Below are 72,089 nucleotides of genomic sequence, written 5' to 3' on the forward strand. Positions count from 1 at the left end.
TTCATTCATTTTTTTCTTCAAAATATAGTCTGGCCCCCCACAAGGTCTGAGGGGCAGTGGACTGGCCCCCTGCTGAAAAAGTCTGCTGACCCCTATACAGGCTTGTGGTCCCTCTGTTGCAAGGTAAGTGGATCTGCGGTCCTCTAGAGGTTGTTGGACTCCCATCAGTATAGGGCAGCCCCTCGTCCAGCATTACAGTGGTACCTCTGTTTACGAACGCCTCTGGTTACGAATGCTTCAGGTTACAAGCTCCGCTAACCCAGAAGTAGCTGCTCCTGGTTGCAAACTTTGCCCCAGGAAATAGCGTGCCAGAAGAGCGCACAGAGCGGGAGGGCCCATTAGCAAAATCACGCCTCAGGATAAGAACGGTTTTAGCTTAAGAATGGCCCTCCAGAACGAATTAAGTTTGTAACCAGAGGTACCACTGTATAAGGAGGCTAACAACCCTGCTCTGTTGCTTCCATGGAGTCACAAACATAGCAGGGTTGCCTTACACCGTGTTATATCATTGGTACATTTAGTCCAGCCTACTCATGATTGGCAGTTGGGCTCTCCAGTGCCTCAGGTGGCTGTTACCTCAGAGTGTTGTGTCAACTGGCAATGATGCTGGGGTTTGAACATGGAGCCATTTGCAGTCAAAGCTGGTTATGGGTCCTATATTTCCTGGCTACCCTTCATCTGAGGATTGCAGGGCAGTTTACAAAGTCCACCATTTGTGGTGGTGGAGCATTGCATGTAGATTGATGGGGCAGGCCTTGGGCCTTCCTTCCTTCCTGGATTATACCTCCCTCTTCGGTTCTCTCCCTGCAGTCACATAGCTTGATTGTCAATGTGACTGCCGGCTCCTCAGTCCTGGACTACCAGGCAGTCCGTGATGGGCAGCCTTGTGGCATCTCTCTGCTGCGTCTGAGGCGGCATCTGCCCTGTGTTCTTTCTCTCTTCTTCAATCAACTCAGAGAACCCATAGGAGTTCCCATGCAGAAGGTTCCCATTTCCGGGGTCCTGGCACAATGTAAGATGCTGCATGATGTATGAGGTTGTGTGTTGTTGTTGTTGTTGTTTTGTATCAATATGTCATCTCACTGCAGTGACAGGTGTGAAGGCCCCTCAGCCTTCATCCACGCAGCAACCATGTTTCCAGGAGAAAAGACATGGCTGCCCATAACACCATGGCAGAGCGTTCAGTTAGACAAATTCAAGACAGGCCACATTTTTATTCATGGGGTAAGCCATCAGAAGAGGGCCAGTAGCTCAGTAGCAGAGCATATGTCAGTTTGCATTTCTTATTGCAGAAAGTATTGATCCGATGTGTAGAGATATTTCCTATTCTAATTAATTCAAGAGGGTTCAGGAAGCTTCTCTGTGTGAAAGAAACTTCATGATGTTTGGGTTATTCCTTCAGAGAAGCTGAGTACAGCTGGCTTAAACTGGTTCTGTTATCTCTTTCAATCAGGTCATGCTGACTATAATAGTAGGGACAGAAGGAGCCTGGGTTTCACACTTTCTCTTTCTGTCTCTTTTCCTTCTGGTGTACATAGTATGCCAAGTCTTAAGGTTTAGACTTATTATAAGTTATTGTAAGTTTAAGTTAAGTCTGCTGCAACGGGATTTCTTCTGAACAGGGCCAATCCTGATTGTACTGGATCTGTGACCATTATGCTCATTTGCCTTCAGTAACAGTAAAGCTCTGCTGGATGAAATACAATTGCCTCTGGTCAATGCTTTTTTCTGGGGGGATTTGAACTGCCGGCAAGTCCTAGGCTCTGTGGTTTAGACCACAGCGCCACCCGCGTCAAGCAAAAAGATAGTCTCCTTTAAAAGTTTTTTTATTTTTATTTTTTTAATAATATTTATTGAACATTTTCAAATATAACAGAAAAAAAGAAATAAAACATCCATTTTATAACCTTATTTTCATTAGCATCTTGCCAGGACTTCCCCACCCCACCGCCTCTTGTATTCCAATTCCTTCAAATAGATTCAGCAAGTTCTTACCCCAAATTTTAAACTTATTATAGTTAACCCAATGTTAAGAATGTTTTTCCATCCCCTAAAATCGACCCCGCTCCCTTCCACGAGTTCCCCTCTTTAATATGCAGAACAGATTAAAATAAAAGAAAATAGAACAAAGAATAAAATATAATTTAACACCCTTTGGATTCCAAATTTCCCTCCCCCCTTTCCCGGTTGCGTTCCCCAATGTCCATCAATGCCTGTTGTCATCCTGGAGATCCCACATCTAGGCCGAAATCCTTCACAAGTCCACTTTGCCGTCTTTTTAATAGTCTTTGCCATCTTTTTGATCATCTTTAGTTTCAAGCATCCAATCTTGGAAAAGCTCTATCTCAAAAAGGTCCATTTTTTTCCATCCAAATCTCTGTATTTAAGAGAAAAAACTCCAATTTTGTTTCTTTAGACCTTTCAAATCTGGATGTCCCAAATGTTCCCACTTCCAGCTTTGTCCAATTCTTGTTGTTCATGTTGTTCTTATTATTCTCTCTCCTCACTTTCCTCTAGTTTCTTTTCCTGCTCTCCTGCAAAAATGTTCCAATTCCAAAAGCTTCTAAATCCCCTACAGAGGCTTTGTTATTCAGGAACAAAACTTTACGTCAAGTCCCTTCCATTCTTCAATAGATAAATCTATTGTCTCCTTTAGTGTAGAGACCTCTGTAGACAAAATAGTGTTCCATTTCTGCAGTTTCCCAGGAGATAAAAAGTCCAATTCAAATTCCATACCAACAATACTTGTAGTGTCCCACAGCCCCTCTAGAGGGATTATAGTAACTCAGTTTCCTTCCAGATCGCACCCAACAGTCAAAGTAACTTGTTATTCCTTGTTTTAAACAATTTATATCTAGTTTGTAACAAATGTAACCGGCAAAGTCCTCATAACAAAGTTCTCTTTTTATTCTTCAGCTTTGACAGCTCCTTTGACAGCTGTCAAAGCCTTGTTTCTCCTCTCCCGGCGCTCTCGTGGATCGCTCCCGGTTCCCAGGGGGGTGGGGTGGGTGGGTTTGCATTTTAGCTCACATTCTACTTTTCTCCTCCAGCCCAGTCTTATAATTTTCCATCGTGAAATTAGTGACTTTATCAAAATCAGGTAGCACTCGATCTTAGTTGTTAAATCCTTTGCTTTAAATCCTCTACGACAGGGGGGAGACTGACTTCCTTTTTGCACCTCCCCCGCTCGCTCCGAATTTAATTTTTTTCCCCTTTTTAAGTCCAGTTTCCAATTACTCACGGGTTGTTCTTTTTAATCCAAATTTTCAATGGAAGAAGTCAGCGCTCTCCGCCAAATGGCATGCGGCTTCGCTCGGTAGGGGAAGTGGAGGACTCATAGCACCACACCCCCCCGGCACCCGCTCCGTAGCCTTTAAAAAGGCTCCTTCGCGGGTCGGGGGCGCAAACGGTGCCCGCCGAGTCACCATGCCCATGGGTTTCAGCGCCCATGGTTTTTGAGGGTCCCCGTGACGCCGACGCGGTAGAACCCAGCCCCTGCTGAGCAGGCTCCCTCCGGAGCTTGGAGGGAGTCCGCCATTCGGCGATGGCGCCAACCCGGAAGTCCTTTAAAAGTTTTTTTAAAACCCTTTTTGATATAGAGGAAAGCTATTTAAGGGGAACCAACAACATAAAAACCACCAGAAAATAAAAATAAAATTCTCCCCCCCTTTTTTTTTCACTGGTGGGGGTGAGTGTGAGAGAAGAAATAAGTGCTTTTCAGTTCTTTGTTTACATTCTTTGTTTACTCTTCGTTTGCCTCTGGATCTTTGATTGTCTAGCCATGGGCGGTTCCTCCTGGATTGTTAGCAGGCTCTGCATAATTAGCTGAGCTCTAAATGGAAAGATACCTATGAAGCTGAAAGAGTTTGCTGGTTTGAGGGCTTATCCTCATTTCTTATCAGAAGACCCATGGCGCCTGCAAATTATCTGCAAAGTATATGTAAAGTATTGATCCAACTGAGCTACCCCCTGCGAAGCTGTCAAGTCTCCACCTTTTCTTCACCCAGTATATTGCCTTGTTGAAACACTTATCACGATGTTATTTCAATACTGGTATTCAACGATAGGGCGATTTATCGCATGGCCCTATTCAGGGTACATACAGTGTACACAGCCCTTGTACAGATCCGTGCACATACTCATTATTTGGTATGTGTGGCTCTCTTCCCTCCATGGAGCTAAATGGTGCTGCATACAGATGTGAGATCTCTGCATGATTTCTCTCTTGAATTATGAGTGCAGTTAATAGGATCTGCAAGAATAGAAACAGCTGCCATCAAAATAAGGAACAGACCCACAGAAATGTGGCTCTTTCATCTGAAGCATCCCCACCTACAGGATATGGATTACTGACCGCTGCCTTTAGCACAGAGAAATCAGTAACTTCTACCCTACAACTGGCCCTATTTATCTGGGGCAAGCCCTATTTCTCATCCCTGTAGGTCACTGTCCCATGTATGTATGCTGCTGCTTCTTCTTTGGCAATCCCTCATAGCCGAGTAAGATTGTCTTCAATGAACATGGTTTTAACAGTGAGTCCGTAAGTGACCGTAGAAGCCAATTCTGGATCCACACGTCTTTCCACAGTGGGGACATAGGTTTCTGGGTGGGAGTTAGTCACAGTGAGGGTTTGCCAAGTGTGCCTTCCTCTTAGCACATTTCTCCCTTTTGTCCTGAGTTTGAGTGTCTTCAAAATCTATGACATCTTTGGTAAAGGCTGTTCTTCAATTGGAGCGCCTGCAGGCCAGTGTTTCCCAGTTGTCGGTGTTTATACTACATTTTTTAAAAATTTGCCTTGAGAGAGTCTTTAAACCCCCTTTGTCGACCACCAGCATTAAGCTTTCCATTTTTAAGTTTGGAATAGAGTAGTTGCTTTGGAAGATGTCTCACACAGAGGCACTGGAGTTCTTCCAACTGTTTACGCCCTAGTGCTGATTACAGATTGGGCCAGATTGTCTATTTGCTTAACTCTTCCTCTGGACCCAGCTGTACCACTTGCCCAACGGAGCGGTAAAGGTGCAGGACCAGCCCGCCTCGTGCAGCAGGCTGGGGACACTTAGGTGGGGTGGCAGATCCACACCCTGAGGAGCAGCTCACTGCCTCCTGTACTTGTTGTCCATCTTTTCCTTCTCCACCTCCACCTCCTCTGCCCTACCCCTGCCACCTGTTCCTCTCTGGTCTCCATCGGCCTGCTGGGGTTTCCCCAGGCCACTTCTAATCACTGTAGGACAGGTGGTGGCAATGAGGCAAAGGAGGAGGATGTGGAGGGTACATTCTGCTTTGCCTCGGTCAGCAACATGTCCTGGACCAGTCCTTATGAGGCATGTGGGAATTCCTGCTCATTTTATTTTTTGTTGTTGTTTAGTCATTTAGTCGTGTCTGACTCTTCATGACCCCATGGACCAGAGCACGCCAGGCACTCCTGTCTTCCACTGCCTCCTGCAGTTTGGTCAAACTCATGCTGGTAGCTTTGAGAACACTGTCCAACCATCTCATCCTCTGTCATCATCTTCTCCTTGTGCCCTCAATCTTTCCCAACATCAGTGTTTTATTTTATTTTATTTTATTTTATTTTTATTATGTACAGTCCTTTCAACAGAAGACTTTACATCCAAAATAAACCAGAATACAAGCAAAAACATGACTCACATATATTCATTTGTACCAAATTCTTCTCAAAATCCCTTGTTTTTCTATTCTTTAATGTTAGTCTTCTTTTAACTCCTTGTTCTTAGCCTCTTAAATCACCTATGTATGCTTAACAATTTCCCAAGTATTGCCCTAAGCCTCCCTTCCCCCAACCCATTGCTTCCCTTCACCCATGTGCAATCTTCTCTCCATAATATTGTTTCTCGTTGTGTTAATCAAAGTTGTATTTACAACTTTTTATTTTATTTTATGGGGTTTTTTTAGGGTTAAGAAGTTGTTGTCTTGAATTTTCTAAAGTTTCATTTGCATTTTCCATTTGCGTGTTACTTTGTGAGCCAGTTTAAGGGCATCCAATGGGTGAAAGGCAGCATATTAATATATATATATAACAATAACAAAAGTATGTAATCAGCTAAGCGTTCTTGGTCTAGCTCCTTCTCTTCCAGTTTTCCTCTGCTAAAAGTTGGAAGGCATAGTAACTCTTTCAAGAGGGGTGGGGACTGTCGACTGGTGTCAAAAGATGTGGACTCCATTCTCTGTCACGTCTTCCTTCCTGCTACAAAACCAGGAGACTTGCTTCTTTAATGACAGCTCAACAGATCAGAGATCTAGCAGCTGGAAGGCTAATGAAACACCTTTAGATACTAGACTTTGAGTGAGAATCCTGAAAAATGGCAACTCTGAAACCTGCCACCTCCTGTTGGCTACATCATCCCTTGGGTGGAGACTGGCCATGAAGCTGGGTGTTTGGAAACTGTCCTTATCCCAAGGCAGCTGTGTCCCTCTTTCATCTTCCAAAGCCCTCTGCCAATCTCCTCTGCATATCAATGAGCCCGCAATGAGGTTGCACTGCCTTTTATGTCTCTTGCCAGCTCTGGAGACTGTGGCTATCCTCAAAGTTTTGCTTTTTCATAGTGTTTGTTCCAGAGGCTGTTTCTCCCTGCTTTGTGCTTTGGACTTGCTGCCTCCTCCTCAGACCAATTAGTGCCTTGTTGCTTCCTTCTCAAGTCAGAAAGATCTCTTGGGTTTGACCTTCCACCTTCCTGCCTTTCTAGGAGTCCCTTATAAGGAGCCATCTGATACCATTGCTTTTCCAGAGTCACTGGGAGCCTGTCAGAACCTCTCTCTAAACTTAGAGTCTAAAGACACACAAAAAAAGCCACTGGGTGGGAATAACTCTCTGAAGTGTCCCGAGGGAATGTGGAGGCGGGGGAGGGCAAGGGAGAGGCTTTATAATTATGGGACTTTTTAAAAAGAGAGATGATTTGAAATATCAAGAGAGAAATGCCTTTTAAAATTTCTTTTGTGTAATTATTATTAACAAATGAGGGTGTCGTGTTTTTGATTTGTTGCCAAGAGAGAAAGAGAAGGGGGAAATACAAAAAAGGAGGCAGAGCATGTGGAAGGGACTCTCATTTCTCAAGGGTAGCCCAGTGATGCTTTGAGCAGAATCGGAGCTCAAATATAAGGCGGCTGTTTAAGTACCTGAATGAGATCTTTGAACTCATTTTGTTGGCTCAGGTTAATTGGAGCGGGGAGTAGCTGGGCTTGAATATCTTTGAAGCACAGAGAGGGGGCAGGAAAGTTGCCCTTTGTTGGCATGAAGTAGCTTTCGGTAGCCCTGCTGTAGAATTCCCATACTGCTCCTGGCAAGCAAACTGGGAACAGTGTGGAAAAGATGAAGAAAGAGACCTCCTTCCTCCCTCTCTCATAACACCCCTCCTACAACTCAAGCTTACCCAATGGAATTAATTGGCAGCAATGCTGGATGGACACAAAAAAGTACAATGTCACCAGACGGTGTTTGAAATTTGCTCCCCTAAACATGTGATGATGGCCACTATCTTAGATAGCTTAGCTTAGACAAACTCCAGGAGATGGCTATCACTCATGATAACTAGATGGCAGTTTGCTTTTGAATACCAGGTACCAGAAGCAAACAAAGAGGAGAGAGCTGTTAGCTCCATGCCTCCTGCTTGCCACTTTCTGGAAGCTTCTAAAATGGCTACTGGCAGACACAGAATACATGGTGGGGGGCATTTGGTCTGATCCTGTCAGACTCTTCTTGTGCTTTCAGCAGTACTTCCAGCTTGGACCAAAAGCAAAGAAACAGCTTGTGAGATATGGAGAGTGGATCTACCTGTCTTCTTTTTTACCAGCCTTTTGGTGTGGGCCAAAACTCAGCTCTGGGGCTAATTTAGTGTGGTCTGAGGAACTTTTTTTTTAATTACGGTATTTTTTTTGCTGCTGTGATTTTTAAATTTTTTTTCTTTGCTTTGTTTAAAATGCTGCGGTGATCCTCATTAAAATCCATATGATTTTCAAACCATGCTGCCATTTGGCTGTTTTATGGCCTAACATCCCTCAACCTTACTTGGGGGAAGAAAAAAACCAAAACACTGATGAGTCCTGAATTTGACAAAAAGCTCTTCTCAATAAAGCACACAGATAGGCCAATGGAAGCAAGCCCTCACCTTTCTTCCATTGGCCTATCTGGTCCAGTATTTTCTACAATGGCTGTCAGCAATGGTTCTCCAGGGTTTCAGGCAGAGGACATTCCCAGGTCTGTCTGGGCTGCCTAGGATCCATCCTGGGACCATTTGCATGCAAACCAAGTGTTCTTTCACTGAGCTGCAGCAGCCCCCCTGGGTGCCTCAGGCGTTGTTTCTTGGTGATGTACACTTAGGCTTTGCTGTTCTTCTGCTGCTGGTGGTGACATGCTGCTGTTCAGGCACGTCCAACACGTAGATCGTGATCTACTGGTAGATCCCTGGATGACTGCGGTAGATCACTGGCAGATCACTGGCTCCCCTCCAAAGAAGCTCAACAACTTTGGCACCCCTAAAAAAGCCCAAGTTTCTTTCCCTGCACCCCAAAAACCAGGGCTTTCCTTCTCCCTAAAAAAGTTCAACAACTTTGACCTGAACCCCTAAAAAGTGGGGGAGATCACTACCAGTTTTAAACTCTGTGAGTAGATTGCAGTCTCTTGGGAGTTGGCCACCCCTGCCCTATAGTATTCAGCTGTGTGGCGGGACAAGCAGCTCTGAACAACTCAGGGGCAGGATCCATCACGCACAAGGAAGGACATCTCCTCCCAAGTATCCAGAAAGTCCTGGACAACAGGGAGTTCCTTGGTCCTCTTTTCTCTCTCTCGCTTTGCCCTCCTCCCTCGTTATGCATCAAAGAATTTCTCTTGCACCGAACTGTACGTGACCCAGTTTTGTATCCCAGGCACCTACTGTTGTTTGAAAGCTCGTAATGCTGCTGTAATCCCAGTTGATCAAAGAGTCTCCCCTATCCACCTGCAGGTATGAATATATATATATATATATATATATATATATATATATATATATATATATATATCTGAACAAGGTAGATAAGAAGAGGTGCTTTGGGGTGAGAAGTAGTATAATGAATTCCTTTTTAAAGCAGGGCACAATCTCTTGGCTTCATCATTTTCCCTTGGTCCTCATCCAGGTTTTCCCCCACCCCCTCAAGACAGAGAGTGCTCCTCCTCCATCCCATACAGAACCCCATTCCCTGCCTCCACTCCTGCGTCCGAAATTTGACAATATACGATACATGAGCAGCACACATGCCCATGACGAAATGAACACGAACACAGTCAAACCTCAGCTCCGGACACCTCCGTTTTGGAACGTTTCGGCTCCCGAACGCCGAAAACCCGGAAGTCAATGCTCTGATTTCCAAAAGTTTTTCGGAAGCCGACCATCCGACGTGGCTTCTGCTTGAGTGCAGGATGCTGTCGAACATTTCAGAAGCTGAATGGACTTCTGGAATGGATTGCAGTGGTACCTCAGGTTACATACGCTTCAGGTTACAGACTCCGCTAACCCAGAAATAGTGCTTCAGGTTAAGAACTTTGCATCAGGATGAGAACAGAAATCGTGTTGCGGCGGCATGGCGGCAGCAGCAGGAGGCCCCATTAGCTAAAGTGGTGCTTCAAGTTAAGAACAGTTTCAGGTTAAGAAGGACCTCCGGAATGAATTAAGTACTTAACCCGAGGCACCACTGTATATTCCACAACCGGGGTTTGACTGTAAAGAAGAAATGAATAATCAGATGCTGATTATAAAATTGGAAAAGAAGGGGCGTGGTAATGGGCTCCCTGCACGAGAGGGGGGGAGAACCCGTAGCCCTCCAGATGTGATTGAACTTCAGCTGGAACTGAGGAGAGTTGGAAGTCCAACAACATCATATATAAATCATAGATAGATATATATATAATCATATACATTTTTTATTTATTTTCCATTTAATTATATACATTCACATCATCATTATCCACTTTATCACCTTGGCTCTTTAGAGCCTATCAGCTTCCTTCCCTCCCGCCTCATGGCTATCAAAATTAACCTTTCTATCATTGCATTTTGTACGTTTTCCAATTCTAATTACACTCATTACAAAATAACTCAAAAATTAAATAAATATGGTTAGGTAGAAAATTTCTCATTACAGGTCTTCGGACAACTCTGCTAGTGATGTTAATTGCTTACAATAATTTTTCAAATATTGTAAAAAAAAATTATTCAGTCCTTTTGAAATACTTGATCATGCTGGTTTCGGATTTTTCCTGTCAGCTTTACCAGTTCTACAAAGTCCATCATCTTCATCTGCCACTCTTCTTTCATTGGTACTTCTTGTTGTTTCCATTTTTAGGCTAAAAGAATTCTTGCCGCAGTTGTTGCATACAGAAACAGTCTTTTATCTTCCCTTGGTATCTCTTCACCCACTATACCCACTAAAAAGGCTTCTGGTTTTTTTTAACAAAAGTATTTTAAAACATTTTCTTTAACTCATTATATACCATTCCCCAGAAAGCCTTTACCTCTTTACAAGTCCACCACATGTAGCAAAAGATACCATCCCTTTCTTTACATTTCCAACACTCATTGTTTCTTGTCTTGTACATTTTAGCCAATTTAAAGGTAAACTTATCCCTGCCCGTACGGGCCAGTCGTGTCCGACTCTAGGGTTGTGCGCTCATCTCACTTAAGAGGCCGGGAGCCAGCGCTGTCCGCAGACACTTCCGGGTCATGTGGCCAGTTTGACGAAGCTGCTCTGGTGAGCCAGCACCAGCACAGCACACAAAAACGCCGTTTACCTTCCCGCTATAAAGCGGTACCTATTTATCTACTTGCACTTAGGGGTGCTTTCGAACTGCTAGGTGGGCAGGAGCTGGGACTGAAAGACGGGAGCTCACCCCGCCGTGGGGATTTGAACCGCTGACCATACGATCTGCAAGTCCTAGGCACTGAGGTTTTACCCACAGCGCCACCCGCGTCCCTACATTTTGCCAATTTAACTGGTGTTAAATACCATCTATAAATCATTTTCATAATATTTTCTTTAAGTGCACTGCATGCAGTAAAATTAATACATTCCTTCCACAACCTTTCCCAAGATTCTAACTGAATACTATATCCAAAATCTTTAGCCCATTGTATCATCACTGGAAGTCCAACAACATCTGGGCAGCTTCATATTTCCCATCCCTGATGTAGAAGATCCACTGTATTGTGATTTGCAAATGGCTAAATTGAGTGCTAGATGTCTCAGATCCAGAACATGCAAGTGAGTACAGTGGTACCTCGGGTTAAGTACTTAATTCATTCCGGATGTCCGTTCTTAACCTGAAACTGTTTTTAACCTGAAGCACCACTTTAGCTAATGGGGCCTCCTGCTGCCGCCACATCGCCAGAGCACGATTTCTGTTCTCATCCTGAAGCAAAGTTCTTAACCCGAGGTACTATTTCTGGGTTAGTGGAGTCTGTAACCTGAAGCATATGTAACCTGAAGCGTATGTAACCCAAGGTACCACTGTACAGCAGCGGATTCTGAGCTCAGACTTACAGGCAGCGGTTGGAGACATATACCTATTGTTTAGATTGACAGAAGAAAGCACACCTGAGGGCTTACTCCTGAGTAAATATGCAAGGGTTCAGGTCTCATGCTGTTGGAATTTTAGATTGGCTCCCCCCCTTTTTTGTTTAAAGCACTGTTTTAAATGACATAAATCAAAGTAATATTGTAGTATCTATTCTGTTTTGGCAGAATCGGAGCTGGCCTGAACGTCTGCTGTGTTGGAAGTGGTAATGCTGTCTGTATTTGGAATATCAAATTGTATTCCGGTTTCTCATGTATGGATCTCCCTCCCACCACCACTTTTTGGTTTTAAGTTTGCAGAAGTTGCAAGTGAGATAGCAAAACCATGTAAGCAAATCTGCCTGGGGCACTTTGTGTGTGTGTGTGTGTGTGTGTGTGTGTGTGTGTGTGCACGCACACACACATGCAAGACATGTTTTGTCTCCTCCTGCACCTGCTTAGTGGAGAGAAACACCAGACTCCAAGGGCAATTCCTGGATTTCTCCCTGCAGCCACATCCCCACTGCCTAATTCAATTTGTTGCTATTAGCAGCTGCAGCAATATTTTCCTTCCCCCATATGGCAAAAAAAGCAAGCCCAGTACAAGTGATATAATGATAAGGTAACATATACGAAACAGGTAAAGGTAAAGGGACCCCTGACCATTAGGTCCAGTCGTGGCCGACTCTGGGGTTGCGGCGCTCATCTCGCTTTACTGGCCGAGGGAGCCAGCATACAGCTTCTGGGTCATGTGGCCAGCATGACTAAACTGCTTCTGGTGAGTCAGAGCAGCACATGGAAACGCCGTTTACCTTACCGCCGGAGCGGTACCTATTTATCTACTTGCACTTTGACATGCTTTCGAACTGCTAGGTGGGCAGGAGCTGCGACTGAGCAACGGGAGCTCACCCCGTCGCGGGGATTCGAACCGCCGACCTTCTGATTGGCAAGTCCTAGGCTCTGTGGTTCAACCCACAGCGCCACCCATGTCCCCATGAAACAGGTAGGTAACAATTATAATTAACACCCCCCCACATATGTAACTTTTTCATTCCCCCCATCCCAATTAAAAAATAAATTCAAAAGCAGTTCATTTTGGCATTTTTTTCTTAATCTCTTTTTCAGCTCATAGCTACCAAAGAGTAAAGGGAGATCCACCAACTTACTTGTGTTTGACCTCTGTTGATGAGGAGGAAGGTGTCTTAGCCTGGATGAGGAGGAAGGTGTCTTAGCCTGGTGGGGCACATAGAGGTTAGTCATCACCTGGGAGGGCCATTCTGGAGGTGGAGAAATGACCAATGTCAAAGATAAGCCAAGGCTGTTTAATCTAACAACCCGGTGCCCTCAAATTGCTCCCCCTCCCCCCAGGTTGGACAGGGCTGGTGGAAGATGTAGTTCAAAACTGTGGAGGGGGGCAGCTCTAGAATATAGGCTGCTCTAGAATATAGAGATGGGCAAGAATTTATAGGAATGTAACTGAAAATCCAATCCCCAGTGGTGGAATGGAAGGGATGAAGAACAGGAACAGAGGGACGATGGGATGGAGAGGGGGCAGATGGGCAAAGGGTGGTAGCAACTGGCTGGCTAAAATCATACAGTGCAGGGCAGAGTATCTGCTGTTGCAAGAACCTGGGGGGGGGGAGGGAATCCTTTTGCTTACATTAGCAGCTGCAGAAAACCTATGATCCCAGGCTACTATTTTCTGGCCTTGAATGGGAATAAAGAGCCAACTTTCGTAAAGCTCATCTTGCCTGTGGAGAACAATCTCCAGACTCCTCAGAGCCAACAGCTGAGTGGCTGTTTACAAGCGAAGCCCACTGACCAATAGGGAAGGAATAAAAAAGAAAAAAAAGGTAAAGGTAAAGGTTATTCCATGGAAGGAATAGCTAAGCCCTCCAGTCTGCGACAGTTTAAACCAGGGGCCAGCAAACTTTTTCAGCAGGAGATGCATTTTAAATATAAGCACACATTCTACTCATGTAAAAACACCAGGCAGGCCCCATAAATAACCCAGAGATGCATTTTAAATAAAAGAACACATTCTTTTTTTAAAAAAAATAATTTTTATTAATTTTACAACATAAACAAAAAACAAACAAACATAACACGACTTCCCCATACCTCCCCTTCACTGCATTCTTGTTTTAAAATTTTTTAGCAATCCTTCATCCATTTTTATATTTAATTCTCTTTAAAATTTTCTTAAGCTTAAGTTTTTACAGCTGTAATTCTTTATATCCAATCCCTTGACATCTTAACATTCCGAAATTTTACAACAATTTTTAAGATAGATTTTGAATTTTTTCCAGTCTTCTTCCACTGTCTCTCTCCTCTGGTCACGGATTCTGCCGGTCATCTCTGCCAGTCCCATAAATTCAGTCACCTTGGTCTGCCATTCTTCCAGAGTAGGTAATTCTTTAGTCTTCCAATACTTTGCCAAAAGAATTCTTGCTGCTGTTGTTGCGTACATAAAAAATGTTCTATCTTTCTTTGGAACCATTTGGCCTACCATGCCCAAGAGAAAAGCCTCCGGTTTCTTTACAAATGTCCACTTAAGGATTTTCTTAATTTCATTATAGATCATTTCCCAGTAGGCCTTAATCTTCAGGCAGGTCCACCAAAGATGATAGAAAGTTCCTTCGCATTCATTACACTTCCAACAGTTGTTATTGGGCAAATGATATATCTTTGCAAGCTTGACTGGGGTCATGTACCACCTATAGATCATTTTCATTATATTCTCTTTTAGGGCACTACATGCCGTAAATTTAATACCTGTGGTCCATAACTGCTCCCAGTCAGCAAACATAATATCATGACCAATATCTTGTGCCCACTTAATCATGGCTGATTTAACCGTTTCATCCTGTGTGTTCCATTTTAGCAGCAAATTATACATTCTAGACAAATTCTTAGTATTGGGTTCTAACAATTCTGTTTCTAACTTTGACCTCTCCTTCTGGAATCCTAGTTTCCTGTCCTGCTTAAAGGTCTCATTAATCTGGTAATAATGTAACCAGTCTCGGACTTTAGGTTTCAATTTCTCAAAGCTCTGTAGTTTCAACTTTTCACCATCATATTCTATAATTTCACAATATTTTGGCCAGTCTGAATCCATGTTCAGTCTTTTTACCGCCTTGGCTTCCATTGGTGACAACCACCTGGGGGTTTTATAAAAGAACACATTCTACTCATGCAAAAACACGCTAATCCCTGGACTGTCTGCAGGCCAGATTTAGAAGGCGATTGGGCTGGCTCAGGCTCCGGGCCTTAGTTTGCCTACCCATGGTTTAAACCATAGCAGATCTGCTAGCTAGATTTCTGCTGCTCTTACCTTTGGTGAGGCCCAGGTGGTCCAGCACCCAGAGAGTGGAGCCTGGATACCTGTGTTTAAAGCTCACCTGTGATTTTTGTTTATGGTGTGAACTGTAAAAGGTCAAGGTCAAGGGACCCCTGACCATTAGGTCCAGTCGTGACTGACTCTGGGGTTGCGGCACTCATCTCGCTTTATTGGCCGAGGGAGCCGGCGTACAGCTTCCGGGTCATGTGGCCAGCATGACTAAGCCGCTTCTGGAGAACCAGAGCAGCGCACGGAAACACCATTTACCTTCCCGCCAGAGCGGTACCTATTTATCTACTTGCACTTTGACTTGCTTTCGAACTTCTAGGTTGGCAGGAGCAGGGACCGAGCAATGGGAGCTCACCCCTTTGCAGGGATTTGAACCACCGACCTTCTGATCAGCAAAGTCCTAGGCTCTGTGGTTTAACCCACAGCGCCACCCGCGTCCCTTAGGTGTGAACTGTAGGCAGCTGTTATCATTCGGTCCTGGTTTCTCCTCTGTAAAGTGGGAACCTATCTCTCAAGGCTGTTGAGAAGGGTATATGCACTGCAAGGAAGACATGAAGCCAGAAAGACATGAAAGCGCGTTGCAAAGTCAAGCAATCTGTACTGATAGGAACCGATGATCTATACAGACGACGAGAGCAAAGCGGCGTGTTTCCCCCGCCTTTCCCTCCTGAATCTAGGTTCCAACTTAAAAAAGCTCTTGTGTTACATTATCACATTATGCAAACCAAATATCACAAAAAAGGCTCGTAGTTAACAAACAGACTCCTAGATTAGGCCTTGCCTCTGGGACGCTACATAATCAGCTTGCCTGCTTATCTGCTTCTGATCAGGGCAACATATCTTTATCATTCTGCAGAGTGAAGAAACTTACCCAAGTCCCACAGGAGCCCAGGAGCATTTCTGTTACATCTCTCTTCCCTTTTTATCATATTTTTTTTTTTTGGGGGGGAAACCTAGGTCCCAATCTCTTTCTAAACATTATCTGAAGTCACAGAGACAAATAGGCACTAATTGCAGTAGGTGGTAAGGAGATGCCTCGCTTCTCTTTTTGGGTGATGGATGCTTGGTTATGAAACGAAGGCTACCTAGTTCATACAGGGCAGTGATCCCAGGTGTTTTTATACTGGTGCAGTTAGACTCTGAATTTAATGATCTAGTGTGTGTGTTCTTTAGATATTGTATGCATTTCTTCATTTACTTAAGATTATGGGAAGCCAGTCTTGCCATGTTCTTTCTGCTCATTCTGTTGTGTGCCCCCCCCCCGGCATCTGCCCTAAAGTCATGTGATGATGGCACCACTGTCTGGTGTGACAGAGGGAAATTCTATGGCTGCAACTGTAGCCCTCTCAGTGCGGCAATTGTGAGGAGCTGTGCTTGCCAAACAAGATCTCTTTTGTATGTACAGTATATTAAAGGTGAGAGTGCAGAGTGATGTACCCTGTTTCACATAAAGTGGCCAAAGTCTTTTTATACAAACATTCCTCCCCACTCCTCTCATTGTGTACTTGCATTTATTGTGGCATCGTTGGATCTAGAGAGTAATCTCCTGCCCACAATATTTTGGGAGACGAAGGATTTTCATGATTAAACCATCCAGACAACAGTCTTGCCGCCTTTATGTTCTGCACAACACTTCGCTGGTATTAATCAACTGTTTGTTGGTAGGAGTAATGAGTCTGTCCACATGGCGGTGCTAGGCTTCCTTTGTCTGGCACATGGGAGATTTCCCTAGCTATTGGCCAAGCTACTGTGATGTCACAGCATGTCATGATCAATTTGACGGGAAACATTCAAGTTGAACAAACAAGTCAACGTTTTGTTCAGATAAATCAGAGTCTTTGCAATCCATATCCCCTAATAGTTTCTGCTGGGGAGAGAAGAAGAGAATACTAATTTACCTTACGGCATTTGGCATGGCCCCAGTAGTGAATTAAGCATTTCAAACCTGGAAATGTCTGCCATCTTCAGTATGACTGGTGAGTGCATTCCCTCAGTTATGGTAGTAGTATATTTTGCATAAACAGAGACTGCGGAGCCAAACATTAGAGCAACCTTTCTAAACCTAGTGCCCTTTTTGGGACTGTAACCCACAACCAACATGCCCAGTGGTCATGAATGATGGGAGCTGTAGTCACACAACATCAAGAAGCCTCCAGGTTGCGGAAGTCTACATCAGAGCATTGAACTAGAAGGAGGGACATCTGAGTTCAAATCATTCAGCCATCTCTCAGCACAACTTACCTCACAGGGTTGTTGTGAGAATAAAATGCAAGAACTGCCCTGAACCCCTTACAGGAAAAGCAGGGTTTATATGCAATAAATAGATGTCTCTCTTCCACCATCCTTGCTGCAGAGCCATGGAATTATTTGTTTTGCCAGCCTTGTATCTTGCTCTCCAACCACAAAGGTTCTCTAAGACATTCTCCAAAATAAAACCCGATCTATAGCCTAAAGATACAGCCTTCACAATATGGAGTACCATATAAACTATATCCTGGCTCCTGTTGGTCTGAGAAAATTCCATCTCAAAACTGGAGAGACTCTTCAAGTAATCTGCCTTGGGAATACTTGGTGATTTTGCTGGTACTGAACAAACCTGGGCTGAAGTCCACCAGTTCCTGTGACTCCTGGCTGTGCACTTCCTCAAAGGTGATGGGAGTCAAGAGTGGTCTCCAGGGTCAGATCCACCACCCAGTGAAAACAGATGCTTCTGGACAGGTGGTATCAGTGGACCCCAGTCTGTAGAAACCTTAGAAGCTGTGTCTGTTGCAGGCACTGGGGAGACAGGAATGCATGAAGCCTGCTGGATCCAGCCCCCTTGCTGGTGTCGCTGCCCCCCCAAGCCCATAGCAAGCAGTGGCTACAGAAAACTGGCCTCTCAGCTAGTTGTTTTTCATCTCTGTGAAGTGCAGGTCTCCTTTGCCTGGGACGTTCCACAGCTCCCCACTCTCTCCTGGGGCTCCCTGGGGTGTGCAGTTGCAGGTAAGTGGGCTGGCTCCCTGATCTCTTCTTCCTGCTCTGAACACCCACAACATGCAGGTTGGAGGTAACATGACTGGACTCCAGCGAGCCAATTAGTGCAAAGCTGGGCCGGGTAATTGCCGTTTGATAAGATCCTTTGTGCTGATACTGCCAGATAGATAAGGAGCCTGGAACTGATCTCTTCGGCAGCCTCTCCAACTGGTGTCAGGTGGAAATAAAGACACACATTTCGTGCTCAGTAGCAGCTCATCAAAGTGATCAACGGATGAGCCACTTGTTTGAAGCCTGGGATGGTGTGTGTGTGTGTGTGGAGTGGATCAGAAGAACACGCCTTGTGAAGTGCTGAAATGTAAGTTTAAGATGTACATTTGATAACTACAGGTACTTAGTTATCTGTGTGAAACTTCACCACCCCTGTTCTTTCTCTTTGTGTGTTTTCCACATGTTATTATTATTAGGGTTATCAATTCCTGAACTTTGTTTTTGTGTGTGTGAAGGGATAGCCTTGGGGACAGATCCTACAGGGTTGAGTCAGAAATGAAGCCATGGGGTAGGGCAGGTCCTGCCCACTCACCTAAGGCATGGGGGAACCTTTCAGCCCTAGGGGCCACATCCCCTTTAGAGCAACCTTCCAGGGGCCACATGCCATTGCTGCCGCCAAAGGCAAAAGTGGGTGGGTCAACAGAAATGGGCGGAGCTGAGAGAAGGGTCTTCCCTGAAGATCTCAGAGCCCGGGCACATTCATATGGGAGAATACAGTCATTCAGTTAGCCTGTCTCTAAGCCATGTAGAAATTTATAAGTCATAACCAGCACTTTGAATTGAGCCTGGAAACAGACTGGGAGTGTGTGGAGCTGCTGTACCAAGGACATTGTGTGCTCCCTGTTACATACATACCTCTCCCTTCAGGCAAGCCAGAGGCATGATTCCAGCCAGGCAAAAACACTCAAGCAGAGCAGGGCAGGTGAGGAGTGTGACCTGCAGAGGATCCCAGAGGCTGAAAGGAGAGAGGGGAGGCCTAGAGGGCAACTGATCTCAAAACCCCACCACCCTAAAAAATGATGGGGAGCTAAACCAGTGTGGGAAAGGGCTCCTGTCTCTGACCCCAGTCAAAATGAGACCTACTCCGGTGTAAATGGGCTTGCTCAGACACATCCCTGGTGGTGTCCCCTTAACCTCCCCGTTCCCTCCTCTCCTGTTTTGTTGACATTTAGACTGAAACCTCCTCAAGACAGAGACCTGCTGTCTTCTTTTGTTATTATGACACTCCTGCACATTTGGCACGATGCAAGTCATACTGATAATTGGACTGTATCCCAGATGCCACCTCGCCACTACTCTGCCATCAGCCTTAATGGGGCTCTGGTGGAAAAACTGCAGTGAAATGGCAATCGGTGTTACCCCACCCCCACCCCCAAAAAAGGCTGGGGAGTTTTTCTGAATCTTCCCTGCTTTCTCCCCCCGCCCCTGCAGCCCACTGCAATTTGTCCAGACTTGGACTTTGCTTCACTCTGAGGAGTTGCGGCGTGAACTGCAATTGTGGAATCGACCTCAGGCCAAAGAGCATGAAGGCAAGTGAGAGAGATTAAAACAAACCAAGGGAAGAGGAGACATGAGGAAGCCCTTCTGGGAAGGCCTTGCATTGATTGAGATGGCTGGCTTTTGCATTCTGTCTGTGCTGATAGAGTCACCTGCACTCTCTTAACCCTTCAGTGAGAGCGATGATCACACAATGCAACACTGTCTAGAAAAACCAAGGAGCGGAGCAGTATTGGATCCTGATACTCTGCCACGGCCTGGTAGTTGATGCCTGCCTGTGCCTTAATTACATCATCAGTCCCATTAAATAATGCAGCAAGCGAGTGACACTGAATGAATATGCAGCAAAATGTACATAAATGGAAGTTGGAGCATATCTTGCCTCCTTTGAGAGAAGCTGGCAAAGCTAGGACTAGAAAGAGCCATAGCTCAGTGGCAGAGCCTTGTGTACAAGAGGTCCTATGTTCACCTCCAATTGCATCTCCAGCTAAGACAAGAAGATCCTCCTCTTCGAAACCCCATAGAGAGCCACTGCCAGTCAGTGTAGACAACCCAAAGCTAGATGGAACCAATTGTCTGACTCAAGATAAGGAAGCTTCCTTTGTTCTGATATTTTTGGCTAAGGGGAGGAGGAAAGGGAGATGGGAAGGAGGATGCCATAGCAACAGATTGGCTTGGAATGAACAGCAAGAATTACCGTGGAGTGGGTCATTTTTGCTTGCGAGAAATGACACAGAAGAGGAATCCTCTCCTGGCAATCACCAGCAGAAAATCAACCAAGGATAATAAGAGTAATCTTCTATCATAGTAAACCCAGACTTGAACCTCTCTTGCTGGCACAGATCCTTTGCAAATCCTCCCTCAACCCTGAATGCATGGCATTCAAAACCGAGGAATGACAACGGATGCTTAGGCATAGTGGATCACCTTGCCCAACTGACCAATGTTTTTCCTTGTGCAATGCAATGTGTGAGTAGAAGCCCGGACTGCAAAAACTGGTAAGGAGTCTCGTGAAAGTTAAATGAAGTTGGCCATGGTATGGCATGGAGCTTGAGAAGAATAAGAGGGGACATACAAGATCAGACGATATCAGTCCAGGCCAAGCTACTGCATCCCACAGTGGTCACCCAGATGCCTTTGTGAAGCACACAGCCTTCTCCCCTAGTTATTAAGGCAGTGCCCAAATAAACTATGGAACTCACTCCCATAGGAGACAGTGATGGTCAGCAACTTGGATTTAAAAGAGGATTACAAAAATTCATAGAGGAGAAGGTTGCAAATGGTTTACTAACCACGACAGCTATGATAGTCAGAGGCAGTATGCTTCTGGTGCCTGTTACTTGAAACCACAGAATGGGAAAGTGTTCTTGTGTTCAGGTCTTGCTTGCATGCTTGCCATGGGCACCTGGTTGACTGCAGTGAGAACAGAATGCTGGACTAGATGGGCCATTGTTCTGATCCAGCAGGTGGTCCTTATGTTCTCCCCTTTTAAAGTTTGCTCACAAAAACACCCCTTGGCAATAGACTAAAGAATGGAGCCAGAACCATTAAAAGTAAACTGAGGGCTCATCCACACTTATCTTCCCCCACTCTGGGCTTATTAACCACAGGTCTGTGATTTCCCAGTCCACATCTGAACACTTCCCCCCCCCTCCACCACTTTCTGCAAGAAAGGTAAAGGTAAAGGGACCCCAGACCATTAGGTCCAGTCGTGACTGACTCTGGGGTTGTGGTGCTCATCTCACTTTATTGGCCGAGGGAGCCGGCGTACAGCTTCTGGGTCATGTGGCCAGCATGACTAAGCTGCTTCTGGTGAACCAGAGCAGCGCATGGAAACGCCGTTTACCTTCCCACAGGAGCGGTACCTATTTATCTACTTGCACTTTGATGTGCTTTCAAACTGCTAGGTTGGCAGGAGCAGGGACCAAGCAACGGGATTTCACCCCGTCATGAGGATTCGAACCGCTGACCTTCTGATCGGCAATTCCTAGGCTCTGTGGTTTAACTCACAGTGCCACCCACGTCCCTTTCTGCAAGAAAACCTGCTCTTTAATGCTGAATCAAAACAATGACAATGGGTCCTCCAGGAATTGCCATTTGCTCTGATTCAGCAGTCAAGAGTGAGCTTTTGCGGAGCTGTAAAACATAGACCTACAAACGTGGTGCAAAAGGAAGTATGGGATGAGCCCTCCATGTAGCATAACACATCACTGCTTCAGAAACACATTTCAGCAGCTCAAATAGGAAAATGATATTGGTACATTTGAAAAGGGTCTTCAAAATGTGCTGGCATTTCCGAAACTAGACATAGCAGGGTTTTTAAAAAGTAATCAGGGCTTTAAAAATTTCTGGGCATGCTATAGTTTACAAGAGGAAAGCCTGCAGCAACAATGGAATCAAAGAGTGTTTCTTTTGAATACCGGCTAAGTTACAGGTGCCTGGCGAGAAAAGCAGTTGAGAAATAGCTGAAGAAGAAAGGCTGTTTTGAAATTTCAGTGCATAAGTGTTATTTGTGCACATCCAGCTTTGGGTGGGAGTTGTACACCAACTTTTCTATTTGTACTCACTTGCAAATCAACATATGTACACCAGAATGTTGATTATGTAAGTATTTGACTAGTCTAAGGCTGTGGCTTCCTTAAATGCTTTCTATCACTGTTGTCTTTGGTCTTTTTAATAGATGTTTAATTATTGGGTACAGCATCTGTTTTACATGCAGAAAGTCCTAGGTCCAATCCTTGGTGTATAGCTTGCGTCATATGCTGAAGATGCACCTATGTACCCTGGTCCTTTGACACGTTATAGTTGTGATTAACATGTGTTTTAAACTGGTTTTAATGCAGTATTTTACATTGCTGTGACTCACCCTTGGACCTTCCAGTGAATCAAATCACCACCAGCACCTTCAGGTTGTGCTGGGATAGACCCCCAGCCTGAAATCATGGGGAGCTGCTGCCAGTCTGTGTAAGCAATACTGAGCTGACTATGTGTAAATTGCTGAGATGAGTTATTCTAGAGCTGACTTGTAAATAATAGTCACTTGTCTGTATTGTGATTCGAAGTGCCTCCAAGTGGGGGGTAGGGGCAGTGTTTGCAAACTGCAATATGACTGAACTAGATGGACCAAATAGTCTCACTCAGTGTAGGGCAGTTTCCTATGTTCCTTTTTTTATTAATGTTTTAAACAACTTGCTATTACCTTGAATAAATCAACATTGTATCTTAACTCCAGAGTACAGTGCAGAATCTTTCTGGGGTTAATTATGTTAGATGTTATTCCAGTGAAATATTTTCTGTTCTGTGCTGGCTGTTCACCATAAGCAAATAGCCCAGCAGAATGAGTGAGTGCTCAGTGTGAAAAATAGTATTTGGGGTGCAGGAAACAAAGCCAAATGAGCACAATGCACAACTGGAGCTGTTCTTTCCCCGAATGTTAATGATCCCAGTTCGCTGTTCCATGACAAACTCATTCATTCAGACGCTCCGTGCCTGGGAATCATCTGTCATTGTGAAAAACATGTGTGTGTCACTGCTGAAGGAGAAAAACACAGATAAGGTGATGTATTTTTGTTGCACCAACTTCACAAAGGAATTGGTCATTGTTGCAATTGGGGAATGGCAGTGGAAAGCACCCAGATTGCTCTTCCCAATAAGACAGGCTCACTTGAGTGACACTTTAAAGAAAGCACTGATTTCATACGAAGCTGCCACATAACTGAGTCAGACTCTTGGTCCATCTGGTTCAGCATTGTCTGTACTGACCGGCAGCAGCTGCCCAGGATATCAGACAGGGGCTGCTTCCAGCTCTGGCTGAAGATGCAGAAATTGAAATTGTGACCGTTTGTATGCAAGTCAGATCCTCTACTCCTGAAATGTGTCCTATCAAGCCTCTCTAGCAAAGGAACACTCTGTGATCTTCAGCTCCTATCATGTGCCTACCTAGCAAAACATGAATTGTTGGTTTGACTGCTTTTTGGATATCTCACACCCAGAAGCTTCTTAAGGTAGGGCTGGGAAAGACTCCTGCCTCTAATCCCTGACAACCACTGTAGACAGGATATGGCTAGATAGACCACATACGCCCAATGAGTATGATGGCCTCAGAGTTTTGTTGTCCAACTGAAAATAAAGAGTTGCAAATTGCAAGTTTCATATGCAGATTGCACATGCAAGTTTCGTAGCATGTTCATATGTGGTGCTTATGAGCAGCGTTATTCAAAAGCCATCTGCTTTGAGCCCCCTGTCAGTCATGCAACCACCTACCATCCTCTGCAGAGAGCTCAGATCTTGTTTGGGGGAAAACAAGGCACACACACGCATGCCCTTTCCCACATCCCCGTGACGCTCTCTCCCCTCCCACTGTGGTGGAGATATATCATTTGTGCAAGGGGCTTTCAGTAAAGGTAGTAACACTCTCCGCCCTTCCTGGAGCGGCCCAGACAGCCACAGCCCACCCACATGCACTGTTTCTCTATTATATAATACTCTTCTCTGAACGCATCCCTATAATAAGCTGGAGATGCAGCAGGAAAAACCGCAGTGACCGATGTGCGGAGCTGATTGCCTGCGTGGAGCTGCTGAAAGGGGTCACGCTCTCCTGAGTGCTCGTCAGAGTGAAGGATGACAGTTGGAGACAATGAGACACTTCCTTGCACTCCCCCCTGGCAATTCGGAGCGCCGAAGAGAGCCCAGGCTGCTGGCTTTGTCTGTACCATTTATGTGAGCACCTTTTCCTCTTAGCAATTTTGGGTCCCTCTACGCCCCACCACACCTTCGCAACCCCCCTCCCTTTGGGGGAAAAAAAGGATTGTTCTCTCTAGCCGCTTGAATTGGCTGCTAAAGCTGCAAGAAAGGTAGAGCTTTTGACTCTGTCGCAGCAGCAAATCCCTTTCCGTTTGAAATTCTGGCACACTAGGTTTTTTGATATGGATATAGCTGGAATTAATTGCTCCCCCCCCCCCGCAAAATATATGTTGTTATGAATTGGGGGGCAGTCTGGAGGATACCTTGGGTCCCTTCCAAACCTGTAATCCTGTGTATGTGGGGTAGAATCTGTGGGAAGTTGTAGGCAAAGATCATTATGCATGAGTACTAGTTAGTGCATAAAGGGGTTAAGACCATAGAGTTGTATTGCTAGGCTCAGCTAGGTCATGCCCCCATACCTCTGTGAGGGAGGAAGTAAAGATGCTTCTCTTCCTTTCTCACTGTCTCTATGTAACAGACCAAGGAAGACTACGCAAGCGCCAAGTTTAGAGCATGTGTCTGAAGCTATCTCTCTGTATTTTCTACCCAAGAGCATTCTGCTTGTGGTCTTCTTGCTGCTGCTTGAATCTGACCATTGACCTGTGTGATAGCTCAGTTGGTAGCGCATAAGACTCTCAAGATCATGGGTTCAAGCCCCAAGTTGGGCAAAGAAAAACCCCTCTGCATTTCAGAGGGTTGGACTAGGTGACCCCCATGGTCCCTTCCAATTCTATGATTCTATGAGAGGGATGTTTTGTAAGTAAAGCATTTTAAACTTACTTAACAGTGTGTGGTCTGTCCATTGCAAGAGGGGTAGAAAGAGGGCAGCGCTTTCCAAGCAGACATAATGAGATACAGGCAACTTCCCATTTACACAGGAGTTGTGTTCAGGGTCATCACACGTGTTGGTGGATGTAAGCCCACCCCACCCACTTCCGGGGCTGAAAATGGCATGCACATCAGCTGTCACGCACCAATTGAACACAAACAAAATGTCACCACCTGTATGCAAAAGGTTTAGCAGCTTACATTCCTCAAACTTCACTGTACTTCTTGTGAGTTTAAGCAGGTCTCTCTCCTGTTGGAGAGTGAATTTAGCCCCACATTTTGAATCTAGGCACTCAGCTGATTCTTTGGTTATTGGTTCCAAATACATGGGTCACAGAGATTCATATTGCCGCTCCCCGAATCTCTAAGAAGAAACCAGTAAACCACTTCCTTTGTCAAGGTAATGGCATAGATGGCCAGGTAAGTGCTCTCAACAGAATAGGTGGGCAAATGGGCAGGCCTTTTCCCACCTCATGTGACTGGGCGCCACATTGTCTTGGGTTGAAAAACAGTAGGCCAAGTGGTGGTCTGTGTATGTGCGAGTTTTGAGTGTGAGTTGACTGATGCTGGAAGCTGAAGACACAGAGGCATGTCTGTTTCTTTGCAGGACTTTGGGCGCCTGGAAACCTAATGGGAAAGCAAGTTCTATGGGGGTGTTAACGCTGTGAGCCCCTCCATCCTATGCTCAGGTTGTATATATGTGTAAATAAAACCATATATATCATAAAATAAACCACAGTCTCAATTTATCTTCTTTCCAAGGAAACCAAACCCCAAGTAAGCACAGAAACCCCTGAACTCTCTTGCCACTGGGGTAGTGTGTAACAATATGCTCTCCTTTGCAAATCTTGGTAGTGGTCATTCTCCGACTATGCTCTAAGAAATGCAAATATCCAAAGAATATTCAGTATTCAACATCAGGGTTTTGCGTTCCATGATATTCTCAGTGGCAGGTCAACATTTGTCAGTGTGTTTGACATTTTGTGTATTTATGTAGGCTGGTTTGAGTGATATTTGGAAAAGCAAGATATGAAAAAATCCAAAGTAAAATAAATGGTAATCAGCATGATGCCTTCACAAGAGCGATGCCTTGTGGACAGATTTCCCTAGACAGGGAAGCTTCAGACATTAGCGAACAAGTGGTTGTCTCTCAAATTTACCCACTTCCAGTATCCCAAGTGGGAAGTTAGACTTGATTCCTACAGTCTGGACAGCAGTCAGCTTCCTTTTTTATTATATTATTTTTTTATTTGACTTTAAAAAAATATAAACATACAATCAAAAACAGTTCCAAATCCAAATACTGAGATTACTCTGAATCTCCTGACTTGCCCCTATCCCTTCCATGGGTCCTAATGATATTATTTACAACTGCATATCAATACTTATGCAATTTTTTTATCCTTCTAAATTATCCATACTTTCCATTACTTTACAATTGTGGTTAAAATCCTGCTAATGTCTTAACCTGCTTACAGTGGTCTCGTAAATAAATTATAAACTTTTCCCATTCCTTATTAAAGTTCTTGTCTTCTTGATTTCTGAGCTTCCCAGTTAATTTTGCCATTTTGGCATAGTCCATCAACATGGTTTGCCGACAGCAGTCACCTTCCAGGACAGCTGAAGCCAGCCTCTCTGGCCACCTCACCTGAAAAAGGATACTGTAGACTTGGAAAAGGTTCAGAAAAGGGAAACCAAAATGATGAAGAGGATGGAGCAACTCCCTTATAAGGAAACGTTGCAACAATTGGGACTTTTTTTTAGTTTAGAGCAGGCATAAGCAAACTATGCCCTCCAGCTGTTTTGGGACTACAATGCCCATCATCCCTAGCTAACAGCACCAGTAGTCAGGGATGATGGGCGTTGTAGTCCCAAAATAGCTGGAGGGCCGAGTTTGCCTATGCCTGGTTTAGAGAAAGGGTGAGTAAAACGTGACATGATAGAGGGGCATATGATTATAAATGCCATAGAGAAAGTGTCTAGAGAGGTTTTTCTCCCTCTCTTGGAACAGTAGACAGCATGGACATCCAGTATAAGGCTGAATGTTGGCAGATGCAGGCAGGGGCGGAGGAAGGGGTGTGTGGTAGGTGTGGGCTGCCCTGGGTGTCACCACTGAGGGGGTGGTGTATGACAAAATGTCGGGCAGCACTCACCGTGGGGCCTGCAGTGCGCCCGAGACATGTGTCTCTCCTGGGAGAGACACAGTGGCTTGAGAAGAAGAAGAAGAAGAAGAAGAAGAAGAAGAGGAGGAGGAGGAGGAGGAGGAGAAGGAGGAGGAGTCTGGATTTGATATCCCACTTTATCACTACCCGAAGGAGTCTCAGAGGAGCTAACATTCTCCTTTCCCTCCCTCCCCCACAACAAACACTCTGTGAGGTGAGTGGGGCTGAGAGACTTCAACGAAGTGTGACTGGCCCAAGGTCACCCAGCAGCTACATGTGGAGGAGTGGGGACGCAAACCCAGTTCCCCAGATTACAAGTCCACTGCTCTTGACCTCTACACCCGCTGCTTCCCCCCCAGCTGTAGAGTGGCTGAGTGGGAGGAGGCAGGCAGATTCTGGAGCCCCCCCCAGTGTGCCCCACCCTATGGGCTGCTCACCCTCCCCCTGGGTGCTCCACCCCAGGCGCCTGAGTGGCTTCCTTCGCCAATGGATGCACGACAGACGAAAGCAAGTCCTTCACACAGCACCTAGTTAAGCTATGGAACTTGCTCTCCCAGCAGGCAGGGATGGCCACCAACTTCTTGTTGTTGTTTAGTTGTTTAGTCGTGTCCGACTCTTCATGACCCCATGGACCAGAGTACGCCAGGCCCTCCTGTCTTCCACTGCCTCCCGCAGTTTGGTCAAACTCATTTTAGCAGCTTTGAGAACACTGTCCAACCATCTCGTCCTTTGTCATCCCCTTCTCCTTGTGCCCTCCATCATTCCCAACATCAGGGTCTTTTCCAGGGAGTCTTCTCTTCTCATGAGGTGGCCAAAGTATTGGAGCCTCAGCTTCACAATTTGTCCTTCCAGTGAGCACTCAGGGCTGATTTCCTTCAGAATGGAGAGGTTTGATCTTCTTGCAGTCCATGGGACTCTCAAGAGTCTCCTCCAGCACCATAATTCAAAAGCATCAATTCTTCGGCGCTCAGCCTTCTTTATGGTCCAGCTCTCACTTCCATACATCACTACTGGGAAAACCATAGCTTTTACTATATGGACCTTTGTTGGCAAGGTGATGTCTCTGCTTTTTAAGATGCTGTCTAGGTTTGTCATCGCCTTTCTCCCAAGAAGCAGGCGTCTTTTAATTTCGTGACTGCTGTCACCATCTGCAGTGATCATGGAGCCCAAGAAAGTAAAATCTCTCACTGCCTCCATTTCTTCCCCTTCTATTTGCCAGGAGGTGATGGGCCCAGTGGCTATGATCTTCGTTTTTTTGATGTTGAGCTTCAGACCATATTTTGCTGTCTCCTCTTTCACCCTCTTTAAGAGGTTCTTTAATTCCTCCTCACTTTTTGCAACTTAAAAGGTAAAGGGACCCCTGACCATTAGGTCCAGTTGTGGCCGACTCTGGGGTTGCAGCGCTCATCTCACTTTATTGGCCAAGGGAGCCGGAATACAGCTTCCGGGTCATGTGGCCAACATGACTAAGCAGCTTCTGGCAACCAGAGCAGTGCACAGTAACGCCATTTACCTTCCAGCTGGAACGGTACCTACTTATCTGCTTTCACTTGATGTGCTTTCAAATTGCTAGGTTGGCAGGAGCTGGGACTGAGCAACGGGAGCTCACCCCGTTGCGGGGATTCGAACCGCTGACCTTCTGATCAGCAAGTCCTAGGCTCTGTGGTTTAACCCACAGTGCCACCCGTGTTCTGCAACTTAGATGGCTCTGTACTCTGCCTCCACAGCTGGAGACAGTAAGGTTTCTGAATACCAGTCGTTGGAAAGCACAAGAGGAGAGAGTGCTCTTGTGCTTGGGTCCTGCTTGCAGGTTTCCCATAGGCATTGGGTTTGCCCCTGTCAGACCAGGATGCTGGGCTAGATGGGACCCTTTGGCCTGATCCAGCAGGCTCTTCTCATGTTCTTATGTTCTCTCAAGCCAGGGAAAACCCACCAGATCCGGACATTTCACTCTGTGTCTCATTGAAGGGATCCAGAATCCATCGCAACCTGAAGTTTGTAAAGATGGGATTCATCCACAGTATGCCTAGTTGAGAGAGCCCAACCCTTTAGAGCTGTCCCATCAGCAGCTCTGCTTGTCTGTTTTCTTTGTGAGGAAAGCACAGCAGTTTTTCTTTTTCATTTCTTCACTCATGCAGTGATTCTTGTATTGCCAAAAGAAAAGAAAAGGTGGAGGAGGGGTTGGGAAAAGAAGATAAATAACAACTCCCTAGTCAAAAACGCGAGCCAGTGTGTAGGATTAACTATCAAAAGCACAATGGATATATGATTCACACTTATAACTATTTTATGGAAGCCTAATTAAAAAGCACTGAACATAAAAGGAGGCCTGTGAGAACGTATGCAATCTCTCTCTTTTTGTTACTATTAAAGAAGGGAAAATAATAATTTTGTGCTTTCACCGAGCTGTCAAAAATGCTATTAGGAAAGATGGAATAACAATTGGGGTGCACAATGGATCTGAGTGCCTTGTTTCTTTTGACAGGAGGGGACAGGACCACCCATCAACCTCTCACTGAGGAGGGGGGAGTTTGGGTGGCAACCATGTGATATCCCGAAAGATCCTGTTGTACTGCAGCTCAAGCTTCGGGACTTTGTAGGAAAATCAAATCCCAATTGCTCACCTTCCATCCCTGTATATGTAGCATTTGCAGAACTCTTCGCCATTTTTGGCTGACTGCTCTATACAAACGATAACCCCTGTCATTTTGCAAGATGCATGCAATCTGCAGGCAGCTGCACCCCTGTAAAGGCTTGCACAACACCCTCTTTTCTCATTGATTTCATTCCTGGACTCCTCCGACCCCTTTCCCCATTAGGGAAGGGCTTTAATTCAGGGACAGAGCACCTGTTTTGCATCCAGAGGGCTCCTGGTCTAATCCCCAATGGCACCTCCAGGTAGGGCTGGGAAAGAAGGCTCCCTACCTGAAACCCTCCCATGAAAATTACTGCCAGTCAGGGTGAAGACTACATCGTCCAGTGGCCTGACTCAGCATCAAACAGCTTCCAATGTTCCTCAATAGCTCCCTAATTCTCCCCTGCGATAATCGTAGTTGTAGTCACTTGATTTGTCCAAAGCTTTTCAAAATGCATGATGTTCAAGGCTCTTTATCACAAAGCTTGACAAAAAGCAAATGTAGTGTAACTGTATAAAAAGGGCCATTTAAAAACCTGTTTGTTACAACAATAACATAGTAAAATGACATCTTATCTAAATTCCAAAACAATAGAGCAATAACTAGGACTGAGAAAAGGGATGCTTCCTCTGAACTTTGCAGCAGAAAGCAACCTTAGAGCTAGGCTGTCTGGAAAGAGCTTGGAAGGGTCAATCAGACGTGTAAGTGAAACATTGTCTGGCCTATACGATAAGTGACAGACTGGTAGCAAAGCTCTCTCCTCTGGTAGCATTCAGCCTGATTTGGAGCCCTTTTCTCTTACCACCAAAATCTTCAAAGGTTTCTGTTACCTGCCTGCTCAGCAGCTCATCTCTCTGTTCCCTCTTCACTCCTCTAGTGCACATTTCCTCCTAGACCCCATGTAAAGTTTTCCCCAGCCGAGCTGATCTTTCACTTCCCTGCACTGACTGACTGTCAACATTCTGTCGCTGACTCGTGTGCCTGAGTGGTTCGAATGTTCAGGAGCATTCCACGAACTCAAGGAATCATTGACAGAAGCCAATGGATCGTTGCAGGAGGATGGGCTAATGTCTGCTAAGTTTGCACAGTCCTGCCAGTGCTTTTCAAATGGATCAGAGATAAGGTCAAATGAATGCAAAGGGATGATTTTACAAAATGTTCCCATACTTTCTTCGCCTAGAAGCTTTGATTTTTTGCCCTTTTCTCCTCCCTCCCTTTTAGAGCTGAGCTTTATTTGGTACTAAAGGTCTTATTCTGGTGACATTTCCTGAAGGGGTGGAAATCAGTGCAGTTTTTGCTTCATCTCAGGGTGACACGAGAGCCTGATTTCTATGCAGTGTTGTGAGTGCCTTTTGCTAACACAATAGCAGGTTCTTTGACAATGTCATATGTCTATTCAAAACAACCTGTGTGTCAGTCACCGGCCCACACACATTTGCACAGAGCCTTGTTCTCAGTAGCGATAAGGCATGTTAGGTTTATTTTCTTAAAAAAAAGAAAGAAAAGAAAAGAATGTTCTTTTTATTGGAGAAATAATTCTGCTCCTTTTAAAGTGTCTGGCTTTCTTGATTACTTTCTCCCCTTTCTTCTTTCCAAACAATAGGTCCTGTCCCTTCTTTGATTTGTTATGTGATCTTATGTAAGGGAACAACTTTGTGAAGAGAAGGAAGGAGAGAGGCCCCCACAGAACAGGATGGAGAAATGAGGTTCTGAAGATGTTTAGGGGCATTTGAAAAGGACATTTGGGAGGTACAATGTGTAAGCTGTAGATAGCCATTTCTCTGTCCCCAGTGCATAGTGGCAGAGGATGACTGCATGGCAATTGAGAACCCCAGTGTCCCTTGAGAAAAAGGGACCAGTGTCCCTTGAGAGAGGGAGAAAAACTTTTTTTCCCTATTCACTTTATCCATTCCTGGGGCAAACATACTTGTCTTTATGCAAATCACCATGGGCCGAACCCAATGTTCACTAATGCAAGAGTTGTACAATCCATTGCACAAACATCTTTTGTTTTTCCTTATGCAACAACATCTTGCGGGTGCAACAAATATTTCAGTACATGAATTTAACTTAGCCCTACATTGGAGACAACTTGATTGTTATCCTTTGGCTGATGAAGGGTACTCTAGTCCATGGAAACAGATGCTGTAATAAATCTGTTCAGTCTTTGAGGTGACGCAAGACTCTTTGCTGCCACTGTTGGACTGATGAGAAAGATAATAGTATTATTTAAGGGTGCAACATCAGTAAGAAGCCCTTCTCTCTTTCAGCATCCTATTTCTTTCCAGTTAGCTTCTTCTGTCTTTCCTGGTTTGGTCCTAAGTCAGTGAACTGTGGTGAGAAAGCTGTGTCTGAATCTTGTTTTTGCCCTGTTTACAGATGGTGAAACTGAGCTTGAGAGGTGGTAAATCCCTGGCTGAGGAGGTGTCTGATCTTGGGGCAGCAAGGCTAATACCCTCTACTCTATGAGATCATGCTGGCCCTCACTATTGTGTGAGCCCTCCATGGACCACATGTTATGGCTATATAGAGCTGCCTTATGCTAGGCTTTGTCTCTGTGTTGCTTTCCATGACCAACAGCACCTCTTCAAGCTCTGCTAGCTTTGTCATCTAAGCTTCTTTTTTGGTGAGAGATGTTCAGGACTTGAAGACAGCACCTTGAGCATGCAGTGCATGTGTTGCACAGCTGAGCTTTGCCCTTCCTCATTTCTAACACAAATCTTCATACTAAGCTGTTTGAGAACATCCATCGAGCAGCTGGTGACTTTTCAGGATCACAATCAGCCCAGTTGTTTGAGATCTTATTCTGGGGGGGATGAAGGGCTGTTGGGAGTTGAACCTGTGACCTTCTGCATGCCACCAAACTATGGCCCTCTTCCCTCAGGACGCCATGGCATGATCAAGCTCAGACCACACGGCACTTGGGTAATAGACTTCCCTATATTATCAGTCGTTTCTTGGAAGGGGGGAGGGGTAATTCACAGATGCATTACTGGAAACTGCCACAACGCATTTATTCCAATGTCTGAGCAGAGTCTGATTTTTATGTAGTAAATAACAATGAACCAAATCAACCACCACTTTATTTTCTATTAAACTGGTACATGCTTGAAGAATTGCATGTACTGTCTAACACTGGCATTAGGCACATAACGCACTGGGGAAGTGTGAGCAGATGCTAATAAATTACTTAGAGAATTGACAGTTTGGGTTCTTTCGACTTTTAAATGAGTTAAAAATATGCCATCCTCTCTCCCTTTTCTTCTCTCCCTTTTGTCTTTCTAGCCGGAGACAGTGGGGTGGGGGGAAGAGTTCAGTTTGACACAAGGACTCTGGTGGGAATGAAGGCAGATTTATATGCCCATCAGTGGGATCCTTAAACTTTCTAAATGCTTTAAATCCACACATTATTTTAACTGGTGAAAAAATCACCGGCTTTGTCTAGAGGAAAATGTCCTATTATAAAAGAAGAAATGTGTGAGAAGGGAGAAATTCCCTAATGAAACAAAGCAAACCCAAGCAGTCATAAAAAAGAAGGGGGGGGGGAGGAGGAGGTGTTAAATGAGGAAAGCGGGAAAATGTCAGCCTGGTGGAACACCATCTGTCTGCTTCCCTCCCACCCTCCCTGCCTGCTTGTCTGTCTGTCTGTCTCCTCCTGGCAAGAACACAGATCACCTTATGCAAGCCAGTGTAGTGTAACGGTTAGACTGTTGGACTAAGACCTGGGAGATCAGGGTTGAAATCTGCTCTTGGGCATGATGATCACTGAATGACTCTGGGCCAATCACTGCCTTCCAATCAAGCCTACCTCACTGGGTTGTTGCGAGGTTTAAATGAGCAGGCGGAGACTCATGTACAACCCCATTGAGTTCCATGGAGAAAATGGTGGGATGTAAATAAATAAATAAACAAGATAATAAATGGAGGAAGAAGAGAGAGCATGAAATTAAATGGAAATGTTTTAACTTGGTGGCAAGACATTCTGGTGGGGAGCAGCCTGTTTTGTTCATTTCGCAGCACCTAGAAGAATGTCAACAGTCTGATACATCATAACAGACACACTTAGGATACATCAATAGCATATGACAACAGGTATCATGATCACAGAGTAGACGACAAGTCACCAGGAAGTACTCTGTGTGTGGAATTATCAGAGTGCAACTATTTCCTTTGAGCCTTCCAAATGCGTTCACACTGGGGAGGGAAAGTGTCTGCCTATGGCAGTCCTCTTCATGAATAAAATCAGCTTTTCCAGGTTTCAAAAAATTTATATGAGTCTACTTGCAATTGACCTCGGGGGCACTCGTTTATATTGTGTAAGTTTCTCCAACACACTTAGAGTAAACAGTTTGCTTTACCAGTTGTCGGTTGACATACCAGATGTGCCCTTCCAGAACAACCAGCCATCACCATGAATAAAGCCAGCTCCTTAGAGAATATTGTCACACACCACCCCAAAATCTGAGCAATGAGAGATTCCAAGGAATGAGGAAGTCTATAAATAGCCACAGCCAGGTTCTTTAGCTAAGTCTCTTGTGCTTTTTGGCTTGCTGTAACCTGACCATCTTCACAAATCCATTTTGTACAGGTCCTCTTGACCTGAAGGGGGCATGTTGCAGATTCTGCATCAGAGCTCTTCTTTGTCCCGCATCCTCTGCTGTTGTTCATGTTCCCCAGGATAACATGGAAGGCAAAATCAAGGATGAGATTCATTTTGTAGGCGTGTTTGGTAGCTGGGTATGTTGAGGCTTTCATCCTGCCAAGTCCCTTTCCCTGAGCAATTTAAAAATAAACAAATAAATTCCGAATGGTGTTTGTGGCTGGTATGACCAGGCCCCTCAGCGACATTGGCAAGCTCTCTTGATGTCGAGCTGAATGTCCAGGGCAGCTGGCAATGGTCCCCTTTATCACGCTCCCCTTACAAAGGTCAAGATCCATGTCACACCTCATTAAATTGCTCCGACACCAAGTTGTGCCTTGAACCAGGACCCTTTCATGTCATCCTCCCCATTCTAAAGAGCGGAGCATTAGCATAGCTGTCAAACCTCCTCTACCCCCCCCCTTTAACCTCCAAAGCGAGCGGATGCTTCAAGGGCCTTGCTCAGCTCATTTTAAAGAAAAGTGTGTGAGAGAGAGAAAAAGAAAGAGAAAAGAGAGCGATGGCGTCTTCCAACTCATTGACAAAAAGCGCAAAGCAATGCCAATTAGGAGGGTGAAAGCCATGCAGAGGTAGGAGGCATATAATCGTTCAGGTATCAGATCTACGGTGCCCATTTTCTGTTCTGGAAAAGTAATTTGGTTGATGTGCTGGAGACCTGAGAGACCAGGATTCTGCTCTCCATCATTTGCAACAAGGCAGTCTCTCCATCGACTGGAGTAGTTCCCTGGATGGTGGCAGCAGCCATGGATGAGCTGCTTGTGTGAATGAGCCATTGCAGTTATAAGGAGAGGATTTTCATGTCAACTCAGAAAGACACATTCTTCAGAGGACTCAGGCCACACATTCAGCTTCCAGTCATCTACTGTACAGTAATCAAATGTTTTGCATTTGTGAAACAGCCAAAAACCTTTCGAGTTTTGGGCAAGCTTGTTTGCACTCTGTGGCCGTAATCTCACAAATTGTGATTTTTTTACTTAAGGGGGGGAAAGCTACAATGAGTTTCCACATTTCCTGGGACACGGTATGGGATTTAATCCACTGGGAGCAGTCAAATACAACATTCCTTGTTTTGCTAGAGTGGACATGCAAGGGGATATTTGGTCCAGCCCGTCAAAACTTCCTGTTCCTTCTGGCCTGGAGCATCCTTCCTTGCATGTGACTAGCGGGTGGGCGTGACCTTTGCAGACCTGGTAAAAGGCCAAGGCATGCTGCCCCCCCTCTCTTTTCCATCTTCTTTTTGTCCTGCGAACTCCCTGGAATGAACTGCTGGCTGCCAGCCAAGCAGTCCCCCAGGTCATCTCCCTTATGGGATAAACCTGTTAGTATAAGTTTGTAACTTTAAGCCTAAAGCCTGCCTTCAGCGATCACACTGTGCTTTGCCTGATCATGAGTAAACTTTCTTCTTATTGCTTATGAATAAGACTGTGGTGTTTTTATTCTTTTAGGAGGGATTTAAAAGGGGAACATACAATTCAATCTGAGGGAGATCGAATTGCATAATAGTAAGAGGTTCTAATGAGCCTGCAACCAGATTTCTGCTGTGGATGAGAAGGGGAATGTAAACTCTGCTAAGTAAAGGAACTTGCTAGCGCAAGTTAGGAAGGATATTAATAAACAATATATCCTCTCCTGCCACCCTGAACATCCCCACACACGGGACTGGGAAAGCAAGAATGCATACCTATGAGTAGGCAGAGCCTACTGTGTCTGTTTATACAGACACAGCCATGGAGTTGACATGGCTGGCTTGCTTTCTGTTCTAAACTTAGGCACCTCCATGCCTGCAGGGAACATTTCACTGACAGAAGGTGGCACCAGAGACAAGTCAGCTGGCTCTGTCGTGGGCCCCTCCTTTGGCAGCCAGCTGGGCCCCTCCCCAAATGCCAACCAGCACTTCCCAAATTACTGAATTCTCCCCAGCATCCAGTACTGCACTCATCCCATTCCTTTTCCCCCTCTGGCCAGCCACGCTAAGGCATCTTTTCAGGGTTCACCATGACACAAATTAATCAGGAAGTATCCTGAGGAAAGCTGAATATGGATTTTGAAGAAAAGCCCCTTGTTTCTGTAGGATTGCTATGCCATTGTGTCTTCCTGTGGCTCCTGAGCCTTTAATAATTGTGCGGCAGGAAAGCTTACTAGCCAAAATGACCTCTACTATCTGAGGTATTATGTCTCTGAATGCCAGTCGCTGGGAATCATGCTGAGGGAGCATGCTGCTGTTGTGCTCAGATTCTTCTTGGGAACATCCCATAGGGGCATTTGGTTGGTCACTGTGAGAACAGAATGCTGGATGGGTGTTAAGACTTATCTAGCTGCAGAGTTCTTCCTTTACATAGGGTTGCCATATTTTGAAGAGCAAAAAAGAGGACTCTATGACGACTCTCATTTTAAATACCCCTACTATATGTAGGCTAGGGACGTGGGTGGCACTGTGATCTAAACCACTGAGCCTAGTGCTTGCTGATTGGAAGGTCGGCAGTTTGAATCCCCGTGACAGGGTGAGCTCCTGTTGTTCGGTCCCAGCTCCTGCCCACCTAGCAGTTTGAAAGCACATCCAGTGCAAGTAGATAAATAGGTACCGCTCTGGCGGGAAGGTAAATGGTGTTTCCGTGTGCTGCTCTGGTTCGCCAGAAGCGGCTTTGTCATGCTGGCCACATGACCCAGAAGCTGTCTGCGGAAAAACGCCGGCTCCCTCGGCCTATAGAGCGAGATGAGCATGCAACCCTAGAGTCGTCCGCTACTGGACCTAATGGTCAGGGGTACCTTTACCTTTACTATATGTAGGCTATAGAAGCTGTGGTATATTACTGAAGGGGGGGCAGGTGAAGAGAAGAGAAGAGAAGAGAAGAGAAGAGAAGAGAAGAGAAGAGAAGAGAAGAGAAGAGGAAAGCAAGTCATCAGCCACCAGTTATGTCTATGTCTCATCCAAAAAGTATAGCCAAAGACATTTTGGCAAATTTTAATAAATCTACCTGGACTGGGATTTCACCCCTGAAAAAGAGGGTGTGTCCTGGAAAAAGAGGACGTATGGCAACCCTAGATCCAGCAAGTTTGCAGAACTGGAAATGCAGCAGTGAGTGGGATGGTACACAATTCTACCTGTTTTATGGGTGGAGAATGTTCTGGGAACACTGGTTGGGGGGAAATCTGCAGCTGCAAGGCGATGCCAAGTGCCTTGGCCTTTTTTGTGTGCAAATCTGAATGAGGTTGTTGGAAGTGAGCTACAAATAAGTCTCAGTGACCTAGTTGCTCATCAAAAGAAACCGCTGGGACTCTTCCTCCCTCTGGAGGGAGGAGGCGTGAAGAGGAAGCTTCTCTCCCACCCACTCGGTTCTTCTGTATGTGCAAACCTCAACTGCGGCTCTTGTAGGGGGCAGGCAGCTCTTTCCAAACCCAAAGAGCAGCGCAATGATTTTGCTCGGCATGAGTCAGTGGCCGGCAAAACCTTTGTCAACTGCAGAGGCTGCTTGGCATGAAACACTCTGAAGTGCTTTTAGCAAGAGGAGTGGTGCAGTGATCAAGTCCAGTGCTCCTTTGATGCTCTGAGCTACTCCTCCACCCTGGTAAACGAAATGTGGAGTGAGATAGGAACAGCCATCTCATTTGAAACGTCCTGGGCAATCAACGATGCTGCTGGGTGCAATACAGGATCCTATGGTGGAAGGCTTGCCCTTTCAGTTTGTCAGGTTGCACTTCTGATATGGTCTCTGTAGCTTTCAGCTTATTGGTGAATCAGCAGAGGAGGCAACAGCGACCCCGCAACCCCACACACCTATTTTCCTCAAAGATCTATTGCTTGCCCCTCCCCCAACCCCCAGTTGTAAGGAGCAGGAGTCTTGTTTTACTCCATAAAATAAAAAGGTAGGGGCACAAATTCCTGGATTCCAGTCAACCTTGCAACCTTTTGTCCAATTTAGAAGAAAATATTTTAATATTGCAAGGGTCCAATTTTGAATTTCTTTTTGCCCTGCCTTGTACGATTTCAGAATATGAATAATGTCTCTGTACCTCAGTCTGAAAACCTTATTAATGGTTAATGTAACCCGAAGCATGGAGTCCATGTCTCCAGTCTAGACCCACACAAGGAGGGGCGTGAAGTTGGTGTCCAGGTAAGCCTTTTGATTTCCCTGTCCCTAAGGATATTTCTCATCGTAGGGTCGATTTAGGGATCTTGTCCTGCTTTCCATGTTGAAACATGATGTTGAATCGCTCCAAATTGAATCGGGGCCCCCACAAATTCACAGAGCACTCTGCTGCTCTTCATGTAATCTTTGGTACAGAGTAGCTATCTGTTTTTTGTTTATCTCTGTGTTTCTCATGGGTTTGGTAAAAGGTCTGCAGAGCACTCAAAAGCTTTGGCTTTTTGTTGTTAAGCAACACACGCAAACAAAAGTTTAAAGCTTCATCTAAGTTTTTTTTTAATAGTAGTAATAATAATAACGATGATGATGATGAATCCTACATTGCTTTGCTTTAACAACAACAACTAAAGCTCTTCAGAACCCCTCAAGCAGCATTCTGGACAGCCTCACATTGAAAGTCCTGTAAGACAAGCCAGCAGTAGTGAGTTCTACTAATGAAGTCATGAAGGTCCAGGAGGATACATTCCTCAATTATCCCCTCCCCTTTGTGTGGCACTGGGCCAGCAAGTAAATCTTAGTCCTCAGATCAGGTTCCTGATTCATAGTCCGTAAGCCTGCCAGATGTCTGGAGTTTCCCAGATATTACTGGGATTTCGAAGGCAGAATTGACATCTGGGGGGGGGGGGATTTGTCTAAAAGAAGCTCAACCAGGGGTACTGGTTTTTACTTTTTGAAATATGGCAACCCTACCTAAGTTGAAAATAACTTTTGCTTTTTTAAAAGCTTCTGCCTAGGGCCTGGACCCTTGAAAGGCAGTCAGTGCCTCCCTGGCTATGACATCACCCTGTAAGTAATCATTGTCAAATTGTTCCTGTCCATCTATCTTTAGCAGGAAGAAAAGAGACACACACACAGAGAAAAACATATGAAATGTTTGAATCAACTTCTCGTCAATAAATTACTCGAGACTCAACAGTATGCTAGATGGGATAATTCTGGACATTTTTCAGACTTGAAGAAATACTTTAATTAGTGCCAGCTAATAAAGTCCTCGGCTAATTAAAAGAACATTTGTCCTGCCTTGTATTTTTTTAAAAGTCTTCCTTGCAACAATTAAAAGGGAAATAATTAGTCTAAGGCCTCCAAGAGTTATTGGTACTGTATTATTTTTTATGAAACCCAGCATTAAGGAAGCATGTGTGGAATTTATTAAAACTATCAAGAGGGATAAAACAAGTTTTAAAAGTTTTTTTGTTTCCACTCTCTGTTGTTCAAAGGGTAGTGAATGAAACGAGAGTCTCCAGGGGGAGACTGAATAGCAAAGAGAGATCTCTCTCCCTGCAGGAGCTACAAGAGGGTCCCTTTGGGATTTATCTTCTGTCTATGGGTGATGTGTCAGTGCCAAACCTGTTTGTGTGAGTATCCCCCCCCTTTTTTTTGCACAACTGCAAAGCTGAGAAAGTGGGAGTCATGCTTCATTTCCAGCTCAGAAAGCTGTCACTCAGCCAGAAATCAGCATTTAAAATATACCCCCAGTCAAACATTCCCCCTTTGATAACTGCCCTGGGTGACAGCATTTGGAGTGCACACCACTCTCTACAACAGACATGCTCTTCCACAAACAGCGGTGAGTTTGATACAGGGTTTTGATACAAGGCCTGCCTTGCCTCCCAAGTTTCCAAGTAGGACTTGCAAAGATGGCCTTGCTTATAATGGGTGACACTTGGAAGCAACTCCGATTTGCTCGACGCTCGGAAATTCTGCCATTTAACCCATCTTCCACAATACTGTTAGAAGTCAAAGCTTATTTGCACAGCATTTAACCAATTGCCACAAAAGCAGCACACGAGAGGAGGGAGAAATCCCAACAGCGGTAGAGAAGTAGAAGAGTCTGAAGACAGTCTTACAGACCAGGAAGCAGGGATGGCAGGTTAAGAGTCTGGTGCACCAAGCACTGAGGTAGAACTGATCATTGGGCAGGAGTTTCGACCTGGTGGGGTCTCCAGAACATGCCAGAGGTTCAGGGACCTAAACCACCCTGATGGCTAGGTTAGCAAGCAGAGATGTGAAATTCTGTTCTGGTGGGTGATACTCCAGACCCAGGAATCTTTTTCAGCAGGGGGCCGGTCCACTGTCCCTCAATCCATGTGGGGGGACTATATTTTGAAAAAAGAAGAAGAAGAACGAATTCCTATGCCCCACAAATAAGCCAGAGATGCTTTTTAAATAAAAGCACACATTCTACTCATGTAAAAACACCAGGGAGGCCCCACAAGAACCCAGAGATGCATTTTAAATAAAAGGACACATTCTACTCATGTAAAAACATGCTGATTCCTGGACCGTCTGCGGGCCGGAATTAGAAGGCGATTGGGCTGGATCCAGCCCCCAGGCCTTAGTTTGCCTACCCATGCTCCAGGGTGACTATTGTCATGGCAACTCACACACACACACACACGGGACCTATTGTGGAAACCTCACAAAATCCAGTAGTTACCACACCTTTTAAAATTGCTCAGAATAGGATAGAACAATCTAAAATACAGCAGAATTAAATTCAGTGGTTTCCATTGAAATGAGGCTGTATTTTAATGTTGTATTTTAATCTTGTTTTTAAGTTGTATTTCAATCAATTTGTTTTTATATCGGGTGTTAACTGCCCTGAGCCCTGTCTTGGCTGGGGAGGGCGGGGTATAAATAAATTATTATTATTATTATTATTATTATTATTATTATTATTATTAAATTAATTTCCCCAATGAAATTAAAATTCAATGGAATTAGGCCTATGGAAAGGCCATAGCTCACACGCAATACATTCTAATGTGGGATCAGCAACATCAGTTTGTGGGAAAGGCCACCCCACTCTAAACTATCAGGTCTCAGTCTGGGAGGTGAAGCCAACGGGGAGCAGAACAAAGGCAAATCCAAGACTGTGAATCCCTGATAAGAAGAGACTGACCGCTGGGTCAGACTAAAGAGGACCCACCTAGTCTAGCATCCTTTCCCCCTCATTGGCCAACTAGCTGCTTCTTCTGGAGAATCACCACTCGCCATTGATAACCTTATCTTCCATGAATTTGTCCAATCTGTGAAACAGCACCGATTGCATAACCGCTTCTAAAGGCTTCCCCAGGTAGAGCCAGGAGAGCAGCAACTTGGACATAAAAACTCTTTTTATCATCACCCTTTCATTTTTATATACCCATCAAGCTTTCATATTTAATCTCCTACATCACAATAGCCAATCATTTTTAACATTTGACATTGATGAAGTGGCTGCCGGTATTATTCTGACATACTATAAAACATTACACTCATTTGCAATAGAAAGGAGGACGAGAATCAATACTCTGCCCCATTTTCCACCTTGGCAGTAAATCACGGTGCCTAACAAATTGTTTTAAATACAAGCACCTTCAGAACCAATACAGATCCCAACCAATCCCTGTCCATTGTCAACCCTGTCAGCTTGGCTTGCTTGGTTTTTTGTAATCCACCTTCCCATTGACGTATGCACCTTTCCCCATCTTGCAGGTGTATACTGTTCCCGCCCTCAAGTGGAGGCCAATTTTCCCCAACTCCCCCAAGAAGAAGCATCAAGTTGGTTTGACCCAGGGGAGGAGCTCAGGTAGGCATGTGCTGGCCAATGGACCAATCAGGAATGGGAAGAAGCCAGAGTTTATAAATTGGCTCCTCCCCAAAGTCTCCACTCTTCTCTACAGCACCTCCCCTACCTTCCTCCCTTTGCAGTGTGAGCTTTGCTGGTTGTCTGTTTGGGGATGAGTGGGTTATTTTTTTGGTGGCGCCCCTGATTGGCTAGCGATTTCTCTCCTTCATCTGTTTCACACTGTTGGGAGTCCATTCATTGGAGTGGTGTTGCAATGTGGTTTAATCTGGCCTTCAGTCTGGGCAGGAAATAAAAAAATTAAGATCTCGTGGAGTGAATTCCTGAAACTGTAATGGGTTGAGGATACTCTTTGGTCACCCTACACCCTGGGGGTGCCCTTCAGGCTTAGCATACACATTTGGGGGGGGGGGGACACTGACTTGTGGGGCCATAGCTCACTTGGCGGGTTCACATACCCAAGGCTCTATTAGCAAGGAAGAGTAATTCCTTCCATCCTTTGCTATGGAGCCACAGGTGGTACTGGTAAACGTACCCAGGAGATCAGAGGAAGTTGACCTCTCTCCTTAGGGAATCCTGTTTAATTGGTTGTTTAATAATAATAATAATAATAATAATAATAATAATAATAATAATTTTTATTAATACCCTGCCCTCCCCAGACAAGACCGGGCTCAGGGCGGCTAACACCAGATATAAAAACAAGTGATTAAAATACAACTTAAAAACAAGATTAAAATACAACATTAAAATGCAGCCTTATTTCATTAGAAACTCAAATCAAAAACTTTTGGGGGATGAAAACGTCAAATCTTCACCAAGGTCAACTATCCAGACTGGTCCTACGTGGGCCAGAAAAAAGCCAGGGAAGTCCCTAAATAGGAGTTCCATTACAGAAGGAGAAAGGAAAAAGGAAAGAGGGGGAGAGGATCAAGTTGATTCCAAGCCATATCTTCTATACCAGGCTTCCTCAAACTCAGCCCTCCAGATGTTTTGAGACTACAATTCCCATTTTCCCTGACCACTGATCCTGCTAGCTAGGGATCATGGGAGTTGTAGGCCAAAAACATCTAGAGGACTGAGTTTGAGGAAGCCTGTTCTATACTGTTATATTTAAACAAATATAACCTTTGTCCACCACAGTTATGGTGTCCTGAGTTGTGTTTATGGGTGTGATGGCAAAGTACTGCAAATTCTGAGTTTTCAGGGCCACATTATTGGATACTTAGGTGGGATTCCATGATGTTGGTTTCTCTTTCTTTGATATTATGCATCGTGGTCAAGATTCGTGTGCATGAAGAACTGACGACCCCTCGCTTCCATCTGCCAAGTTAATTTGGGCTGTAGCTGTAGAGGCTTTGGCACAAATTCTCAGCTATGTGTACCTATTTTGTTAAGGAAGGAAAAAGAAAGCAGGTTATCCCAATTACAGGCATTTGCTAGCTGAACAGGAGGTCTAAAATGACAGGTCTTACTGTGGCAACTCCAGGTTGAACTGCTTGGGTGTGTCTTCTTTCTCAGCTAAAACCTAGCAGGGCTACGAAAAATGGAGGACAGGTGATGTTGTCCTGGAGGGAGATTTAGCCTGCACGATGTAGGTATCAGTACTGACTTAGAATATATAGCTAAACATCAAAAAAACAAAGATCATGGCCACTGGGCCCATCACCTCCTGGCAAATAGAAGGGGAAGAAATGGAGGCAGTGAGAGATTTTACTTTCTTGGGCTCCATGATCACTGCAGATGGTGACAGCAGCCACGAAATTAAAAGATGCCTGCTTCTTGGGAGAAAAGCAATGAAAAACCTAGACAGCATCTTAAAAAGCAGAGACATCACCTTGCCAACAAAGGTCCGTATAGTTAAAGCAATGGTTTTCCCGGTAGTGATGTATGGAAGTGAAAGCTGAACCATAAAGAAGGCTGATCGCCGAAGAATTGATGCTTTTGAATTATGGTGCTGGAGGAGACTCTTGAGAGTCCCATGGACTGCAAGAAGATCAAACCTATCCATTCTTAAGGAAATCAGCCCTGAGTGCTCACTGGAAGGACAGATTGTGAATCTGAGGCTCCAATACTTTGGCCACCTCATGAGAAGAGAAGACTCCCTGGAAAAGACCCTGGTGTTGGGAAAGATGGAGGGCACAAGGAGAAGGGGACGACAGAGGATGAGATGCTTGGATAGTGTCCTCGAAGCTACCAGCATGAGTTTGACCAAACTGTGGGAGGCAGTGGAAGACAGAAGTGCCTGGTGTGCTCTGGTCCATGGGGTCATGAAGAATCGGACACGACTAAACAACAACAACATATTTATATATATATAATCATTATTTATTACTGTTGTAGTTCAGTGATGTTGTCAGCATCCTCAAAAAGCAGGAGAAGTGAGGGAGTAAGGATTATAAACATTTTAACTGAATAAAACCCATTCCTATTTTGGCTAAATCTGCAATTCAAACAACAACCACTCACATTTTTGGTGTGTGTATAGAACTGAATAATTAGGGGAAAACACACTATGACGATTTATGTCTGCCTGAAAGTTTCCTCTGAGATGTAGAATCTTTCTCTGTGTTTCCACCCTCACATAGACCTTTCCATTCCAAGGCGGGGACCACACCTCGCTGTGTGAATGCCTGGCAGAACCTTTGCAAAAGAAGCAGTTATCTGCGATGCAAAGGAACCGAGTGTGTTGATCAACAGGCTCTATATCACAACGCCATACAGCGCATACGTTTAAAATTATGTTTTTAACTTGTCTGCTGTCAGATGGCTTCTAAATAACTGCAGTTTACCTGGAGTGATTGATTTATAGGAATCCAGCATGTAGGCCCAAAGGATGACATTCTAAATCACATCTTCTTTTTATTTATAAGGAATTGAATGACTGTGTTTTGACAAGATTGATCAAACGGAGGGCGAGGCTGCTTTTCTCCGTGGTTTCAATCTCAGGTTCCTTGAATGTCTTGAATCTGGTTTCATCTTGTTTAAAAAATGTATGCTTGGCGACCGTTGGCAGAAGCATGAAAACAAATAGACTGTGGGTTGCTCTTAGGATAACGGCAGTCTCTAGATGATGCTGGTGGTCTTTTTTAGAAGGAGCCTCCAGCAACAATGATGTAACAATTCCCAATACACAGAGACTATCTGTTGTGCTGTCTCAGTCCCAAACTTACCCTAAAACCCCTTGACATTTCTCAGTATTACAGGCAGTGTGTTCAAAGCTACAAGGAAAACAATCAACTCCTGTTTCCCCTTTCCAAATGCCTAATTTGCTATATTGGGTAATATCTAGTATTCACCAGCCACAAGATTTGGTTTGAACCTTGGTTTGCATTTTGGAAAACTGCCCACTTCAGACTGGGGTAGGGATGGGAGAGAAATTTGATTCCGTTCACATTTAGAGCATTTAAATTTGAACTTTCTGAAACAATATGGCCTTTGCAACGTAGGCCACAAAGCAAAATATTTGTGCATCAAACAGTTGGTCAAGGAGGAAGTTAACATCAATGCAGGCTGATGAAACTTGTAATCATAAGGTTTTCTTCATCATCATCATCATCATCATCATCATCATCATCATCATAGAATCATAGAGTTGGAAGAGACCACAAGGGCCATTGAGTCCAACCCCCTGCCAAGCAGGAAACACCATCAGAGCACTCCTGACATATGGTTGTCAAGCCTCTGCTTAAAGACCTCCAAAGAAGGAGACTCCACCACACTCCTTGGCAGCAAATTCCACTGTCGAACAGCTCTTACTGTCAGGAAGTTCTACCTAATGTTTAGGTGGAATCTTTTTTCTTGTAGTTTGGAACCATTGCTCCGTGTCCACTTCTCTGGAGCAGCAGAAAACAACCTTTCTCCCTCCTCTATGTGACATCCTTTTATATATTTGAACATGGCTATCATATCACCCCTTAACCTCCTCTTCTCCAGGCTAAACATGCCCAGCTCCCTTAGCCGTTCCTCATAAGGCATCGTTTCCAGGCCTTTGACCATTATGGTTGCCCTCCTCTGGACACGTTCCAGTTTGTCAGTGTCCTTCTTGAACTGTGGTGCCCAGAACTGGACACAGTACTCCAGGTGAGGTCTGACCAGAGCAGAATACAGTGGCTCTATTACTACCCTTGATCTAGATGCTATGCTCCTATTGATGCAGCCCAGAACTGCATTGGCTTTTTTAGCTGCCGCATCACACTGTTGGCTCATGTCAAGTTTGCGGTCAACCAAGACTCCTAGATCCTTTTCACATGTACTACTCTCAAGCCAGGTATCACCCATCTTGTATTTGTGCCTCTCATTTTTTTTGCCCAAGTGCAATACTTTACATTTCTCCCTGTTAAAATTCATCTTGTTTGTTTTGGCCCAGTTCTCTAATCTGTCAAGGTCGTTTTGAAGTGTGATCCTGTCCTCTGGGGTGTTAGCCACCCCTCCCAGTTTGGTGTCATCTGCAAATTTGATCAGGATGCCCTTGAGTCCATCATCCAAGTCGTTGATAAAGATGTTGAATAAGACCGGGCCCAAGACAGAACCCTGTGGCACCCCACTAGAAACTCTTCTCCAGGATGAAGAAGAACCATTGATGAGCACCCTTTGGGTTCGGTCAGTCAGCCAGTTACAAATCCACTGAGTGGTAGCATAGTCAAGACCGCATTTTACCAGCTTCTTTACAAGAATATCATGGGGCACCTTGTCAAATGCCTTGCTGAAATCAAGGTAGGCTACATCCACTACATTCCCTTCATCTACCAGGCTTGTAATTCTGTCAAAAAATGAGATCAGGTTAGTCTGACATGACTTATTTTTCAGAAATCCATGCTGACTATTGGTGATCACAGTATTCCTTTCTAGGTGCTCACAGACTGTTTGCTTAATGATCTGCTCCAGAATCTTCCCTGGTATTGATGTCAGACTGACTGGGCGGTAATTATTTGGGTCCTCTCTTTCCCCCTTTTTGAAAATAGGGACAACATTTGCCCTTCTCCAGTCTGCCGGGACTTCGCCTGTTCTCCAGGAATTCTCAAAGATGACTGCCAGTGGTTCTGAGATCACATCTGCCAGTTCTTTTAATACGCTTGGATGCAGCTCATCTGGCCCTGGAGACTTGAATACATCTAAACTAGCCAAGTATTCTTGTACTATCTCCTTAGTTATTCTGGGCTGTGTTTCCTCTGCTGAATCATCTGCTCCAAATTCTTCAGGTCGGGCATTGTTTTCTTTATTGGAGAAGACTGAGGCAAAGAAGGCATTGAGGAGTTCAGCCCTTTCTGTGTCCCCTGTTTGCATTTCACCATCATCATTATTTTAAAGTCCCCTTGGTGTTAACACTGAGATCAGGAAAAGCAGTCCATAACTTTCCCATTGCTTGTGCATGTAAAGCTAGCTTATAGAGGACAACGGACAACATTGTCTCCATCAGCCAGCAACCATCTCAGTTTGACACTGATTGACCTTTGGAAAAGGAAGGAAGGAAGGAAGGAAGGAAGGAAGGAAGGAAGGAAGGAAAGAAAGAAAGAAAGAAAGAAAGAAAGAAAGAAAGAAAGAAAGAAAGAAAGAAAGAAAGAAAGAAAGAAGAGTTATAGAAAGGTGAAACAACTGCGTGCTGGATGAAACAGACCTTCCATGTTGTGAACCAACAGGGTTCTTCTTATGGGTTCCAATAATTTTCAGAGTCTCCCTCACCCCCCTCCTGAACTAGAAACCATGAGGGCTAGAAGTTCTTGCATCTAAAGTCATAGTTCTACACTTTGCAGAGTTTTGCAGCCAACCTCCCTCCCAGCCATGAAGTAACAACCACCTGCAGGGCACTTTTCCAGGTTGTTCGAGAAGCTGGCACTGAGCCTGCTCAGAAAGGGACTCCAGGATTAAGTCTGCTGCTGCAGGCAACCCATAGCTGCTCTCAAATCCACACTGGGCTTCCGGCACTGGGCAAAATGCCAGTAGGAAGGGAGAAAGAGCAGGAGCAGCAGCAACACCGTGCTGCTGTCTTGGAGCCTGGAAGCAGAAATCCACTTCAGATAATGGGTCGGCCAGAGGCCAGCAAAGACTACAGATGCCATGCATATTCTTCGGTGATTTCAGTCTGCTAGGGGGGAGGACAAAAAGGAAAGAAAGAAATTGACTTGCAACTTGCTAGCGTGGCACTTGGCTGAGCTGATGAACCCAGAGGAGTTCATCTGAGATCTTCCCTGCAACACCACCCCCACTCTCTCACACACAAGGCTTTGGAACAGAGAAAGTGTGTGAGAGAGAGACCTGCTGTGGAAGCCTCACAAAGATCCAGTGGTCAGCATTCTTTTTTAAAAATTGCAGAAAATAGGATGGAACAATCTATAATGGAGCACCTGTGAAATTATAGTCCAATGGAATTAGGCCTTTGGAAGGGCCATGTTTTGCATGCAGAAGATTCCAGCTTCAATCCTAAGCATCTTCAGCTACGGCTCCTGCTAAGAGAGCTGTCCTGGAGAGCTGATGCCAGTCAGTGTGGGTAACAGTGAGCTAGATAAACCAATGTTCTGATTTCATATAAGCAGCTTTCTAGTTCTGATACTCCTATGTTCACTTCATCCCTATCGCTGAAAAGTTTCCTTCCGCAACTGTGCCAAGGATATAAAACAATGGTGGTCTGATCCATGCATGCATGCTCAATCATCACATGATGACTGCAGCATTCAGCGATGCCCTCTTTGTGGAAATGTGCCATCTTCATGTGGTGCACTAACCACCTCATATGGACTGCTTTTTCATTGTCATGATCTCACACAATCTGCTCACACATTCAGCTGTGTAGTGAGACTGAGTTAGGTATGTGTGAATCAGTCCTCCATCAAGGTTCAAATGGCCAAGATGAGATGTGGTAATTGCTGTGATCATGGTCATCTGGATTAACACAATTTATTTGCTCATTTAAGACACACACACACACACACACACACACACTTTTCTCCAAGGAGCTCCTCATTTACTACAACCTTGTGAGATAGGTTAGGCTGAGAGGCAGTGGTTAACTCAAAGTGAACTTCATGGCTGAATTGGGATTTGAACCTGGTCTCCCAGGTCAAAGTCTGACACTCTAACCAGTATGCCACACTGATGTTCCACCTTCCATGCAGACCTCACATGGCAATTTTATTACAAGAAGCACTGATTTTTTTTTAAAAAGGTACAGTAAATCTGAAAGGTGAATGTTTGTTTGGGAGATGCTGTAACGGTGTCTTCTCCCCTTCCCTTGAAGCAAGACCATCTTTTATGTGTCCCTTAAACATCCAGGCCACCAAGAGACAACTGCAAGCCCAGGTTCTGTAGCAATCTCCAGTATGAAATGTGTTGGCTTGGCATTGATTCTGACACACAGGCTAGACTCATTCCCTTCCACCTTAACACAGTTGGAACGGCTGTGCTCCTAAGACTGGCAGGTGCCAATCAGTTTGCCATCACCTGGAAACATAATTTGAGGGACGAGGTTTTGGCCTGACATTGTTTCAGCAAAAATGAAAACCAGTATCTTAAGCATCTCCCTTTGCAACTGCAAGACTATCAGTGTAATTTTGCAGGAGAGAGGGTGGGAGGGAAACAAAATCCTGGGTTTTGAAATGGTCCTCCCTCCCCCTTGCACACACATCAAAGGTTCACTCGCCAATCAATTTCAAGCTGTCTCTCAGCTAATCTTCCTCTCATGCATGTGGCGTTACCCCAAGAGCTCCTCCTCAGAAGCTTCTATCTGGCAATCCCAAAGATAATCTCCACAGATGGTGGATACACACCACCTTGTTTTCTCTCTGTCCCGCCTGCCTGCCTTCTCCTCTTCTCAGCAGACAGGGCCGAGCCCCATGAATCTCTCCTAAAAGCTTATCTGCAGCCAAAATGTGCCCTTCCTTCACCCCACCGTGAAGAGGTCTGCTCCTGATGCCAACAAAATTTATAGTTACCGAAAGATTTTTGCAGAGCTAGTTCGGTATCAATTTCTCTCGCATGACCTGTGCTTTACAGAATGACTAGGTCAAAACAATTCATTATATCACACAGAGGCAAGTTGCCAGCTTGGGATGGGGTGGAGAAAGAGGAGGCACTTTGGAGCTCACTAATTTCTAGCAGCCTGGGGGCCCGGGGGCCCAAACAGAAACAACATGCTCACAGAGCAGTCCATGCAAGCAGCAGCAGCAGCAGCAGCAGCAGCAAGTAACTGGTACTTTCCTGAGGAATGGAAAACCAACTTCCATTGGAGAAAAGGCTAGGAGGCTATGCTTACTTTGAAGTGTTTCACAAACTTGGGTCTCAAACTGCTTTTGGACTACAATTCCCATCATCCTTGACCACTGGTCTTGCTAGCTAGGGAGTTGTAGTCCAGAAACAGCTGGAGATCCAAGTTTGGGGAACACTGTTCTAAAGGAAAGGGGCTCAGTTCTGCACTGGAAAATGCCATTTTGCATCAGATACCAAGAGGGGAACTGATTGTGGCAAGCAAATGCTGAATTTCATATACACAGAAATACTGCTGAGGCTTGGAGCACACAGGGGAAGTGATAGACTTAGGTAAGGTCAGATCACATAAGGTCATGTAGAGCTGGCATGGTTGAGCAGGTTTAAATGGAGGCATACCTTATCAGGACCACGGAGAGCTCCTGGTGAGCCTCTTTGGCTGTAGCTTTCCTCCTCTTGTAAACAGCTAACAGAGGACTGTTGCCTCAGCAGAGAGCTGGAGCCTTCTGAAGGCTGATGAGGCCCATTCTGCAGCTGGCCCTGCCTTCCTGGAAGAACTGGCTTTGTAAAGGGCTCTTTCCTGGTTCTGTAACTGCTGGCTTTGATGAGGGAGATATTGCTGGGGACTCATCTTTGGCGGAAGGCAGAAGGGCCACATCCTCAGGCTAGGAAGGTCAGGAGGAGGTGTTTCTGAGTGCAGCAGCCCATATCTCTTCTTTGTTTGGGGACATTACAGAGGCCGTTGGTCAGGTGCCATGACAGGAACAGCTCTATAAAAACTTGTCATTTGCCGCCCCGCCCCCCGTAATAAAATAGCAGTTTATGCATAGCTCTTAATATTCTGCCCAATTTAACATGATGGAAGATCTTGATAAAACAAGGGCCATGAGTATGTCATTGGTGAGGAAAGGGTACTCTGCACATGTTCAGTCATCCTTGCCTTTCTCATTCCTTCATGTGCTTTAGGAAGCCTTTGCTCAAATTAATAATACAATGAGTCCTGCTTCTGCACACCAACCATCCTGCTTCTCACCATGGTCGAAGCAGGTCATGACCGCAAGAGCTTTCCACTGCTGATGTTCCCCAGTCATTGATAATTCTGAGATGGAAATTGCATAGTCAACTATATTTGTAGCAACTTATAGACCTCTCCGGGACGCGGGTGGCGCTGTGGTCTAAACCACAGAGCCTAGGACTTGCTGATCGGAAGATTGGCGGTTCAAATCCCTGTAATGGGGTAAGCTCCCATTGCTCAGTCCCTGCTCCTGCCAACCTAGCAGTTCGAAAGCACGTCAAAAGTGCAAGTAGATAAATAGGTACCGCTCCGGCGGGAAGGTAAATGGCGTTTCCGTGCGCTGCTCTGGTTCGCCAGAAGAGGCTTAGTCATGCTGGCCACATGACCCAGAGGCTGTATGCCGGCTCCCTCAGCCAATAAAATGAGATGAGCGCCGCAACCCCAGAGTCGGTCACGACTGGACCTAATGGTCAGGGGTCCCTTTACCTTTACCTTTTTATAGACCTCTCCACCATTAAATTCTCCACACAAACACAGAGACATGCATGTCTTACTTTTTCTTAGTGCATGTAAAGCATTGTGATCATTCTTGCCACAGCCTTGTAATATAGTTCAGTATGATTATTCAGGCAGTAAGAAGGCAGAGGGGACATTTGAACCCAGCTCCATTTCTTAAGCACAACATTACATTGGCTCTGTTACATCTGGCTAGAGGGGTGGATATAGATTATTGAGATGTGATATGGCATTTCTGATAGACCCTCAACACAGAATATAAAAGACCTAGCTGGGAAAAACATTACAACTTAACTGGAAATGTTAGTTACTGTAAAGATACTGGAATCAGACACTAGAAAAAACAGGAAGTGCCCTCAATTGACGGATGGAAAAAAAGAAAATGTGAATATATAAACTGACACATTATAAAAACAAAACGAAGCAATTAAATGGGATGGCACTTAAGATTGCTGGAAAGTGTTTGCTTTGTACTGGAAGGAACAGACCTCTTTCTTGCCAGAGTCCTTGCAGCTGAGGCTGGATGCTCATATATTGAGGGTCTTCTGGTTCTCAATTTCCTGCACCAAGCAGGAGTTTGACTTAGAAAGGTCCCTCTATCTCTGTGTCTCTATCAACTTTGAAAAAAGAAGCAGGGTAGTTATTAATGTCATTCAGTTTAGCTATTCAAAATACACAGATGTTGCATTTAAGAATTACCATCTGAATGCCAGATATCTCTTTTTATTGCATGCTCAGGTTTAGGGTTTGCTTCTAAATGTAAATTAATTGCAAATAATAATCATAATTTGGAATAGTTGGTCTTAACTTTGAATCCAGAAGTTGTGATCTATCCCTCATTTGCGCTCACCATTTCACTGGTCCCACAAGTGGGGATCAGGGCTGTATCACCCCCTCCGTATCTGAAGTAACACATATTGGATTGAATCTTATGGCAGAAGTACAATCCCGGTGTCAAGAGTAATTCCTCTCTTTCCTGCCGTGATGCATTAGACACGCGGACTGGGTCGTGTGGCTCGGCAGATGCATCTCAAATCAATTAGCTACAGCTCTTTTCTCCACAAGTGACTTCCAGTACGACGCGGAAATGCATATTAATGATTTGACTTCAATGCATGAACCATTGCGGAGACAAGACGCTGCCGTCTTTTTCTTGGGCTTTCTTCTTGGCTGCTTTTGTGATTGAGTAAGTCACGGGGAAGCCCCCATTCTCAGCTTGAAAATCTGAAGTCTCCTGGAGTGCCCTATGCCTCAGGACCTGTTCTGCGATCAGGGACACTGCAGAGAAAAAGGGAAGACAGCCACACGGGGAGGTAGGGTGGGTGGCATAGCTGTCAATGTTTCCCTTTTTTAAAGGGAAATTCCCTTATTCAGAATAGGATTCCTCGCAAGAAAAGGGGAGAGTTGACAGCTAATGATGGGTGGAGTTCTCATTTTTTGTGTAGAGGGAGCTGGAAGCTATTAATTGCCCTTTCAAACTACTATTTCTTCCTTTAGGGAATGACTTGGTTGCCTTTCAAAATATTAGAGGTACAGCACTTGCGAATATTGTTTTGGGAACAACATCCTTTTTAGGGGAACAACAGTCTTTATTAGTCACTTCCATCACACATTGGCTGGGCTCACTTGTAGTGAATTCTTAATGGTACTATGAACCCTCTTGTATGCCCAAGAAAATGGCCATGATCTATTGAATATATCTATATATGTCTATGGATGGATACAGATATAGATATTTCAAAGTTTCAAAGCACCACAATGTTTCAAAGCACCACAATGCCGGGGTGCTGAACTAGCCACCAGCCTAATGCGGATTGTGTTTGTTTGGTTACATTGTTTTAAAGTTTTTCTCCCCCATCTTCAGGGGATTTCTCTTCAGGAAATTCAAGGCAGCTAACAACAACACATCAATAAAACCCAAACGGAAGGAAAATATAGCAGTAGCAGCAGAAAAGTGTTAAACCAATCAGCAAAAAAAGTGGAGCATGCCCCGTTCCCCAGAATGGCCACGGGAAAAATGCAGTGACAGTCCGCTTCCCCCAGCACCACCCTCCCCTCCGAACGCCCCCCCCCCCGATTTAACCAGGTGCCTAAGTGAATTTCAAGGTGGGGATTCTCAAGTGGGGAAGGGAGCATTCCAGAAGCAGAGCACCGTGCCTGAATGAGCCCCTCAATGCTTCATCCGCTGCACTCAATTGGAGGAGAGACCCGGAACAGGACCCCTGGTGTTGATTGACTTGAGTGCATGGCAGGGGGCATATTGGAGCTTGTAATCCTCAAGGTATGCAGGTCTTAAACCATCTAAGGCTTATTAAGATAAGAACTACCACCTGAAACAAGCAGGTAGCCAACCGATGGAGATTAAATGGTATATGGGTTATACACTCCAGCTGAAAAGTCTGGTTGCGGTATTCTGGACCAATGCGTTTTTTCCAGACACTTTTCAAGGGCAGGGCCAATTGAAGCACATTACAGTAGCCTAGTTTGGAGGTTGCTGAAGCCTCCTCACTTCAGAATAACCATCACCAAGCCTGTCAGTTTATGGAATCCATAATACAGTGAGCCAACAGGAGAATGCAGAAGCCCTGGAGAAGATGCTCGTGGAGCAAAGAGCTCCCAATGGCTCAAGCAAATGGGTCAAGCTGTATGTTACAGGGGAACAGGGGAAATGAAACTAGCCCAGAGCAAATGAATTGTTTGTGGGAATGTTTTGGGTAGCAGGAGAGGATATATTGATTAAATATTATCCTTCCTAACTCATGCTAGTGAGTTTATTCATACAGCAGAGTAAATTCCCCCTTTTACACATCAGGAAGCTAGATGCAGATTCGTTAGAATCTCCTAAGTTCTATTATTCCTGTTCAGACCCCTTTGATTCCATTCTAAAAGAATGAAGACACAATAGTCTTCTTTTAAAAGTAATGAGTAGTTTACTCACATTCAGTTCACATTTTGACCCCTGAAGGCAGGCTTTAGCTTAGAGTTACAGAAGAGGTTTTGAGTTCATCCCGTATGGGAACTCATCCCACATGCTGCTGGCTGAGAGCCAGCAGTGCAGTGCAAGAGAAGAAAAGGCATCAAAAGAGGAAGGTGGCTGCGTGACTGGACCATTTGTGTGGGGTCTGGAAGGGTGATCCCCACCTACCTGATCACATGCAAAGGAAGGATGCTCCAGACCAGGTATAACAGGAAGTTCAACTGGCTGGACCTACATTCCCCTGCATGTCCACTGTAGGCAAACAGGAAATGTTGTATTTGACTGCTTAGGTTACCTCCTACATTGTTCACCCAGGGTCCTGTTTATTCACATTCATCTGATTTCATCCTTTTGACTAGGAGAGCCCTTAAATGAAAACTGAAGGTGAGTGCCTCTTCCCTGGGTCTCTGATATATTCCTAGGCAGAGAAAAAGGTGGTGATGCCTTGGGAGCATGCGTGAATGTTCCCAATTTGTGTGTGCACGTGCAAAATAGGGTTCCCCTATTTTGGATGTGGTTTGCTGCGTACAGATCCATCCACTCCCCTCAATACAGGGGACTGTCCTTTTCTTGCTTCTGACTTTGCTTGCCGAGTCAAAGCCAGACAAATTTCTCCATCCATTTATCAAAGTGCCTCTCTATTCCCATCTCAGGGCAGGCAAAACAATAAATACACAGCAAAGAAAGTTAATCTCTATCTGGAGCATTTTAACAAATGAGAAGTTAAACAAAAATCAATACTTGCTGGGTAACTTCATCTAGCTCAGCCTTCCCTAACCTGATGCCCTTCCGATACTCTGGACAGCAGTTTTCCTCAGCCCCAGCTGGCAAAGCCAGCTGGAGGGCAGCAAGCTGAGGAAGTGCTTAGACTTTGGGGAGGCCCGTGAGGGACATAGTGCAATAGGCTGGGGGCTTCATTCTCCTGACTCTGCTAGCTTGAGAATTCCAAGAAGGCTGGGATGCAGAGTCCACATGCTCAAATGCCTAAGGAGCAAATTAGACCAGGCTGGTGATGGTAAAAGGTTTTCTGGTAGGATGAGTTAGTGTAGGTTAGTTGCTGGCTAAAATGTTGGGTATGGATATGGGGACTCCAGCAATGGGTAGACTTTTGCAAGTTGCTCTTGCACGGAGTTGTTACAGGGCCAATACACCACTCCTGACTCCTTGGGGAAAGAATGGGATTTTTAAAAAGGTAATTGAGAGGTTCATTTTATTGGATTTATGTGTTGCTTTCCACAACAAAAGTCCTGAAGAGATTTGCAAGAAGAATAAAATGCAATGATGATGATGATATTTTATTTCTACCCCACCCATCTGGCTGGATTTCCCCAGCCAGTCTGGGTGGCTCCCAACAGAATTAAAAGCACAATAGAACATCAAACATTAAAAACTTCCCTAAAGAGGGCTGCCTTCAGATGTTTTCTAAAAGTCAGATACTTGTTTATTTCCTTGACATCTGATGGGAGGGCTGGCGCCACTACCAAGAAGGCCCTCTGTCTGGTTCCCTGTAACCTCACTTCTCGCAGTGAGGGAACTGCCAAAAGGCCTTCAGAGCTGGACCTCAGTGTCCGGGCTGAATGATGGAGGTGTAGATGCTCCTTCAGGTATACTGGGCTGAGGCCATTTAGGGCTTTAAAGGTCAGCACCAACACTTTGAATTGTGCTCAGAAACGTACTGTGAGCCAATGTAAGTCTTTCAGGACTGGTGTTATATGGTCTTGGCGGCCCCTCCCAGTCACCAGTCTAGCTGCCACATGATAAAAATAAACATAGTAAAACATAGGGTTAACCAAAAAAAAAAAAATTAAAAACCCTAAATACTCAGGAAAACAAATGCAATGTTGCCTGGTGTTGAAATGATGAGACAGTTGGCATCAGATGGGCCACTCTGTGGAGAGTATCCCATAAATGAGGAGGGACTACTACAGAAAAGAAAACTTGTGATTAATGAACAGTCACTCTGGCCTAGGTCTTGTCTTCGTATGGCCTAGTGCAGACTGACCACATACCCTGCAACACGTTGAAGGTAAAAACCAGGAGGCCATCTTCTGGGGTGCTACCTTCCCATTTTTACTCTTGAGAGTGAGACAGCCATTTTAGGCACTGTGATCTCATATGATTTTGTCCTGTGATCCCACTCCCACCTGAAAAAGTGCTTTATGTGCCCAAAAACACATATTTTGAGATGCCATGCAAGATCGTGGCCCCCAAAAGCACATTTTTGGGGTGAAATTGCAGTGCAAAATTGCATGAGATCACGGTGCCTAAAATGGCTAATGTGGTCTCAAGAGTAAAAACAAACAGGATGTTCCATTTTTACCGGGACATTTGAGGGGCATGTGATCTCAGGCAAAGATTCAGCTGGTTCCTCCTGCTCAGTTACTGCACCAGATTAGTTCCAGCTTTGACTAAGGGATCTGAGGGCTCCCCTCCTGGTCTAGCTTTTCATAGGTTTTCTTAAGGCACATTGCAAGATCCATTGAGATCCGCAAGTGTAGCTCGCTCTCCTGCAGTCCTCAGAGGTGGTGGTGATGGAACGTTCATAGACATTGCCAAAGGAGGTTGCACTGCAACCTTTTCAAAGAGCATCTCTTTCCCACGAAGCCTTGCTTCGTGCACAGGGGTTGAGAAAACACTTCAACAGCTCCCAATGTTTCTGCAGTAGGATTTCTGGCCCCGAGAAAACGTATCTTCTCATTTGAGGAGGGGGAGGGTGGTTATTGCCACCATGCTGATCCTTAGGGATGGCTGGAAAAACTTTGGACATTTTCACATGTATAGAGAAAGCCAGAGAAAACACACCTCCAAGCTGTTGTTTCACAAGCGGAAACAAAAGGCAAAGGGGGGAATCGATAGTTCTCCTCTCATCCTTGCCTGCTACAGATATTTTTGCCCCGGAAAGGGGGATCTGAGAGCCGGCTGCTCCCCGCAGAAGTGTTCACTCCTCCGCCTTGCTTCTTCCTCGCCAGAATGAAAGGCGAGGGTCCCGAAGCTCCCAGGGTTTTTGAATCCATCTTTCAAGGGCTCTTGCAGCCCACAGGTGGTACATTACATTACAAACGCCTCCCTCCAGCAGCTTGCTTCTGTGATCACGAGCTTGTTGCAAGCCACGACATTCTTGGAAAGGCCTTTTACATGGGGATCTGTTTGAAAAGCAAGAGCATTTGTCTGTTTCTCTGCCATTTGACATGCTGCTCAGTCCTTTCCTACCCCAGACATCTCATTCCCTCTGAGAGACGGGCAGTTATCTCGGAAGGATCACAGCATCCTTTTGTGTATGTTTATGTCTCCGTAGGGGGGAGTCATCTTTGCCTCTCCCCCTCCGCCTTCTGCCCTCCTCGTGTTATTAAATCACACTGTTTCTTCCTCTAATTAATCCTCCCTCTCCAGAACTTTCCTGTTGGGAATGAGATGAGACATGGGCAGACCCTTGGTCCATTTAGCTCAATATTAGCAGTTTAGAGGTTTTGGAGTTCTTTGGAGTTTCCTGGCTTTACCCAGAAATGCTACTGGAATTGATCCTGGAACATTCTGCCTATGATGGATACCTTAGTTGGTAGAGCAGGCATAGGCAAACTCGGTCCTCCAGATGTTTTGGGACTACAACTGCCATCATCCCTAGCTAACGGGACCAGTGGTCAGGGATGATGGGAGTTGTAGTCCCAAAACATCTGGAGGGTCGAGTATGCCTATGCCTGCAGTAGAGCATAGAATCATAGAATTGTAGAATTGGGAGGGACCTTGAGGATAATCTAGTCCAACCCCCTGCAATGCAGGAATATGCAGCTGCCCCGTATGGGGATCAAACTTGCAACCTTGAAATTATCACCACCATGCTCTAACCAACTGAGCTATCCAGTCATGAGCCTCTTAATCTGAGGTTATGGGTACAAGCCCCGGATTTGGGAGGGGGTACCCAAAACTCCTGCATTGCAGGGGGTCGGACTAGATGTTGTTGTTGTTTAGTAGTGTCTGACTCTTCATGACCCCATGGACCAGAACACGCCAGGCACTCCTGTCTTCCACTGCCTCCCGCAATTTGGTTAAACTCATGCTGGTAGCTTCGAAAACACTGTCCAACCATCTCATCCTCTGTCATCCCCTTCTCCTTGTGCCCTCGGTCTTTCCCAACATCAGGGTCTTTTCCAGGGAGTCCCTTCCAACTCTACAATTCTGTGATTCTATGAAAGCATATGCTATGACAATAAGCTGAGGGAGCTAACAATCCTCAAGGTATCCAAGCCCCAACCATCTAGGGTTTTAAAGGTAAGATCTAGCATTGTGAATTTGGTCTGGATAGTTCTCTAATTAATTTCCCTCCCACCCACACATATACAATATTAGCATTGGTAATGCGAGGATTTAGGTTTTTATTTTTAAATCATGTGATAATTATTGTGGCAAGTTAACATTTCTGTTTTTGAAAGGGTCCCTCTGCGTGGAATTTAAAAAATAAATAAAAAAATCAATAGGGACTTGTGAAAATTTATCAGATATGGAAATCACCCCTCACTCCCTGACTCAAGAAAGGAGAACGTGATTGTGTTGAACTATTTGGTCATGATTTTATTAAAATTCGTTTTTGGGTACATATTTCATTAGCCACACATCAGTGCACCACTTAAAATCAAGTTACGTTGTTTTACCAGACAAGCTACTTGCTAAATTGTACTTAATTTAGACATACATCATCAATATGCCAATGAATAAAGGACTCTGGTGAGAGACAGGGAAGGAGAGATCTCTCAGGGTGAGAGCTGGGAGAAGAGAGGGGTGTCCCTAGGTGACAGATGACAGGACACACCTTTCTCTGTATGGGACCAAAGTTAAGATTTATTTGCGAGAGAAGATTCTTCTATCTCTTCTATTTTCTTTTCTTTTCATTATTCTTTGTGAAGATTAGCTTGTCTTTTAGTGTATTGCGAAAAGTGTTAATCAATGCTATTTTCCTAGAAAAAGAGGTGCCAGAACTCAACAGGAAGGCTAAAAACCTGATGCTGGGACTTGAGAGCCCCCTCTCCCACCCCCAAAATAAAACAAGATGTGTCTCAGATTTAACAAAAGCTGTAAAAGCCTTATCCGTGAAAGAATGTCTCTTTACATAGCAGACCTGAGCGACAGACGGTTTGGGATTCTTCACAAGAACATAAGAAGAGCCTGTTAGATGAAGCCAATGGCCCTTCTACTCCAGCATCTTGTTCTCCCGGGGGCCACCCAGATGCCTGTGGAAAACCCACGAGCAGGATTCAAACACAAGAGCCACTCCCCCCCTCCCATGCTTTCCAGCAACTGGCATTCAGAAGCATTGCTTCTTCCATCTGTGGAAGCAGAGCACAGCCATCATGGCTAGTAGTCTTCAGTAGACATTTCCTCTGCAATGTTTTCTCTTCAAACAAAAATATATCAGCAAGAGATAGGAATAAAAGTAAAAAGATCAAGAGTCATATATAGTAAAAGAATATGTATAAGCCTTTATGCAGAACTTATATGGCAGAATGTAAAGGTAAAGGTAAAGGGACCCCTGATCATTAGATCCAGTCGTGGCTGATTCTGGGGTTGCAGCGCTCATCTCGCTTTATTGGCTGAGGGAGCCAGCATGCAGCTTCCGGGTCATGAGGCCAGCATGACTAAGCCGCTTCTGGTGAACCAGAGCAGCGCATGGAAACGCCGTTTACCTTCCCACAGGAGCGGTACCTATTTATCTACTTGCACTTTGACTTGCTTTCGAACGGTAAAGGGACCCCTGACCATTAGGTCCAGTTGTGGCTGACTCTGGGGTTGCGGCGCTCATGTCGCTTTATTGGCCAAGGGAGCCGGAATACAGCTTCCGGGTCATGTGGCCAGCATGACTAAGCTGCTTCTGGTGAACCAGAGCAGCGCATGGAAACGCTGTTTACCTTCCCACAGGAGCGGTACCTATTTATCTACTTGCACTTTGATGGGCTTTCGAACTGCTAGGTTGGCAGGAGCAGGGACTGAGCAACGGGAGCACACCCTGTTGCGAGGATTTGAACCGCCAACCTTCTGATCAGCAAGCCCTAGACTCTGTGGTTTAACCCACAGCGCCACCCGTGTCTGATAGCAGAATGTAATGATAGCTAATTCCAGTTTTAGGGACCTGTTTTTATAAGTAGTCTTGCATAGTTTAATTCTATCAGTGTTTAATTGTTTTTAAATGGTTTTCCCCCCTATGTTTTTAGCTATTTTATTTTTAATCTGTAAGCCACCTTGAGTCCCTGTCAGGGAAAAAGGTGGGGAATAAATGAATGAATGATAGAATAGAATAATCAGTTCCTCTAATCAAATATCCTAACTCCTACTTCAAACCAAAATCCTTATGCTCTAACCTTGCTTAGCTTCAAACTCACCTTTTCTTCAGCCCCTCTTCATCACCATTCTGTTTCAGGCCTCCCCAGCTGGGTAAATGGGCCATATATTACGTTTGTTGTTTAATTAAAGGTAAAGGTAAAGGTACCCCTGCCCGTACGGGCCAATCGTGTCCGACTCTAGGGTTGTGCGCTCATCTCACTTAAGAGGCTGGGGGCCAGCGCTGTCCGCAGACACTTCCGGGTCACATGGCCAGCGTGACGAAGCTGCTCTGACGAGCCAGCACCAGCACAGCACACGGAAACGCCATTTACCTTCCCGCTAGAAAGCGGTACCTATTTATCTACTTGCACTTAATTTTGCTTTCAAACTGCTGGGTGGGCAGGAGCTGGGACCGAAAGACGGGAGCTCACCCCGCCGCGGGGATTCGAACTGCAGACCATATGATCGGCAAGTCCTAGGCGCTGAGGTTTTACCCACAGCGCCACCCGCGTCCTGTTGTTTAATTAATTTTCTGCTAATTCTTTTGCTGTTTTAAACTGGGGTTGGTGTTTTTTAGCTGTTTATGTAAGTACCCTGGACATCGCCTAGAGATGCATGTGCAGAAGATTGCAAATTAAGTAAGAGATAAAATAAATAATAAAATGACTGGCTCGTCTTTGTGTCTCTGCAGGGTAGCTTGCGGCAGTGGACCTATCTCATTGTCTCCTTGGAGAGGAAGCTTCTTCCTCCCTTCTTTCCCAGGAGATCTGTGTCACTCTCTTCTTCTCCCAACCCAGTTTAGAATTTTCCTCCTTGTAGGAGGAGCCCAAGGCTGCCTATTATTTAACTTTTAGCAAAACAGGAGTGACTGGGGAATCTTTTTCTTTGTAGACACACAAAGGCTCTCCTGCAGAGGTCTTCTGAATAATGATGGCGTGAACATTAGCATATATTTCCTTGCGAATGGGCCTGTAATCAGGATGGCCGTGAAAGCGATTCAATGCTTTTACAGCTTTTATGAACACTCCCCACCCACCCAAGAGAATAATCCTAAAGTACTGCAGTCACAGCATGAAAGAAAGAGAAAAGAACCTTGCGAAAAACATTCAATTGAGGAGCAATTTTGTCTCTGTATAACGTTTGTTGTTGTTAGAGGGTACAGTGTTTTCTTTCCCTCCTGCTCTTTTTTGTTACATTTTTCTTCGCTTCCCTTTATTGCTTTTTTTAAAAAAATAATTATTATGGCATGCCAGTAAGTCTGGTGGAAGTTGCTGTGATGTCACAGGTGGGGTTCAGGTGTGGGGAAACAGGTAAAAAATAGAACCCTGCCAAGGAAGATCCACTTCTCTGTAAATAGCCATGGAAATGAAGCTCAAGAAGGGAGATTCTTCATGCACAGCAAACTAGCTGAATGGTCTCTAAATAGAACAGTTTTCCATGATTTCCGCAGGAGGCATGAGAAGCTTTTAAATACAATAGCCAGGGGAGTGTTGGGTCCTATTATCACATCCCAAGGATTGTGTAATCATGTCATGTGTAAAGAAGAGGGGGGTGGGGTGGGCAGGAGACTGACAGCAAGACCATCTCCTGGAATAGCTAAAGCATGCAGGTACTTGATCCACCCCACTAAATTATAGAGTTTTACAGCCTTCTGCTTACAGTGGGGTGTCACAAAGTGTAATGGTCTGATATATCATTACAGGAGTAGATGGCAAACTTAGAACTCTAAATGTTTATGGAAAGAATCTCATTTTGCCGTTCTGCAGGAAATGGGATTCTGGCTCTTATTACAGGCGAGAAGAATAGAATGTATTATCTGTGGGGGGGGGGGGACATCTTCAGTGGTGATGCACACCTGGCCTCCAGGTGAATGGGCACTGAAGGACTCTTCCAAGCCCCATCCAGCCCAGCTCCCTATTTACATGCCTGCCCATTTAGCAGCCCCTCCAGATGATGGTTGTCCCCAAATACACTAGGATTATTTGGCTGCTTTCCTTAAAGACAGGCCCTGCTGTCAGGTCCTCATGCACTGAGGTGACTAAAGTGAAAATTACCAGAGAGAGTGAAATTAACAAAGCCTAAATGAAATTAACATGCTCTCTGACAAGCTGACAACCCAACAAGCTGATTACTGCATCCCAGTAGTAATTAACACATAGCTGAAGCTCAGGCAACACCTAAAAGCAGCTAAGTAACTTTGCAGGGGGGGGGAGGCACCTTAAAAAGCAGCAAATGGAGCTGGGGGGGGAGGCACAACACATTGAGCAAGTGAGCAATTAAGTGCCTAAGCTGTAGAGAGCACACTGCAAAGTGGAGCAGGTTGGAATTAATTTAGAACCTCTTTCTGTTTTAACAGCCCCTGACAGATCCATGTCACCCAAATAGCATGGCTTGGGGTGCGTATGTGGAATGCATCCTTTGTCTTCAATCTGAACGAAAATTGCAAATTGGGGTTCTTATTCAATGTCCATGTTCCACAGTGCACATGCCCACAGGTGGATGAGCTTAGAGCCTAGCTCTGTAGAGCTTGACCCCAATATCCAAATTCTGATTCTCGAAGTTTGATCATTCAGAGTTTGGTGATTCAGATTTGCTGCAAGCCTCTCCTGTAGCAGCCGCCGAGACCCCATAACACTGGTTTTGAAAGACCTACATTGGCTCCCAGTACGTTTCCGAGGACAATTCAAAGTGTTGCTGCTGAGCTTTAAAGCCCTAAATGGCCTTGGTCCAGTATATCTGAAGGAGCGTCTCCACCCCCATCGTGCAGCCAGGACACTGAGGTTCAGCACTGAGGGCTTTCTGGCGGTTCCCTCACTGCGAGAAGCCAAGTTACAGGGAACCAGGCAGAGGGATTTCTTGGTAGTGGCACCCGCCCTGTGGAACGCCCTCCCACCAGATGTCAAAGAGAACAACAACTGAAGGCAGCCCTGTTTAGGGAAGTTTTTAGTGTATAATGCATTACTGTATTTTAATATTTTGTTGGAAGCCACCCAGTGTGGCTGGGGAAGCCCAGCCAGATGGGTGGGGTCATAGAATCATAGAATCATAGAATCATAGAGTTGGAAGAGACCACAAGGGCCATTGAGTCCAACCCCCTGCCAAGCAGGAAACACCATCAGAGCACTCCTGACATATGGTTGTCAAGCCTCTGCTTAAAGACCTCCAAAGAAGGAAACTCCACCACACTCCTTGGCAGCAAATTCCACTGTCGAACAGCTCTTACTGTCAGGAAGTTCTTCCTAATGTTTAGGTGGAATCTTCTTTCTTGTAGTTTGGATCCATTGCTCCGTGTCCGCTTATCTGGAGCAGCAGAAAACAACCTTTCTCCCTCCTCTATGTGACATCCTTTTATATATTTAAACATGGCTATCATATCACCCCTTAACCTCCTCTTCTCCAGGCTAAACATGCCCAGCTCCCTTAGCCGTTCTTCATAAGGCATCGTTTCCAGGCCTTTGACCATTTTGGTTGCCCTCCTCTGGACACGTTCCAGTTTGTCAGTGTCCTTCTTGAACTGTGGTGCCCAGAACTGGACACAGTACTCCAGGTGAGGTCTGACCAGAGCAGAATACAGTGGCACTATATTCCTATTGATGCAGCCCAGAATTGCTTTTTTAGCTGCTGCATCACACTGTTGGCTCATGTCAACCAAGACTCCTAGATCACTTTTCACATGATCCTTTTCAAGCCAGGTGTCACCCATCTTGTATTTGTGCCTCTCATTTTTTTTTGCCCAAGTGCAATACTTTACATTTCTCCCTGTTAAAATTCATCTTGTTTGTTTTGGCCCAGTTCTCTAATCTGTCAAGGTCGTTTTGAAGTGTGATCCTGTCCTCTGGGGTTTTAGCCACCCCTCCCAGTTTGGTGTCATCTGCAAATTTGATCAGGATGCCCTTGAGTCCATCATCCAAGTCGTTGATAAAGATGTTGAATAAGACCGGGCCCAAGAAAGAACCCTGTGGCACCCCACTAGTCACTCTTCCCCAGGATGAAGAGGAACCATTGATGAGCACCCTTTGGGTTCGGTCAGTCAGCCAGTTACAAATCCACTGAGTGGTAGCATAGTCAAGACCGCATTTTACCAGCTTCTTTACAAGAATATCATGGGGCACCTTGTCAAATGCCTTGCTGAAATCAAGGTAGGCTACATCCACTACATTCCCTTCATCTACCAGGGTTGTAATTCTGTCAAAAAACGAGATCAGGTTAGTCTGACATGACTTATTTTTCAGAAATCCATGCTGACTATTGGTAATCACAGTATTCCTTTCTAGGTGCTCACAGACTGTTTGCTTAATGATCTGCTCCAGAATCTTCCCTGGTATTGATGTCAGACTGACTGGGCGGTAATTATTTGGGTCCTCTCTTTCCCCCTTTTTGAAAATAGGGACAACATTTGCCCTCCTCCAGTCTGCCGGGACTTCGCCTGTTCTCCAGGAATTCTCAAAGATGACTGCCAGTGGTTCTGAGATCACATCTGCCAGTTCTTTTAATACTCTTGGATGCAGTTCATCTGGCCCTGGAGACTTGAATACATCTAAACTAGCCAAGTATTCTTGTACTATCTCCTTAGTTATTCTGGGCTGTGTTTCCTCTGCTGAATCATCTGCTCCAAATTCTTCAGGTCGGGCATTGTTTTCTTTATTGGAGAAGACTGAGGCAAAGAAGGCATTGAGGAGTTCAGCCCTTTCTGTGTCCCCTGTTTGCATTACACCATCTTCTCCTCTGAGTGACCCCACTGTTTCTTTGTTCTTCCTTTTGCTACGAACATACCCATAAAAGCCTTTTTTGTTGCTTTTAACTTCTCTAGCAAGCCTGAGTTCATTCTGTGCTTTAGCTTTTCTGACTTTGTGTCTACACGTGCTGGCTATTTGTTTGAATTCCTCTTTGGTGGTTTCCCCCCTTTTCCATTTTTTGTACACATCTTTTTTTAATCTTAACTCAGTTAAAAGTTCTTTACATAGCCACCCTGGCTTCTTTAGGCACCTTCCATGTTTCCATCTCATTGGTATTGCCTGAAGTTGTGCTTTTACTATCTCCCTCTTAACAAACTCCCAGCCATCATGAACTCCCTTTCCTTTTAGTATTACTGTCCATGGGACACCCAGCACTTCCCTAAGTTTTATGAAGTCGGTTTTCTTAAAGTCAAGAAATTGAGTCCTAGTATGCTTGGCTGCTCCTTTCCGCTGTATAGTAAACTTCAGAAGAGCATGATCACTCGCGCCTAATTTCCACTATTTATTATACATAATAAATTATTATTATTATTATTATTATTATTATTATTATTATTATTATTGCAGTTCTTCTGCCTGTTCAAGATAGATTACATGGCTGGGTTACTGCAACGAACTCTATGTGGGGCTGCCCTTGGAGTTGACCTGAGGGCTGCAGCCAGTGCAGAACATAGCAGCTAGATTCCTTGGGGTGAACAACCACCAGCACAGAACATCTTGCTTTCAGAATTTGCACTGGATGCCAATTGGCTGCTGGGCGAAGTTCAAGGTGTTGGTACTAGCATATACATCTTTACAGTATACACCTTGGAAGTTATTGAAGAGACTGCCTTAGCTTGTAAATACCCATAGATTGTGAGAGAGTCTCTCCTGCAAGTTCCATGGATCTCAGAAGCCTGCTCTGCAGTCACTTAGAGCAGACCTTTTAGTGCGGCTGCTGATGTTTGGTCGAATAGCATTCTTGTTGGGACACTTTCTGGAAACAGCTGAAGACATTTTTGTTCTAACAGGCTTTCCCAGTTGGATAAATGGGGCTTTCCCTGAGTTTCCACTTCTTAGGGTTCTAGTTGAGTTGTAAATGTATTTGTTGCTTTTTTGTTTTGTTTTTAATTTTATGTACATTGCATTTAGACAGTGGTTTTAAAAAGGCATTTAATAAAGTAATTGTAAGAAGAATAATAATTCCTGTCTCTTACAAGATCTGAGTCTGTGGCTAGCACATGTTTGAAGGTAAAGGGACCCCTGACCATTTGGTCCAGTCGTGGCTGACTCTGGGGTTGCGGCGCTCATCTCGCTTTATTGGCCGAGGGAGCCAGCGTACAGCTTCTGGGTCATGTGGCCAGCATGACTAAGCCGCTTCTAGCGAACCAGAGCAGCGCACAGAAATGCCGTTTACCTTCCTGCCAGAGTGATACCTATTTATCTACTTGCACTTTGAAGTGCTTTTGAACTGCTAGGTTGGCAGGAGCAGGGACCGAGCAATGGGAGCTCACCCTGTCGCAGGGATTCAAACTGCCGACCTTCTGGCAGAATCCGAGACCAGGGAGAAGAGTCAGTGGAGGAAGATTGGAAGAAATTTAAAGACTATTTACTGTTAGAAGGATGTTGGAATAATATTATATGATTTTAGCAGGAATGACATAAAGGATTTGGGAATAACTGACTGTTAATTGGTGAAAGGAGGAAAAGTAAAGTTAGATTATATTAAGATAAATTACAGGACTAAAATTTTAAAAGAGGGAAAGGATTTGCTGAAATGGATAATTGATTTAGAATACAAAAAAGAGAGGTGTGAGGAGGCCAAGGAAATAAGCTAATGAATGATAAGTAATGAGAATATTTGCTGTATTTTTCTTTGCGTTTTTGTTTCTGTTTAATTGATTTTATTTTTCTGTTTTTTCATATTGTGATGTGTTGTTTTGTTTTTGTTGAATGTGGTATTTTTACTTTTTCTTTCTGTAACCTTTAAAATTTTAATAAATATTATTTTTAAAAAAACAAAACAAACTGCCGACCTTCTGATCGGCAAGTCCTAGGCTCTGTGGTTTAACACACAGCACCACCCACGTCCCTAGCACATGTTTAGTAAGCTTTTTAAAAAGTGTGATAGCCAAATGGCCATAGGGATGATTGTATTTGAGACCTTTCAGTAAAATTGTTTTAAACTGTTTTAAATTAACACTCGAAGTAGTATATAGCAATCCCGATAGCCTTTCCCTCAATGACTTTGTCCAACCCTCTTTTTAACCTACCCATTTTATTTTATTTTTTTAATTTTTTTTATTAAGTTTTAAATTTTACATCTTAAAATAAACATTTTACATACTGTTAAATATCCAACAACTTCAACCCTTTACAACATATTTGCAGAAACAAAACAAAAAACATGGACTCACTGGCAGGATTTAAATAAACATTTACAGCTTTATTTAGAGAGAACAAGAAATATAACAATGGGAAAACATAGTATCATATACAAACAGTAGATTGTATCATTTGATGTAACAAACCAGAAATGGAGGTTGAAGGAAGTCAACAGGGAGGGGGGAAATTGGAAAATGAATGTTTAGTAATGATGATGGATATTTGTTACAAGAAAGAAAATCAATAAAAATTATTTTAAAATAAAATAAAATCCAACGACTTCCCTCATTTTATTTCCTTGGTTCGTTTTATTAATCTTTCATTCTTACATATTTTGCTATAACCATATTAATCTGTTCTCCACTTTTACATCACTCAAACATTAATTGCACTGTTGATTTTATCTTAATGCTGCCAGCTGTGTACAATTATTTTCCATATACTCAATAAATATTTTTTACTCTTCTTTGAATATATGTTCTTCTTGCTGTTTGCATATTCTACCATCTTAATTTGCCAGTCCTCTTTGCCTGGGACCTCCCTCACTTTCCATGTTTTGGCTTACAAAACTCAGGCCACCATTGTGGCATGCATAATTGTGGCTTTTTTGACACTTGGGAATAATCCATACTGAAATCCCTAACAAAAAGGACTCCAGTCTTTTTGGGAAAGTTATTCTAAACATTCCCCCCCCCATCTCATTATAGATCATTTCCCAATATTATTTTACCTTTTTACATGTCCACCACATATGAAAAAATGTTCCCTTCATTTCTTTACATTTCCAACACGTGCCTGATTCTACTTTCTACATTTTAGCCAATCTACTCGGCGTTAAATACCACCTGTGAATCATTTTCATATAGGTCTCTTTCAATGAGTGACATGCAGTAAATTTCAAATCATTCTTCCAAGTTTCTCCCAGAGGTTTAAATCTATGTTGTGTCCTATATCTATTGCCCTAACCTACCCAAAGTGGTGGCCATCACTTCTTGGTGATAGAAACTTCTGATTAGGTTTCTTCATTTTGGCAGCCTGAAAAGTCATTTTGATGTTGTTATTGTTAGCTACTGGGAGGCAGAATTTATTGCTGATCAGCTACAGAAGTCCCAGAGATCTAACTGGTCTACCTACTTCCCACTTCTCCAACAGAGAGTGGATAGAGAGTTTATCTTGGCAAATTTAATCTGATTTTCATTTTCTTATGTTTAAAAGCTCCATTGCTTGTCAGCCAAGGATCAATACACGCATATTTCCTCAGCCTGAGATGTTTGTGGAGTGTGAGCGTCTTTGTGTGTGTGTTTGAGAGGGTGAGAACAGCAACACTAATGATGTCTATCACACACCCAGACATGCCTGCAAAGGCCAGCTTGGATTTTTCTCTCTGATTCCTTTTTTTTTTTTAGTGAGTGCAGCCCTCTGGAATTGTGGAGTTCCAAGGGCCTATAAAAGCAGAAATTGATTCAAAGCGAGTCTCTCCCAACTCATCTCGGTTTGCTTCTTGCCCCCATGCAGAACATAATTCTGAGCCTGTCAAGTGGAATCTATGTACAGCTTACGTTTGGGCTAAGCCGTGTCTCTTGCATTTACACTGGGAATCAGCACTGATAACCTGAAGCATTAAGGGTAACTCGAGCATGCAGGCTGGGTGGGAAGTGCTTGGCGGCCCCTGCAAGACAGAGTGTCTTAGGCTTTTCATGAATGAATAATAGTGAAGCCCGGCTTTGTCATTGCCATTGTCACTTTTTCAGTCTACTGGGTTCTTTTGGGTTGTTTTTTTTACTGATATAGGCCCGCCATCTCTCTTCCCCTTTGCCTGGGAATCACACAGCCTGGGGTACTTCCCACTTTAGGATGTGATCACCCATCACATGCCTTTGCTCTGACCACATCCACAAAGTTATCCCCTTCAATATTACTGGCAATTATGGAAATTTGCCCAAGAGAGCTGATTTTGCTGGATCAAAGCAAAGCATTTTGCAGAATAGCAAAAAAACAAACAAACAAAAAAACCCTTTGCAAATGAAGGAGCCTAAAGGAAACTCACTGGCTTTGACAGATCTGAGAGACTTGGCCATTGGGCCACTTATCTTTATAAGTGGGGGTGTGAAACACAGAGCAGTCAAATACAACATTCCTAGAGTGGACATAAAAAGGGGATGTCTGGACCAGCCAGTCGGAACTTCCCATTTTCCCCTGGGCTGGGACAAACTTCCTCTACATGTGACCAGAGGTGGGCGTGACCTCACCTGTGCAGGTAACAAAATAGCACAGGGGAGACAGCCATCTCTCTCTCTCTGACTCCATTCCTCAAAGAAGCAACATCTCCCTAGCCTGAGATGCTCTCTTGGCTTCCAGCCCAGTATACCTTTTCAGCCCAGTGTACCTGAAGAGGTGTCTTCACCCCCATCATTCAGCCTGGACACTGAGGTCTTCCTTTGAGGGTCTTCTGCTGGTTCCCACACTGCGAGAAGTGAAGTTACAGAGAACCAGACAGAGGGCCTTCTCGGCAGCGACTTTTAGAAGACATCTGAAGGCATCCCTGTATTGGGAAGTTTTTAATGTTGATGTTTTATTACTGTTCGATATATGCTGTGAACCACCTAGAGTGGCTGGGGAAACCCAGCCAGATGGGTGGGGTATAGATAACAACAACAACAACAACAACAACAACAACAATAATAATAATAAATAAATAAAACCAACAGGGCTGCTTGCAAAATGAAACTAGTGTGGTTCTGAGGAGGTAAGAGCATAATAAAAGTCTTGCTGGATCAGGCCACAGGCCCATCTAGTCCAGCGTCCATTTCTCACAGTGGCTAACCTGATGCCCCAGTGGAAGCCTGGAAGCAGGATCTGAGCATAACAGCACTCTGCTCTTGCAGTTTCCAGCAACTGCTATTCAGAGGCATTGCTGCATCGGACATTGAGATAGCCTTCATGGCTAGTAATCATGGCTAGTGAATCTGGAGTGGGAGCCGTGGCCACAGCCTTTATTTACCAGCCACTGACTAGGAATCTGCAGACTCACTTAATCAGTTACTGTCCTCCCTGATTAGCCAGGGCTAATTTACTGTTGGCTAAGGTGAAAGCCGTATGGCAAAGTGATCAGGTAAACACTCTGTGTCTGGTTAGCTTTTGAGGAAACGCCAGTCCTCTTCACGGCAGCCTGAGACAGAGTGTTAATAAAAGAGGCCAGTTGTTCTGGAGGCCCCTGGAGGCCTCTCTTTTTGTTTGCTTTCCATATCCTTCATGAAAAGAATAATTCTTCCTTCCCAGGGCACTAAGTTTGTGTGTGCCATTTAAAGCTCACAGCAAGAGATGGGGAAACAAAATGTTCACTGAGCCAGGGGGAAGGGGGCTTCCTATAAATTGATTCCACCCTCTCCAGCAGCTGAGGTGAGTCTCCATGATCAGCTGGCACAGAAGGGGATGGAGGGAGAGACAGCTAGTCAATGTTCCCATCCAAGTGGAACCAAATGGCTCTGCCAGGAGATAGGGAGATAGGCTGAAAGGTAGGTCCATTGTGCGGGTGACTCTCAAGGAGGATAGTGTGATCGATCACCAGTATTGGTTTCTTGCAGATCATTGTAGGTGATCTCCCTGCCTATAGGGAGCCTATAGATTAACCTCAGGGCTGTTAGGAAAGTGTTGCTTGAACTTCAGATATGAACCACTGAAATGGAGCCAGGTCTGGATTCACAACATGTTAAAGAGATGAAAAGCAACTTGAGCAAAAGAACAGCCTAGCTGGATCTAGTCCAGTATTCCTGGTTCTCACAGTGCTCAGCTGATGGGAACACTGCAGTTAGGACATGAG

The sequence above is a fragment of the Podarcis erhardii genome, assembly GCF_964252035.2.
Source record: "Podarcis erhardii genome assembly, chromosome: 16".
NCBI classification, from domain to species: Eukaryota; Metazoa; Chordata; class Lepidosauria; order Squamata; family Lacertidae; genus Podarcis; species Podarcis erhardii.